The sequence below is a fragment of the Euprymna scolopes genome, chromosome 19 (genome assembly GCF_053919585.1).
Source record: "Euprymna scolopes isolate OS-2025 chromosome 19, ASM5391958v1, whole genome shotgun sequence".
Taxonomy (NCBI): domain Eukaryota; kingdom Metazoa; phylum Mollusca; class Cephalopoda; order Sepiida; family Sepiolidae; genus Euprymna; species Euprymna scolopes.
Window position 1 is genome coordinate 82,052,125 of NC_136500.1, and position 67,995 is coordinate 82,120,119.

At 33.9% G+C, this 67,995-nt stretch overlaps 1 protein-coding gene across 1 annotated transcript; it reads left to right on the forward strand.

The window, feature by feature from the left end:
• The first annotated feature begins 24,356 nt into the window (after positions 1 to 24,356).
• On the forward strand, positions 24,357 to 57,749 carry LOC145239789 (deoxyribose-phosphate aldolase-like). Its single transcript, XM_080103288.1, has 8 exons — positions 24,357 to 24,457; positions 40,285 to 40,382; positions 41,621 to 41,768; positions 45,770 to 45,868; positions 48,277 to 48,411; positions 50,763 to 50,891; positions 51,438 to 51,550; positions 57,179 to 57,749. Exons 1-8 carry the CDS (start codon positions 24,427 to 24,429, stop codon positions 57,383 to 57,385), a joined length of 960 nt encoding a protein of 319 aa, XP_079959414.1. The 5' UTR covers positions 24,357 to 24,426; the 3' UTR covers positions 57,386 to 57,749.
• Positions 57,750 to 67,995: the final 10,246 nt, after the last annotated feature.

The window sequence follows — 67,995 nt, forward strand, 5'->3', positions numbered from 1 at the left end:
CGATAAAGCAGAGACAGGCTCGCAATATCTTTTCTGTAGAAAAGAGGTATCAAGGAAAAGAAAAGGGCATCCCCCACTAGGCTACAGTCTATTTTGAATTCTGTTAAGGCAGGATAAGGTCTTTCTAGCAGCTCCTGCCCAGATGTGGCAATAGTGCTCCATCCTTGGACATACTTGATTATATAGGTAGAGAATTGCGTCAGCAGTGAGATATCTATTGGAACAGTGGAACCATTCCATCATTTTTTCAGCAGCCTTAGCAAGAAATTTGATGTATGTGTCACATCCATTTCAGATCAGAAGTAAAGATCAAACCCAGAAGCTTGTCAAAACATGGAGCCTCTCCAAGGTGAGAGCCATCCATTTCAATAGATGTCAGATGGGAATCAGAGCATTGATGATAGAAAGATAGAGGCTTGGTTTTAGATGCATTAAAATTAATCAGCCATCTCTTTCCCAATTGCGCCACATGTTTAAGATCAGAGGAGTGAGAATCAGAGAGAACTTCGTCATTTATGGCCTTTGAAGTGTTGTCATAGATGATAGTGTCATCAGCATAAATGTCTACGAATGATCTTAGCATGTGATTTGGGAGATCATTGATATAGATCAGGAAGAGAGTTGGATCCAGGATGGACCCTTCAGGGCCTTCAGCATTAATACTGAGAGTTTCTAATTTCTGCCCATCAACCACTCATATAGAACATGCTTTCCTTCTGCATATTGTAGCTTTTTCTGCGATTTCTTATTTGTCATTATTCTATATTTTTTCATTGTTTGGTTTTCCAGGCAGAATCTGGGCATGCCTCTCAATAAAGAACTTTTTCTAAGTCTCCTCATTATGGCAGTCAAACTGTTTCTCAACAGACGAGATCAAGGCAGGGTTCAAAACAGACAAAGAATCATCAAAAGGCAGTATAGAGAGAGCCTGACCTTAGTTTAATGTCTGCAGTGACTTCAAAAAGATGAAGCAGCAAAAAAGTGAATGATAGGGTCTCGAGGGCAAGATTGATGGACAGGAAGAAAGACTCAGAATACCAGTATGAAGAGATCAAAAATATGTGCTGGACAACCAGATGCTGACAACTCAGAGTCAGATGTTCACATCACAGAACTACAAAGAAACAGCTTAAATAACTTAATAAGTATGGGCGCTTGTTCTGGTCAAAGTTTTTTGAGCACTATAATTGGAATGCTGTCAAGGCCAGTTGTTTTACTGGGATCGAGGTTTTTGATTAGCTTGGCAACATCACGTACAGCTATTTTTATGTCGCATAGCATGTTTTCAGTTACATGAGGAAATGCTGGGGGTTGACAGCCTTGGTCGTTAAGGGTAGAATTAGCTGCAAAGTTCTTGGCAAAGAGTTAGACTTTGTCTGATGCTGACAAGATTACTTCAGGTCCATTGATGATGGTTGGGATAGAGCACACGCTTCTGTTCAGGATTCTGTTTGCTATTTGCCCATAACTGATGGGAATTAAGCTGCTGCTCAGCTACTTTGGGCTTGACGGACTGAGCGTACAATTCTCTTGCATTCTTTATCACATTTTTACAGTAGTTGCTGGTGGTCCTGAAAGCAGCTTTAGTTTCAGTACATCTATTATGTTGGAAGCAATGGAAAAGGTGATTTCTGTGCGCAAAGGTAGCAGCACATTCTGGAGAGAACCACGGTTGGTTATAAGGTTTTTGCTGGAACTTTTTCGAGGGTATGAAGCGTTCTATACCTACAATTAACCATTTCGTCAGGTCTGATACTATAGAGGACACATCCTTTTTAAATATGGAATGCAGAGGTAGATCTGATATAAATGTACGGAAGCTATTCCAGTCAGCCATAGAATATTGATATACTGTACGATGGAGAGGTACATCTGGGGACCTATTACATTTTGTTTTTATCTTAACTGATACAACAGAGTGGTCTGAAAATCTGTACTGGCCGTCAGTGTCAGGCATGCGGGTAGGTTCGTGGACAATCTGAGTGAAGACATAGACAATGGAGAAATTGTGACAGAACCTCCCCTCATCGTCGGTTTTGTTTGAGTGGGTTAACCATTCCACATTTTGAACATTGAAATCTCCACAGACGTGAATGTTTGCTGAAGGATATGTAGACAGGATGTGGTCAATTTTATCAGATATGCTTTTAAAGATAGTAACTCCACTGTTATAGGGGCGATAGAGTGCAAATATGAACGCAGTAGTGTGGGGCTAATGCAACCCGGAAGCACATATAAAGTAAATTTGGATCTTCTCTGCAACATGGAAAGCCATCTTTAATTTAGGCACATAGTCCATGCCCATGCCCATGGCAATCTTGGGGGTCGGATTTAGAAGTTAAGTTAGAGTAGCCTTTAATTACAAACTCATCGAGGGAAGTAATCAGTCGAATGCCAGTTTCGCTTAGGAATAATAGGTCTGGTTTAGTCTCCTGGGTTCCTATTTACAATGTCTCCCCACGGAATAGAGTTAGACACCAGGGTCGTTTTTTAATGTGGAGAAAAGGAACAAAAATAAAAATTGTCTCAGTTGTGAAGGATTAGAATTTGAACCTCTGGAAGGTTCATAGACCCCTGATGTTGCAGAAGGAAAGATGGTAGTGGGGATTATGTTGGAAGTTGAAGGTCTGGGTTTAACCAAGTATTTTTTCTGGAAACCTTTCATGATTGAGATTTGGGATTTGTGGAATAGGTAGGCAGACTTGCTTAGAGGAGAGCAGAGACGGAACGTAAGAGAAAAAGAAATGAAGAATTTTTTTTTGTAGCGCATGAGAAAGCTGTGACAATTACCCACTAATATGGCATTGAGAGGCCCCACTAGAAGCTACTGTGTGATCCAGAATCCATTCACCAAATGGCAATACAGTAGCCCAAACCTGCTGATAGAACAGCCTCCTTAGTGATTAATCCAAGGTTCGAGTTCCTGACATGATTTTTTTAAAGTCAACTTTTCTACTTTTCTGTTTGATTCTATTTCTTCTTGGCCTGTTGTATGTGTAGGAGGATGTGCAGACTTGCATGTTGCTTTTATAGTCGGGGTTATCACTTTGTAGAACCCACAGAGAATTACCAATTTATTGGTCCTAATTGTGTTGTCACTAACTTGTAAGGGTGTGAGTGGGCGTTCACCAATTCATAATCAGGATCTATCAATTTTTATGACCAAGGTTGCAGGTGCGATAATCTCTTGAAGTCAAAAGTAGAAGAGTATCCAAAGGATTGTTAAAGGTAAATTTAATGAGATCGCTGATTAGTAGAAGGGCGTCACCAGATAACATCCTCACTTACATAAAACTAAAAAAATAGAAATAATTAAAAAAAAAAAATAATGATACTTGACAAAGACCTTGAAATCTCTGCATTGATATGAAATAAACAACATTTATTTACGTGTTAGGAATATTAGTTTAAGTTGTTCCAACGTAAATGTTTTCTTGTAATGAATGTCGATTATGCAGGATTAGCTAAATGAGGATTTTGTGAGAATAGCATGGAGTTCAAAATGACTGATTTTTTTTTGTGTCCAGAGTGTCATGCGTGGCTTGGAATTAATGTGATTAGTTTCTGAGAGAAGCAATCATTAATAGGGCTGTGGCAACAGAATATTCTTTTTATTGTTTTGACTCTCAAGAATATATCGGACACAGTTAGACACAGTTAATCAACCGAGAACCATATCACTCTATATAAAAGCATATAAGATATCAACGGATACACATTCAAAAGTCAAAACAATGAAAAGAATATGCTGTTGTCCTAGCCCTAGTCATTATGAGAGTGAAAGCGTGCATTTGCGTTCATCACATAAGAACAATAATTTGGAATAAAATTTGTTTAAAAAGGAGAATTAAATAACTTTCCATATTATTCGACTGTAGCATGCGTAAAGTCCATGGTGGGTGTTTTACGTCTCAAGGACGAAGCTGTGGTTGAGAGTTTGGAGGGAAAAGTGATTTGATTTTTTGCGGCAAATCTTTATATAGCGATGTTCTCGAATGTTCCAGCCAGTTTGCTGTATCTCTATGCAAGGAGATGTAACATAGTTCCTTAATTCCATGCGTGAGTGGCTTCATCACAACATGTGTTCTTCATACGCGGGAGTGTTGAAAATAGTGATTGCTATGAAAATGTTCCTGCCAGAGATTTGTTCCGGCCATATGTGGTCGCTAGATATCATAACTGAATTGACTGTAATTTTTTTTTTTTTTTTTTCATTATTTATATCTAGTGCTGTGAGATGTTTTGGCCAAGAATCAGAATTCAACAAAACAGAAAGTATGGTATGGAATTGTAACACCCTTCTGTTAAGCTTCCTTTTTTTCTTCTTTTTTTTTAATGACAATGCTGTTGAACTTACTGCTTATTTACAGTAAGATTGCTCTTGAAGTAAGTTTTTATTATATAAAATTATCATGTTATTATAAACAGCGTGCCATTTTTAACAAAATTTTTTTTTTTTTACTTTAAACTGACAAAATAAAAGACATAATTTATTGTGATGTTTGGGATAAGAAGTAATAGATACTTGCTAAATATTGATTATTTCCTCGGCGGGATAGTAGGATGGATGTTGATTGAGGAGAGAGAGCTAAACGAACATCAGCAGCTTTGGGGTTTTCTATGTTTTCTACAGTGAAAAACCCGGATGTCAAGAAGGGCCGCAACTCCCGTGACACTAGAGGTTATTTTCCTTTTTTAAATAGACCATGACCACCATCGCCACCGAGTTTTCCAACAATCGATTTCTATTTAGAAAAAAAAATAATAATAAATAAATAAATAATAATAATAATAATAATAATAATAATAATAATAATAATAATAATAATAATAATAAATAAATAAAAAGAAAGAAAAGAAAAGGATTCTTATTTAAAATTCAACTTAACAAAAATGCCGAAAAATCTTTCTGGCGTCCTTACTCGCCATGAAACGAAGATGTCATTAAAAATATCACATTAATTGATTTTTTAAATTCCTGTAACGATTTTTAGCAATTTTAGGAGGAAACTGTATCCATTACAAGGCTGGTTTTGATCTTGATAGTTCGTATTGAGTTGACATCCCCTTATTTATAAAAAATGGCGGATCAACAAAAACTAGCGTCTCGTTTTGCAAAAAATTTGATTATAGTTAAAAAAAAAAAAAAAAAAGACTACTTGATTAAGTTACGTAATTTTTGGAATATGACATGTGTCAGAAATTTCGAGAAAAATAGTGAATAATTTCACCCCGTCTTTCCAAGCTTATAACTACTCGAAAAATGTAATTCAAGCCCTAATTTTTTTTTTCAATTAAAGGATCAAGGACCAAGGTTCCATTAAAAATAAAATAAAAGAAAAAACAAACAACGTGGTCGTGGTTTAAAAAAAAAGGTTTTAAACTTCGAACTTTACAGGTAAATTTCTAAAAAAACACTACTTTTTTTGTTTTTTAAATTTGATTATATTATTTATGAATTTAGGAAAACTCGTCCCGGGAAAACTCGTCTCGGGAAAACTCGTCTCGGGAAAACTCGTCTCCGGAAAACTTGTCTCGGGAAAACTCGTCCCCTTTCGCTAGGTAGGAAAACTGGTCCCGTATTGAATAAATATCGATTGAAAACACATTTTATGATCGTTCTTGAAGGAGATATTGCTTTTTAAAATAGACTATAGCCCCCCCCCATAATATTTAAAAAAGTTTTTTTTTATTTGTTTAATGTTTTTTTTTTTTTTTTTTTTTTTTTTAAATAAAATCGATTGTCCGTTTTCTACCTAACTGGCTAAGTTCTTAGTGGTTTCACTTATTTTAAAGCGTTTATTATGTTCATACAAAGTTAATTACAATTTTTTTGGTTCTTATTTTAACGATGTTTTTTGGAGTCATAAAAACAATAATAAAAAACAAAACAAAAAAATTAAAAACTGGGAGCATTACTTTTTTGTTTTGGTTTTTTAATTATGATAGTTTTTTGTTGTTATGTTTTCGTTTTCTCTCATACCAAATGCACTCATGCGTTATTTAAAATTATAATTTTATCAATTATCAACATTTATTGTCGTCCTGTCAAATTTTGCAAAAATTAACTAATAAATTAAAAGCGAAATATTTTTTTGGCGCGAGAGATGCCATGTGCTAACAATCTCTCGTTAACTCATTTTTAATTTTTTAAATTTTTACTTCAAAATTCTAAAATCAATCATTCAGAGAAAAAGTAATCACTAAATAAATCTATTAATAAATTTTATTGAAAACTCCGCTATCGTTTATCAAGAATCTTTTTGATTTCATTTTTTGTTGGTTGTTTTTCGGAGGGAGATATAGTTTTAACCTCCCCCCTCTCTAATTATATTTTAAAAAATATTAAAATTTGGGTTTGTATTACTGTACACATAGATTCGAAAAAGTAGTTAAAAAACAAATATATAACAAATAAATGTTATCAAAGGCAAGATAAGTTACTTTTCTACCAAACTGGATATAATTATCGTGTTTTTTTTTTTCAATTTAACATGTTTATTCAGCTCGAAAAACATGCAGTGTTTACCGATGATGTATTGGAAAATTCAAAATGGCGGCCGACTCTCTCTTAAACACGGTAAGTTCGGGAAAAGGTGTTATAAATAATAAACTAGACAAAATACTGTTAGAAATTCGCTCAATATATATTACCGTGACATAGGTTGACATATATTCGGTGTTTAAGAGAGAGTCGGCCGCCATTTTGAATTTTCCAATACATCGGTAAACACTGCATGTTTTTCGAGCTGAATAAACATGTTAAATTGAAAAAAAAAAACACGATAATTATATCCAGTTTGGTAGAAAAGTAACTTATCTTGCCTTTGATAACATTTTTTTGTTATATATTTGTTTTTTAACTACTTTTTCGAATCTATGTGTACAGTAATACAAACCCACGCTGTAAAATAAGTGAAACCACTAAGAACTTAGCCAGTTAGGTAGAAAACGGACACTTAGAAAATCGATTTTATTTAAAAAAAAAAAAAAAACATTAAACAAGTAAAAAAATTTTTTTTTTAAATATTATGGGGGGGGGGGCTATAGTCTATTTAAAAAAAAACAATATCTCCTTCAAGAATGATCATAAAATGTGTTTTCAATCGATATTTATTCAATAAGGGACCAGTTTTCCTACCTAGCGAAAGGGGACGAGTTTTCCCGAGACGAGTTTTCCGGAGACGAGTTTTCCCGAGACGAGTTTTCCCGAGACGAGTTTTCCCGGGACGAGTTTTCCGGGCACCATTATTTATTGACAGTTTCTCTTCAATTTGTGATATATAAAACTTTGGTGAGTAAATTAATTATTTACTTTTTTATAGACACTTGAAAATGGGGGAGCGTGAATTAAAAAAAAAACGTTTGTCTAAAATATTATATTCGGTTTATTGGAAAAAGCATAAAATTTCACATTGATCCTGAAAATATCGTAAAAATAGAATCAATAGAAAAATTTTGATAGATTTTTAAAGTTTAAAAATTGAAAAATATTGAGTTCGTAAAATTCATTACTGTTTTTTAAAAAATAAAAAAATATATTTCTATTACTTTCAAAACAACTTTAATAGTTTATTTTGGAAGTATAATCCATAAAGAAAATAAACAACTCACTTTTAAAAGAGAAATTACGAGTTTTTTTTATATTTTATTCGCAGTTTCGTGTTAGGGGTGTCAAAAATTCGGTGCTCGGAAAACTCGTCCCGGGAAAACTCGTCCCGGGAAAACTCGTCTCCGGAAAACTCGTCTCCGGAAAACTCGTCTCCGGAAAACTCGTCTCCGGAAAACTCGTCTCCGGAAAACTCGTCCCCTTTCGCTAGGTAGGAAAACTGGTCCCGTATTGAATAAATATCGATTGAAAACACATTTTATGATCGTTCTTGAAGGAGATATTGTTTTTAAAAATAGACTATAGCCCCCCATAATATTAAAAAAAAAAATATTTTTACTTGCTTAATGTTTTTTTTTTTTTTTAAATAAAATCGATTTTCTAAGTGTCCATTTTCTACCTAACTGGCTAAGTTCTTAGTGGTTTCACTTATTTTAAAGTGTTTATTATGTTCATACAAAGTTAATACCAAATTTTTTTGTTCTTATTTTAACGATGTTTTTTGGAGTCATAAAAACAATAATAAAAGACAAAACAAAAAAATTAAAAAACAGGGAGCGATTTCTTCGTTACTTTTTTTGTTTTTGTTTTTTAATTATGATAGTTTTTTTTGTTGTTGTTATGTTTTTGTTTTCTCTCATACCAAATGCACTCATGCGTTATGTAAAATTATAATTTTATCAATTATCAACATTTATTGTCGTCCTGTCAAAGTTTGCAAAAATTAACTAATAAATTAAAAGCGAAATATTTTTTGGCGCGAGAGATGCCATGTGCTAACAATCTCTCGTTAACTCATTTTTAATTTTTACTTCAAAATTCTAAAATCAATCATTAAGAGAAAAAGTAATCACTAAATAAATTTATTAATCAATTTTATTGAAAACTCCGCTATCGTTTTTTAATTTCATTTTTTGTTGGTTGTTTTTCGGAGGGAGATATAGTTTTTACCCCCCCCATCAAAATTATATTTTAAAAAATATTAAAATTTATTATTTTCTTTTTAAAACCAAATCTCCCTTAGTAATTTCTTTAATTTTCTATTTTTTAGCGATTATCAAGACCTCTAAGATGTGATATACCGGACATTATTTCTTGTTCTCACGTAACACTTTTGTTTGTTTTCAGTGTTTTTTTTTTTTCTTTACCGAATAAACGATTCCAAATCAATTAAACAACAGCAAATAAGTAAATTCTTTTTTATATTAATATTAAAAAAAATATGCGGTCTCGTTTATGAACATAATAAACACTTTAAAATAAGTGAAACCACTAAGAACTTAGCCAGTTAGGTAGAAAACGGACATTTTATTAAAAAAAAAACAAAAAACAACATTAAACAAGAAAAAATATTTTTTTAAAATATTATGGGGGGGGGGCTATAGTCTATTTAAAAAAAAACAATATCTCCTTCAAGAACGATCATAAAATGTGTTTTCAATCGATATTTATTCAATACGGGACCAGTTTTCCTACCTAGCGAAAGGGGTCGAGTTTTCCGGGGTCGAGTTTTCCGGAGACGAGTTTTCCGGAGACGAGTTTTCCCGAGACGAGTTTTCCCGGGACGAGTTTTCCTAAATTCAAAAATTCTGATACACCTACATCTTCGTTCCTTGACCGATATGTGCACAATAAAGATTTGTCGACAATTCGGAATCTTAACTTATTGTTACATCTTTTACTAAGAATTGCTAGAAAAATTATTTTTTCAATCACTTTATTAAAAAAAAAAAAAAAAAGGTGACGATATTGTAATTTTTCTTAAACAAAACATTCGAATAATTGTAAGAAAAATTATTTTCAACTGCTTTAATAAAATAGAGTTACCTCCCTTAGACCAATAATTCAAGATTTTGATTAGAATTGATTTTTTGATTAGAATTGATAGAATTTTAAATACGGGGGGGGGGGGAATAAATAAAAAAAAATAAAATAATAATAATAATAATAATAATAATAATAATAAACATTTCCGTTTCTTTTTAATTTCAACTTATTTTCAATTAATTTTGTCAAACATTTTAAACGTGTTTAGTTTGGCGTGCGTCTCTCGCTGTTTACTGGTGAGAAGGAAAGTCTATTGTTGTATAGAGAAAGAGAGAGAAAGTCAATCCTGGCCATGGAGATAGAAAGTGTGTGTGTACGTACTGTCTGTTGGCTCTTGCCCCACACATAGTAGCAGGTGACGTAAGGTGCACAGACGTGCGCCCCGCAGGGAGCGGTTGATCCATCGACCACCCAGGTCCGGAGCCGAATCGAAAAGAAGGAAACAGCTCAGGTCTCTTGCTTTTGTAGTTGTTTCCGGTGGTCTTTTGAGCATGTGTGGATTTCCTTTAAAGGGAAGTGACGTTGCCCATGTGTGCGTACGTGTGCACGTATGTGTGCGTACATGTGTGTAGGTTAGTGTGTGTGTGTATGCATGTGAATGTGAGTGTATGTACGTGAACGTGAATATATGTATGTGTGTGTACGTGCACACATATGTTTGTGTGCGCATATGTGTATGACAAGAAAAGTGGCTTCAACTGGCATCTAAGCTCTCTGAACCATTGACGAAATGTTGCATCCCTCTGCTTGTTCTACAAGTATTTTAATGGTGAATGCTCTGACGAACTGCAGACACTTGTGCCCCCACGACGCAGACACCCTCGACAAACCAGACAGGCAGCTAAATCCCACCCCCACACAGTAGAGATCCCTAGATGTAAAATATCTCTCTACTCCAGTAGTTTCTTCCCCAGAACCGCTAGACTCTGGAATTCCATTCCAGGATCCTGCTTCCCTAACTGTACTGACATGCAGAAGTTCAAGTGCAACGTGAACCGACATCTTGCTGCCCAAATCCCTACATAGTGCCCCAGTAGTTGCTGACCCAGATAGTAGCCCCCTGCACCAAAGTGGCAATGCGCCTTGTTTGGGGTGAAAATGTAAAAAAAAAAACAAAAAAAAAAAACATGTGTTTTGTGTGAGACTAGAACAGGCTCGCACAATACTCCCCTTCCCAGGAAAAAAAAATATGCAGTAAGTATTTTTTTTTTATATATATATAAGTAATGTTTTGGGCAACTGACTTTTCGTCCTGTTTTTTTGCTGTTGGTGTGGTTGTTAAAAAAAAAAAAAACGGAGCGTGTTCATAAAAAAGTATTTACTTACACGTGGAAAAGGCATTTACTCTTTTTTTAGGCTGACATTTGTTTGTTTGTTGTTTTTGTGGTGCCATGTGAAACGAGTTGCTTGGACAGTGAAGTGAATTGTTCGTTTGGAATTTTTATTCGTATTGACGTGGTGTGTACAGTTGCTGGTGTCTTCGCAAGTGGGTCTGCGGTAGTGTGTGTACATTGTCTGTACGGGCACTTGTTGTGCATTTGTCCATGTTGAACGGTGAGTGTCCAGTTGTCGGCTGTCAACGAAACTTCCAGATGTGAGTTTATCAGTATGCATGGTGCATCTCAACTCGTATTGGTGATTCAATTTCTTCCTATGTGTTGATAGGGATGTCCTGTTATTGTTTCTTTGTTGTTGCGTCTGCTGTGCGGGAGAGAATATGTATAGGCCTGTGTGATTTTGCTCCTCGCGTTTGTTGCAAGGTAATGTCAGGAAACCGTGAAAAATGTTTGTCAAGCTCGAATTTTTTTTAATTCGGTATGAAGTCGACAGCTCCGTGTTTATTTTTCTGCCGAGTCTGACGAGGGGTTACGTCATTGTAGTTCGTCCACTGCTGGAGAAATTCCCTCTTTCTTTGCCGTCTGTATACCCAACATTGCTTGTGTTTAGTCAAATAATGGATGATGTGCCGGTTGTCTGAAATGGAAAAGAGTTCTGGAAAAATGAGGTCCATTAGCGCGAAGAGGAAAAAGGGGGGGGGGTTCAATACCATTGTTGCTTGTTGAGATTCTTGTCGGTAGTAGTTTACTTGTTTTTCTTTGTTGAAAAGTTCGTTTTTTCTTTATCAAATAAAACATGCATCTCGCTCAAAACAATTCATTTACAAAAAAGTAGGGTCACCATGCGTGTTCGTTTCACGTCAGTCGCCAGTTTGTTGCGGACTGGTGGTATAGAAGGAAATGCGTGTTCATCTCATGTTCAGGTGTCACCAATTTGTAGCGGGACTTGTGGATATATTATACATATCTCCCAGTCGTACAAAATAGGAAAAATTAATTGTTTTAAGGAAGAAACGGACAACGTGTTAAATTGAATTAAACGAACAGGAATTTATTTCATGAAGAAACAAATGAAAGAAAAGGGTACAGCACGTGTTTAGTTTGGCGTGTGTCTCGCACTGTTAGCTGGTGAGAAGGAAAGTCTATTGTTGTAGGGAGAGAGAGAGAGAGAGAGAGAGAAAGTCCAGTTTGGCGTGCATTTCTCGCTGTTAGCTGGTAAGAGGAAAAGTCTATTGTTGTAGGGAGAGAGAGAGAGAGAGAGAGAGAGAGAGAGAGAGAGAGAGTGAGAAAGTCAATCCAGTTTGGTGTGCATCTCTCACTGTTAGCTGGTGAGAGGGAAAGTCTATTGTTGTAGGGAGAGAGAGAGGGAGTGAGAAAGTCAATCCTGGCCATGGAGAGAGAAAGTGTGTAAGGTGTATGTACTGTCTGTTGGCTCTTGCCCCACACATAGTAGCAGGTGATGTGAGGCGCGTAGGTGCGCGCCCCAAAAGGGAGCGGTTGGTCCTTGGGAGCCGAATCGAAAAGAAGGGAACAGCTCAGGTCTCTTGCTTTTGTAATTGTTTCCGGCGTCCTTGCGCATGTGTGGATTTCTTTTAAAGGGAAGTGACGTTGCCCATGTGTGCGTACATGTGTGTATGTTAGCTGTATGTGTATGCACGTGAATGTGAGTGTATGTACGTGAATGTGAATGCACGTGAATGTGAGTGTATGTATGTGTGTATGTGTATGCACGTGAATGTGAGTGTATGTACGTGAATGTGAATATATGTACGCATGTGTACATGCATGCATATGTTTGTGTGCACGTATGTATATGACAAGAAAAGTGGCTTCAAATGTGAACGCGTGTTTTGTGTGAGACTAGAACAGGCTGGCACATGTTAATGGAGTAACGTTTTTTTTTGTTTTTTTTTTTGCTATGGATAAAAAATAATATAAAACTTTTTGTAAAACAAATACATTTTTATTAACGAACTACACAGACTAAATTAATTTTAATCTGTTCTGTTGATACATGTATCTACAAATGCTTGTCCTTACAGGCTTCCATATATTTTTTTTTAAAAAAGCGCAAATTTTGATTTCAACCTCTGTCATTTTAAATAATCAAATCGAAACGAATTTTTTTTTTAGTCGATTTTTCTTTTGCAATTTTTATTATCTCAAGAGTCATATATTATATTATATGAATATATTTTTTTAATATTGGAAACCTGTTATATAAAAAAGATCTGTTTAAACTTCATATCGCGTAATATTTGAATTTAATATCATTTAAAGCTTTTTAAAAATAATTATTTTTTAGAATTCTGTTTTTTTTTTGTTGTAATTCAAATAATTATGTTACAGGGAAAAAAAAAATCAGGAAAATTGTTCATTTTATTTTTTTTTTTTTACATAATAATAATGATTTTATGTCCAATTTTATTTACAACTTTGAGGTAAGTGAAAAAAATGTCGGGATTTTATATATATATATATATATATATATATATATATATATATATATATATATAACTATTTTTTTTATTTATTTGATGATTCCAGCTTTAAAAAATGTTGAAATTTGAAATTTTTATCGACTACATTTATTTTTTTTAGTTTTCATAACATGAAATGGGGGGGGGGGGTTAAAACACCTAAAAAAGAAAATCCTCTAATATAGTTATCGAAACCTACTTTTAATATGTAAGTTTATTTAATAATGAATAAATACCAAAAATTTCAGGAAAATATGACTATTATTTGATTTTTGCTAGCTTTTTAAAACATGGCTGTGTCAAAACACTTTACTACATAGGAACGTTGTTTTAAAGCGTCGATAATGTAAATATGATTTTTGTCTTGCATTTTCATTATTTTTGTATGGTGTAAAAACTTTTAAAAAATATTAGCAGTTTATTTATTTATTTATTTTTTTACACAGGCATCACCACATTATCAAGGCCAAGAGGACACTCAAGGATAAGAAATTGGACAATATAATAATCATTAGTAATGAAAATTCGGTAAATTTGATAACTTATATGGAACGGCTCATCAAGAACTTATTTATGTTAGACTTGAACACAACCATATTGTAGTCAGCCGGAAAGCAGGAAAACAGAAGACAATTCCACAGGCGTGCAGTTCTAAGAAAGAAGCTTTGTTCATGGAATCTACGTTTAGGTTTAGGCACGGATAAAGAGTGGGGGGAATTATTGATAGTGTTTTCAGCTAGACGAGTGTTTCTTGTGAAAGTTAGGTGAGGGGGGACTATAGACTGAAGCTCAGTTGAACACTTTCCATGAAAATAACGATACATCAGAGACAAACTCGCAACATCTCTTCTGTGAGATAGAGGTTGCAGGGAAGAGAAAAGGACATCTCCTACAAGGCTACGAAGTCTATTTTGAACTCTATCAAGGCAGGACAAGTCCTTTCTAGCAGCTCCTACCCAGATGTGGCAACAGTATTCTATCCTTGGACGTACCTGGCTCTTATATAGATAAAGAATTGCATCAGCAGTGAGATATCTACCGGATCGATAGAAAGATCCCACCATTTTTCCAGCGGCCTTGGCAACAGATTTGATGTACGTGTTCCATTTAAGATCAGGAGTAATGGTCAAGCCCAGAAGCTTGCCAAAACTTGAGGCCTCCTGAAGACGAGAGCCATTCATTTCAATTGATGCCAGATGTGGATCAGAATATTGATGATGTAAAGAGAGAAGCTTGGTTTTAGATTTGAAGCTTTTTCTATTAAATGGTAAAAAAAGTTAGGATGATAATATCAAATTAAATTACAATTACATCGTGTTACATATAGTGTTAAAACTGTGGCTCACGTTGAAGATACCTACTGTTTTTTAACACCAGAAAAGTTGTTTTCCTTTGACAAGCCAATAAAAAATGTTTTCGGCAGGCATGCAGTTTAGATTATAAAGATAGCCTCTAACCCTTGCGTGAGTAAAAGGAGCAGCTTCTAAAATTACACCAGTTTGACTTCACGTAAATAAACGTCAATGATTCATTAGTTTCATTTTCTTCTTTTTTTTTTTTTCACTTTTATGCTAACAAACAATATAAGCCTTTGTGTACCAAAAAGGGAGTTTGTTTTACTATACACATAGATTCGAAAAAAGTTGTCAAAAAAACAAATATATAACAAATAAATGTTATCAACGGCAAGATAAGTTACTTTTCTACCTAACTGGATAAGTTTTTAGTGTTTTTATTTAATGTAAAATGTTTATTCGGTTGGAAAATCTACAGTTTTATCGATATATTTGAAAAAGACAAATAACAGCGAGGTCTCTGTTGAATATTTCAAGTTTGGGAAAATGAGTTCAAACTAAAAATTTATACAAAATACTGTTAGAAACCCACTCAATATATGTCAGCCTATGTCACATTAACATATATTGAATGGGTTTCTAATGTCGGAATTTTATCTTGCTTCCAGATAAATTCGACGCTAAAGTAACTAACCTGAAAAAAAAATGACAGCATGGAATAAAAAGGGGGGAGGTAAAGAATAAAATATAAAGGTCTTGCTTTCAAACGAAGAATAATACACAATAAAATTAGTTGCAAATTTTCCCTTTGCAGGCATTAAATTTAAAAAACGCCAAAATAACATATTATGAAAAAAATAACATTGGTTCTCATAATGAACATGTCGTATCCAAGAACGAATACAATAATAAGATTCAAAATAGTAGTGTCTAATCACACTCTCTTATGTAGTAAATTTTAGGAGCGTACTCACAAATTGAAATCCAGTCAGGCATGTGCCTTTTTTCTTTTTCTTTTTTTTTTCTCGTTTAAAGTCCTTTTAGAATTTTCTCTCCTTCATTTGCGTGCAAACCGTAGACACGCAGATGGATTTCAGAAGTATGGCCGCGTCGTATATCCGGATATTCTTGACGGGTTTCCTTCTTTTAGAAGGTTCCAAAATTCCTTATCACTTAAAATAAGGTATTTTCTTTTTAAATAATTAGACTCCTTCAAATTATGTGCAAAACGTAGCAACATTGATAGTTTTCAGAAGCATGCCTCGTCACATGCCCGGGGTGTTCTTGCCGGGTTTTCTTCTTTGAAGGAGGCTCATCAAAATTCCATTTTCAGCACCAGGCAATGAAACAAACGTCCAATCTCCACGTCGGCGTAATTTCAAAAGAGGGCGAATCTCGCGCTGGGCTCATGACGTCATCACGGAGCTAGCATTTCCCTTTTTTCCAAATTAAAGGGAGTTTCATACAAACCCAAAATGTACGAAACTAAAAATCAAAAAAGATACGAAATACAAAAAATCGAATACAAGAACCAGATACAAAATAATAAATGTAAACGGGGGGGGGGGAAGTGCACCATTATTGGTACAAAAAAATTCCAACATTCTCCCCCAACAGGAAATGGCAGTCAACCTACAGTTGGATGACACCTGTAAAATTTACAATACAAAGTTTTTCTTTATATATATACATATACCACACAATGTATGGTCAGAAGAACTAAAAGACAGAAAAATTCAAATAGGCTTATTTTATACAAATTCACATGAAAACCTTCATGTTTTAGGTTTGAACAGAGGAGTGCCTAACCAGATTCATAAATTTAAAACTAATGATCAGATGCAAGGTTGCAACACAAGTTTGAACTGAGAATATTTCGTCAGATAATTAACTATAGGCATATAAATGAGTATAAAGACTTGAGAAGTTCACCTACCATCCAACCTCCTCATCCTTATATTATCTCTGGTGAACACCAAAATATCTCAGCTCCCTCGTAACCACAAGAGCCCAGTGAGATCAACACCGGTGCTACAAGTGGGACGAGTCCAATCAACCCTTATGCTTTGATAAGTTCTTCAACTTGGTGGAATGAAGTAAAACTGAAACACAAATCCTGCACAAATTATGCAAGGCAATTACAGTTTTAAACGCTTGAATAGCTATATACATATAGCCAAACAAACAAAGTTGAGTATAGGTGTCAGAAACACCCAGGTAGCTGGAGATGTAATACTTATGGAAGACTCCTATCAAGGAGAGATCCAATCTTCTTGTGTCAGCACTGAAACAAACATCTCAGCATCAGAAAACTCACTCCCAACTAAGTATAAGATGATCCTGAGCACCCCAGGACAAATCGAGCTTGACTTCGATAGCTCTTGCCATACTGCAGTAAGCTACATCAAGGCAGATCTTCACAATACATTTATAAACAATAACACCTGCATGTGACTCCAAAGCAGGAAACGTTCTACTTAAAGGAGCAACTTCATAGAATGAAGGTTCTGCAAGTGAAATCTGCACAACATATCCTACATTCTCGTAGGAACTCGGAGAAGCTGAACTACACACCATGTAGTCAGCAAATTCGACAGGATCCCTCATGGGATTCTTTATCGAGTTACACTCAACCTGAATCTGGACGCCCCAGTCCAACTTGAGTTCACGTAACTCTTCAAAAACCATTCTTCTCTTGGTTTTTACACGTTCACAGGTGGATATAGTGCTTTCTGCCCGATACCCTTGATGGAGAATTTCTCTCCCAGTGCTAACATTAGCACTTAAAGAAGTGCACAAAGCTTGCACTTTCACACAGAATAGACTCCTGTCTTTTAACCACTGGCTATTGTCAGAACTACATGACCCGAGTAATATCCCACTATCATGATTAAGTTCCTCATTATTCTGACAAACTTGCGGGGAATAACTACATATGTGAGTTTTCGAACTCACATTTTTAGAGGGTAAAACAATTCCAACATCCCATGGAAATCCCTCCATAAATTTAACAATATTCATGCCCACACTTAATAAGTCGTGGACATGAGTGGTATCATTCATGATACCTGGGAATCTCATTCCCAATACATTTTTCTTTAAAATATTACTGGCAAACTGCCCGCCAGAAAAATCAAACTTCAGCGCCTGACTATGCAGACCCTCTGAAGTGGCACTTGCAACACTGCTTTCAGATCGTGATGCAACATTTTCCAAGCCAAACTTGCCAGCACTCAACAAACAGTTTTCAGAGTCTGGACATTTGGGCTTAGTAGTCGGTAACTTGCCAAGCATCTCCCTAGGGGTTTCGAATATCACAGGGTTACAAAAGGAATCACACTCCACACCATCTGCTAACCTTGAAAGAATGAATCGAACCTGGGACGAGAACACTACAACATTAACAGCATCCATCTCTACTAGTGAACAGTCCACGTCCTCACGCAAGGAATGATCACCCAACAATTCTGTTATATTATCTACCGATGACAACCATTCATTGACATCGGCCTTCATTGTCATAAAATAAGGCTTAGGTAATTCCCTCTGCAACCGCAACAAATCTAAGACAACGATAATCTTCTCCGAATAAAACTTTTGTTTCCTTACAAGGAATCCAGAAGAATGAGTGACCAAGATCGTGCAGCGTTTGTTTGTTTTTTTTTTCAAAAATATGGAATAAATCCAAACAAATACAAAAAATAGGCGTTCAAGAATTATACACAAAAAAATGCACACACAAAGGTTACAAAAGTATTTGCATAAAATTCCTTCCTCATAGCACAAACAAAACAAGATCAATAGAGCATATTGAGCCGTGAAAATATCAATCCCCAGTTACAAATTAAAAGGGTCACTATAAATCAAAATTAAAATTAAGTGGATTCAAAATTCAAACTTCTATATGGAAGTTAATAGACTAGAAAATGAACGTTTAACACTTTTATAGCAATATCCTCACTGAAACGTAACCTAGGAAAAAAGTGGGAAGAGAGGTTAAATATACAACTACGTCGGGGGAGGGTACATGCCACTATGTCACATGTGTATCTTCAAAAGAATCCAAATAACCAAATGCAAATGCGGGCTAAGCAAAAAAAATGGGAACTTGTATTTTCACAAATTCTTAGAATAACACAGGCCACAAAGCAAATGGGTATGAACTTGCTATTGAAAATTATAAATATCTTCAACGTATAAGAAATCCTTTCCTACAATAAAATACGAAAGTAATCGCACACATGCGAATTTAACAAGTTTTAGGTAAAGTAGACTTCAAAGCATAGTACAATATCTGTAATAATATTGTCCGGTTAATTGACAACCCAGAGACATTTAGTATACATGAGAGAACGCACGTGTTCATTACAAATTAAGATAGGGTATATACTCATTCCCTTTTTTTTTTATATATATATATTGAGGAAAAATACCAACATATAACTAACACCGGTTTCGGACACAGGGTCTCTATTTACTAAGCTCCCCACGAGGGTATAGTTGGATAAAAGTCGTTTCTTAAAGTGGGGAAAATTCAGCTTCCAAAAACTATTGAACATGCTGGATTAGGACGAAAAATAAAATGACCTCAGTTTAGTAGGATTTCTTATTTGCTGACTAGGAACAGAAAATGCTATAGTTTCTCCCAACATAAATCGCAGTACCCGTGGGAATTCAACTAATGCAAGTAAAATGTAAATTATATTTCAAAAGAGGGTTACGAAAATCACAACTTCAATTCTAAAGGTAGAAAATGGAAAGTGCATACGTATCGCTTAATCTTTTTATTAAGAAAAATATGTGAAAAAGTGTGCGCTAGGCATATGTAAAATATATTAGACAGATATAGATAAAGACATTAGACGTACATAAAAATGCTAAATTCAGGAATAAACTAAATATAACATTCCAGTCCCTGTACAGACGTACTATGTTAAATTCGGGAATTTTTAGTGAGGCAAAAAATGTTGAATATTCGAAACATACAAAATTACATTACACGTTTTCTAAACTCGGGACATAGTAGTCGTCGAATGGTTTAAGGAGAGCATTAACAGACGCGCTAAGTTACAAGTTAAGTGGGAAGAGAATTTACTAGCTGAAGTATCTATACGGGCCGGCTCTAAATACAGACGTGGGGTGCAGGGAGGTTACAGAAAGAGTCAACAAGTGGTCCAGTGATAGGAATGTATTTAACCCTAGCTAAGTAATGCATTGACAGAACGAGAATAAAACGGGTCTCGACATAGGAAAGATATACTTAATTTGAAAAGTACTCTGAAATAAAGGACATGAATTTACAAAATGCCTTCAAATAAAAGCAGTAAACTTACAAAATGTTTCTAAATAAGGGAAAATAAATTTGGAAAATGCCTTTAAATAACGGGAGAAATTCACAGTAGTCGAACGAATCTAAGAGACAAGTTGATAGTGTCAAGTAGCCGAGGTAACAGAAATTTCAAGAGGTTAAATTTAATCCTAACTTGAAAGAAAAGGAATTAAAGCGTATCTCGATAAGAAAAAGGTACACTTAATTTTCAAAGTGTCCAAAATAAAGGGACAAAATTTGCTAAATGTATTTAATAGGGGAAAACAATTTGCAAAATGCATTTAAATAAAAGCAGAAATTTTCCAAACTACTTTTACATAGAAGGGAGAAATTTGCAAAATGTCGGAATTTTATCTTGCTTCCAGATAAATTTGACGCTAAAGTAACTAACCTGAAAAAAAAATGACAGTATGGAATAAAAAGGGGGGGGGGTAAAAAATAAAATATAAAGATCTTGCTTTGAAACGAAGAAGAGATTTTATTCACAATAAAATTAGTTGCAAATTTTCCGTTTGCAGGCAATTTAAATTTAAAAAATGCCAAAATAACATATTATGAAAAAAATAACATTGGTTCTCATAATGAACATGTCGTATCCAAGAATAAATACAATAATAAGATTCAAAATAATAGTTCCTAATCACACTCTCTTATGTAGTAAATTTTAGGAGCGTACTCACAAATTGAAATCCAGTCAGGCATGTGCCTTTTTTCTTTTTCTTTTTTTTTTCTCGTTTAAAGTCCTTTTAGAATTTTCTCTCCTTCATTTGCGTGCAAACCGTAGATACACAGATGGATTTCAGAAGTATGGCCGCATTGCATATCTGGGTATTCTTGACGGGTTTTCTTCTTTGTAGGAGGTTCCAAAATTCCTTGTCACGTAAAATAAGGTATTTTCTTTTTAAATAATTAGACTCCTTCAAATTATGTGCAAAACGTAGCAACATAGATAGTTTTCAGAAGCATGCCTCGTCGCATGCCCGGGGTGTTCTTGCCGGGTTTTCTTCTTTGAAGGAGGCTCGTAAAAATTCCATTTTCAGCGCCGGGCAATCAAATGAACGTCCAATCTCCACGTCGGCAGAATTTCAAAAGAGGGTGAATCTCGCGCTGGGCTCGTGACATCATCACAGAGCTAGCATTTCCCTTTTCTCCAAATTAAAGGGAGTTTCATACAAACCCAAAATGTATGAAACTAAAAATCAAAAAAGATATCAAATACAAAAAAATCGAATACAAGAACCAGATAAAAAATAATAAATGTAAACTGGGGGGGGGGCACCATTATTGGTACAAAAAAAATTCCAACATTAACAGTATTTTTGTATAATTTTTAACTCATTTTCCCAGACTTAACATATTCAACAGACACCTTGCTGCCATTTGTCTTTTTCAAATATATCAAGAAACACTATGATTTTTTAACCGAATAAACATTTTATATTAAATAAAAACACTTAAAACTTATCCAATTAGGTAGAAAAGTAACTTGTCTTGCCTTTGATAACATTGATTTGTTATATATTTGCTTATTTTACAAGTTTTTTTTAAATCTATGTGTATAGTAAAACAAACACCAAAAAGGTTTAAAAAGTTCCTTAGGCGGCAGGTGGAATCAATGCACCCTGCAAGCTGATTGGTTAGTGTGGCTAAATCAGTTAGCAGAGACGTTAATTCGTGAGAGAAATAAATCTTTTTTTTTTTTTCATAACTTCTATATCACCTCTGCTTAGGTGGAAAACAAAGCAAGTATTTTTTTTTTCGTAAATGTAGCAGTTGTTAAAACAAAATATCAAATAAAAAATATGTCAATTCAGTTTACAGATTTTTTTTTTTTAATGAAAAAATATTTTTGCTTTTCAGTGAAAAATGTTTGGCGTGAAAACTTGTCTTTTTGAGAGGCATTTTTATTAACAAAAAAGTTAATAAAAATGCCTCTCAAAAAGACAAGTTTTTTTGACAACTTTTTCGAATCTATGTGTATAGTAAAACAAACCCCTTTTTGGTACACAAAAGCTTATATTGTTTGTTAGCATTAAAGTGAAAAAAAAAAAAAGAAAATGAAATTAATGAATCATTGACGTTTATTTACGTGAAGTCAAACCGGTGTAATTTTAGAAGCTGCTCCTTTTACTCACGCAAGGGTTAAAGGCTATCTTTATAATCTAAACTGCATGCCTGCCGAAAACATTTTTTATTGGCTTGTCAAAGGATATATATATATATATATATATATATATATATATATATATATATATTTATATTTTGAGGAGCAAAATATGTCTTTTCTCTGAAAATTATTTTCTTCTGGAAAAGAAAAAAGAAATTATACAAAAGCACATTCTCTATATATAAACTCTTACATAGATTTTTGAGCTAATGTTCTTATTGATCACTATACATGGCAGTGACATAATTGTCTTTTGGTGATGTGCACACTTTTACTGCTGTAACGATATGTTGATGTAATGTGTATGTAGGGGGAATATGTGGCTGTTGTGTTTTTATTTGATCAAATACAATTTCTTTTTTTGCTAATTATGATGAAGTTTGTCAGCACATGAAAGCCTGCAATAAGGACTAATATAAGGTGGATTGAAAGGGACTTTTTTGGCAAACTTTCTCAGAAAAATGTGACTTCATGTTCTTTCAGGATTGAAGATTTAATGGTCTCTTCCCTACAATGCATAGGTGGGAGTTTACTGATATAAGATCGCAGTCTGTTGGTGTGCAGAGTTAGATCTGTTGTCATTAAATCTATCAGGGTCAGCATGATAGAGGTACTCCATACACAAGTTCGGCTAGAGAGTATCCCTAGTCCTCTTTGATAGCCGTGTGACAGTCAAGAAGGACAGTAGGTACATACTCACTCCATTACTGTTGGTCAGAATAAGCATGCAATGCGGCTTTCAATTGGCAATGGAAGTGTTCTGTCATCCTGTTAGAAGCTGGGCGATAACTAGTTGTATGCATATATTTATGTTTAATCTCTAAAATCCTGGAAAGTTCCTGGAAGATGTTGGATTCGAATTGTCTCCCACGGTTAGTGGAGATAATTGTGGAAACTCTGTAACACAATATCCAGCCTGATATAAGGATTTGTGCAATGGATTCAGCCAAAATGTAGTTTAGGGAGATGGTTTCAGGCTACCATGTGGATTGCTCTATACAGGTCAGGAGGTAAGTAAATCCCTGAATAACCGGCCATAGTCCAACCAGATCAATATAAATATGACTGAACCGAGCATATGGGATGTTGTTGCTGTCAAAACTTGCCCTAATAAATTGTTATATGGAACAATCATGTTGACATACCGGTTCTTGCCAAGTCACCGAAGTTAAGCAACGTTGAGCATCGCCAGTACCAGATGGGTGACCATTGAGAAGGTGGGAACTGACGTGGTCTATCCTTCTCTCGAGGGTAGATGGGCCTCTTTTAATCCATGGTAGGCAACCCATCTAGTGATGGCGTCACGATAAAAAAATACCCTTGATAGCCTTGGTGAAGCATTAAAGATAAGATTTGAATTACACTACAAACTCATGTAGCGAATTCAATCTTGACTGCAGCTGCATGTTACGTTACGGAATGTTGAATGTTCCAAGAGGTGTATGTATATGATTACACACCATTGGTTTTTGGCAGGATATGCAGAAATATATCCAGGCAGTGATGTCACACCTTATATTTGGCCATAAAAATCTAATTAAAATCAGCTTCACTGTAGCTTTAAATCCAGGATGTGTCAGATTGTGTAGGTATCAAAGACAACCCTATGATCACTCATTGGAATGAAAGGGCGAGGTGAATCTGTTGAGGTGTCAAAAATGATCTGCGTGTCTAAAGTGAGCACAGACAGGTACGTGAATTTGAAAGTTGTAAATTCAGGTGATGACAGCTCCAAAGTGTCCACACGTAGCATTTGGCCCTTTAGGTTGATTAAGAAGAAAACCTCAACCTCGATGGTTGTACTCTAAACTGTAAATCACTTTTCCATACTCATGTCTGATGAGGTTGTGCGATTGCTAGACTCACAATTATGTAGAGACTATGTGGATCTTCATTGTTGCAGTATTTGATGCTTAATTTTCTGTAGTGGTGGCTGGTGGATGCGTCTAGTTCTGCAGTCAGGGCAAAAGAAAAGGAACTAATGAATACTTTTTTTTTTAATGTAATAATATTTATAAAATGCAACAACTATTAAAACGTGATTTAACTATTAAAAGTTATTTCCTTTTATTAATCTGGGTGTCGCATTTTTCATTTCCCAAGTGACGTCAACTTTTTTTCGGCCATGTTATCAATGTTTCAACATTCAACCTACGATTATCAACTATCTGTAGGTGCCGTCCATCTTCTGTACACATGCGAAGTTGTTACCTGATTTTATTCACAATGTTTTTATTAATATAGTTCTTCTTTTTGAGCCTTCTAAATGATAACATTTCAAATTAAAACCATTTCTCATAAAGGGAGATAATTAAGCTTTAAAGAGTTATCCCCTCCTTTTTCTTGTTTTGTTTCCATTCATAAATTTGTATTTCCTAGAAAATGTCAGCACGTAATCCCGGAGTTGCTTTCGGTGAGTGAGAAAACAGTGTTTTTTCTTTCTTTCTTTTAAATTCTTATCCTTCATCTGAATAAAATTAACAAATAACAGATTTCCTTATCTAAAAAAGAACAACAAAAAAATGGAAATAATACCAGTAAATTTAAGACGTGTCGCAAAATAAAAGTTTCTTAAAACTTTTTACCCGTAAATTATTGACGTACGTAGTAGTAATAATAATAATTTTGGTCAATTTTTACGACGTGCCCCAGCGTATTATACACACCCCAACCTCCCCATGTTAAGAACGGGTTTCGGAATAAACACCCCCAACCCCGAAAGCCGTTCTTTACATGGGGAGGTTGGGGTGTTACGCTGGGGCAGGTCGTAAAAATTGACCATAATTTTTAAGAACATTTACTAACTGGGTGTATTTATCCGGTGTTGCCCGGGTTGAGCGCTTAGAAAAAATAATTCAAAATACAGACATGTTTATAATTTATTTTATTATTATATTTTTTAATTCGTTTTATTTTTCCTTTATTTCATTTTTGATTTTAATGAATTAATAGTAAAAAAATAAATAAATCGGTACGACGTCTAATGGGCACTCAGAGGATTTGATTTCCCATGGAGTCTATTGACAGAGAATCCCAAGTTAGTTCCGAAAATTGCCGAGGCAGTTTATGATTTGAAAGCCCCCCTCCTCTTTTGTTAACTATATCCATAACTTAACCGTAACATAATCGTTTGCATGCTTACTGTCGTCTGCCTTTTTACATTTTTTATGAAACTCGTAAACAATTTCGGTCATTTCCGGGACTGATCTCATTCGTCAATTACTCGAAACTGACTCTATAAGAACTGGAAAAGTGATTGCTTATATGCTATTTTTTTAAAATAGTATTTTCGGTACTCATTGATCCGTGCTGAAATAATAACGTTATTATTTAAAAAGCCATTCTTAACATGGGGAGGGGAGGGTGTTATTTGTACCTATTCTGTCTATTGAATAAAAAACATAAAACTTTAATTAAACTTGGAAATACGATTTAAAAAATAGCGCGGATCAGTAAGTACATTAGCATCGTATTTTCAAGTTAAATTCAAGTTTTACGATTTTGTTAAATTGTTAGGTGAATCTACAAAATAGTTACAACCCCCCTCCTCCTCCTCTCCCATGTTAAGAATGGCTTTCAAAATACTATTATTATTTCAGCACGGTACTATAGGTGCATAAGTATGAACTCTCTGGATGCCTATTTCTTACAAGTACCAATAAAAAATTATTAAATGTGTATTTATCAGTCACATATAAGCGAGAAACACAGACGGCACACACAAGCTCTTGTCTGAGATTTTAAAATAATAATAATAATAATAATTTTAACATTACTCTTTTCAACCCTCTACTGACGGTGTGATATTTTTTTTTTTTTGATTCATCACATTTCTTTGAAAATATATTTCATTTACTTCTAATATAACTTTTTTTTTCTTTTATCTCCTCCCTTTCTCCTTGCTTTCATGTTTAAACTTTGAACTTCACTAATTTCGTCCGGCGTCCCCCAATTCTCGTGACCTGAAATGACAAAAAAAAAAAAAAAACTGGGACATCCTCCCTCTACGACCAGCAGCCCCACATAGCTTCTCTTTTTTTCTTTTCTTTCGGAAACTTTCGTACTTTTTGTCGAGAATTCCCACTATAATAAAAAAGAAAGAAAAATCTGTATGTCGATACGAAAGTATCAGATTCCAAAAATCACATAAATTGGTCAAGGAAGTTTTATTTTTATAAAGAAAATTGACGGATCGATTTTTTTTTTTTAATACGAGATGCCTTCAAGAAATTTTCAGAGTTTTGTTTTCTTTTTTTTTTTGTACAAGCATTTAAAATTGTCATAGACTCTTGACATCTTAGGTCCTGGATATGACCTTAAACTATATCCAGTGGTGAGGCCCCAGCTTGCAGGCTTTGGGGAGTGTGGAGCCACCCTTTAATTACCATTGCTCCCAGGTCCACTCTGATCTGGAATGGTAGTACCTGTTAGGGTCCCAACTATGGGTTAAATAGAAACCGACTTGAAAACAACAAATATATTCTATTAAAAATTTTTTCTTCAAAATCTTTGGATTCGGTGTTAAATAACCCGAAAAGGGTTGATATGCCGTAAAACAAAAACAACCAACCAATGCTTTACATCTTATGAGATGACTGACCAATTTTTATGATTTCAGGTTGTCATAGCTGATGAATTTCAAAATTGTAATCTGGACGTGAGAACACTTTAGAAGAACGATATGCAATAAAATTCTGTTTTAAACTTGGAAAAAATGCCACAGAAACGTATGAAACACTTCAGATTGCTTTTGGACCATCTTGCATGAATTGAGCATTAGTTTTTGATTGACATAAGAGATTCAAGAAAGGCAGAGAGTCCGTGAGGGATGATGAGAGGTGTGGGCAGTGTAAGGAAGTCAGAACACCAGAGTTGATTGGCCTTATAAAGAATTTCATGGATAAGGACCGTCATGTGTCTATAGAGACAAGAAGTGCAGAGTTTGATGTCAGTGTGAGGACTGTACGCACAATTTGAAGATGCGGAAGATTTGTGCAAAGTTTGTCCCAAGGGTGCTCCATCCTTGTCAGAGACTATTTGATCAAGATGGGCATTAAGACAGTTCCTCACCCTCCCTATAGTTCAAACCTTGCTCCCTGTGACTTTTGATAATTCTCTTAAACTCAAGGAAAACCTTAGAGGCTGTCGTTATGAGGCAATTGAGGAGATTAAAGAGGTTGTGATGAGGGACATTGACACGCTCACACAAGAGGGTTTCCATCAGGCCTTCCAGAAGTTGTTGGAACAGTACAAGTGCATTGCAGCCGGAGGAGATTACTTTGAAGGGGACTAGAGTTTCATGTGTGTACTATCAATAAAAATGCCCATACTTAAAAATCTGGAAATTTATTGAAGGCACCTTGTATGTCGTTTTAATCAAAAAAAAAAAATGTCGAAAATAGTAATATATCTAAAAATTATGAAAACTCATCAAGCAGAACAACTGCTATTGTATTTTTAGTAAAAAAAATAAAAAAGTCTATCGCTATAGGCTACAAATGTCGGAAGTCGTTACGGTGTAATCTAAATTTTGCATTCCAAGTTATGTCCCCTGTGTGTGAAACTTTTCATCATCTACTTTATAACATCTAAGAAAAATGCAATTTTACCCAATTTTCCATAAAAATTACTTTTAACTATAAATAACTTTCTACCTGATGAATTTTCGTAATTTTTGGATATGTTAACATTTTCGACATAACAATTAAGTACATAATATTGTTTTTGCTTAATTCGATCTGTTGACTCTATCTTAACAAGCACCGAAAATTATTTCTAAGTGATTACTGGGAATTCATAGACATTCCAACAAAAATCTTGTAAGTTTGAATTATCGTTGAGTTATCTCCCTTGAGATTATTTTCAAGATGGCGCCGCAAGACAGTCGCTCCTCTCTCGTACACATACACTTTGACTTATAAAAATAAAACTACTTTATTAATTTACATAATTTTTGGAATATGATATTTTCAATCAGTCACGGGTATGTACATCATACAGATTATTCTTTATTTTTATTTTTTGATATAGGAGAATTCTGGACAAGAAACACTTTCGTAAACAATAACAATTCATCTGAATTTTAAAACAATTTTCAATACAAAATATTTTGAATTAGCAAAATTTCTCCATTGTAAATATATTTGTAGTATAAAAATTTGCCAGACTTGTAGAGATTTAAATTCTACAATTTTTTTTTTTTTTTAAATCGCTACAGACAAAGCATGAAACCATTTTATGTAAGGAGCACGAGATTGGTATTGTTTTGAAGCTCGACTCTTCAGACGACAAATATAAAAAAAATGGCTAAAAACATTAATTCTTTCACCCTCAACTAGGCACTTTTCTACAGGGAGGGGGTCATTTTTCTCGCCAATATTTTTTAAAGCAATCCCCTCTATTCGATTGACTAGTCCTTATTTAAACTTTTGCCACTTCCGGTTTGGTGATAGACGCAACGCCAAAGACATCACGTTTTTTTTTTTTTTTCACATCCTTTTTCTCCTTCACGGTACAGATTCGAACCTACCTGCCTGCTACCACTTTTTTAAAAAATTTTTTTTTTATTTTTCTCAACACTCAATTCCAAACATCCGGGCAACGGCGAGCACTTCTATAATATAAATTGCACCTGTTTAAATGCATGTATGAATGTATGTATGTATGTATGTCTCGCAAAAACTTTCGACAAAGGCGACAGATTTTCATGAGATTGGTATCATTTTGAAGCTCAATCCTTCAGACGGCAAATATAAAAAAATTGGCCAAAAACATTAATTCCTTCACCCTCAGCTGGGCACTTTTCTACAGGGAGGTGTCGCTTTTTTCACCAATATTTTCAAAAGTCATTGCTGCAAATTGTGTTCTAGCCTTAATTTAAACTTATGTCACTTCTGGTTTGGCGATGGGCGCAACAGCTAACGCGTCATGTTTTTTTTTTTGTTCACTATCTTTTCCTCCTTCACATCATGGGTTCAAGCCTACCTGTCTACTACCACTTTCTTTTTTTGCACTCGCAATTTTCCTTCTTTTTTTTTTGCTTAACCAACACCCTTACACACACCTCCACTTTCTTTTCCGCATTCACATCACGGGTTAGAGTCTGCCTGCCTACTACAACTTTTTTATTTTTTTACTCAACACACATCGACAAACACCCGGGCACCCAGACTAGTGTAATATATAAAAGACAAAATGGGCACACGCATTTGTGTATGGTATGTCCACGAAAGGTTCTCGCGTCGGTTAGATTCCAGAAGTTTTCTTATACTTCCTAGATTGTAATATCTCAGATTCACAAACGGACATCGTCTCTATCTCTTTTTTTTTGATTTAGTTTTAAGAAATTCCCTTGTTTCAAGTGTTTGTCTTTTTTTGTATAAATATAAGCAAAACTAATCGAACGCAACAGCCAACTCCCGCCCTTCGCTCGGATAGTATTCAATCTGCAATTAGTCCTTGGTCAATATAAGGGAAACCTTTCATACTGAGACAATTACTATTTATTTGGATACTGCCAGAGTGCCCCCTGTTTTGGCCTAGCTGCTTTTCCCCCACATTAAAAACGACTTTCGTGGGAGGTTTAAAAGCAACGCCATTTCTGCAATTCATCTTTTTGATTGACTGCGTTAAATTTTAACGCTTTACACTTTCGGTCGCGTCAGGTTTTCTTTCACTTTCTTTTCCACATTCGCGTCACAGGTTCGAGCCTGCTTGCCTGCCTACTACCACTACCGGGCTAGTTAGAGAAGAAAAAGAGATGCCTATTGACCTTAGTCTTGAAAAGACAAAGGTTATAAGTAAAAGGAAAACTATCAGTATAGAGTTCCACAATCTTGCAGTTTTTAGAAAGAATCTACTGGAAGAAGGTGTATTAGAATAAGCTATCAAACCAGTGAATTAATAGAGACCACTAGACCAACGAGTCAAACGAGCTGGAACAACGGAAGCAGAGAACAGATCAGACAATTCTGAATAACACATGCTATGATAATATTTATAGAAGACTGAGACTAACAACATGAAAGAAAGGGAGTGCAAATAAGCAAATTGTGTTTGCATTGACCTTCAACCAACCAAAGGTATTAATTTTATTGCTTATTTATTACAGTCAACCAATAATTTTTCCCCAATTCCAAATGTTTTACTTTAAATGAAAGCTGACCCCGGCTACAATAGGTTCAACCGCGCAAACTCAAACACCTGATCCATTTGTTAATTAAAGTCTTATTTCTGTTTTCCATTCGTCTATTAATATGAATATTAAAATTCTATACTACTACCTTTAAAAAAAGCTTTATCTTCCCCTATCCCTTGTTTTCCTTTATTTATAACTGCCAATTGACTTTTTATGCCCTTTATTTTTTAAGTGGGTTACTTTTTCTTTTCCAGTTATTTATTTTTTTTAGTTACGATCCCAGGTTAATTAATTCCATGTTTACAATTTGTGGATATTTCAGATCTGCTGTTTACTAAATCTTTTACATCTTTAAACTTTGTATTTTCTAGTTTCTCATTCAAGCATAATCTTCAGGGGTCATTTGAAAATTTTAAATCACTGTTCCACTGCATGTGTAAGGAAATGAAAATGCTTGATTTTTCTAGAACTAGTATACTTTATGTTTTTGAATTTTTGGGATGTAGATAGATAATTTAGATTATTTGGTGTATCCGAACTACTGTTCTCATCTTGAGTGTTATTTGCACAATGTTTTAATCGATGTAACATTTGGCCTTCTTCACGTGTATCTTGTCGAACTCAAGAAGCTTTCTGTTGAATAAGGGAATCTGGATAGAATTTTCAGGTGGAATCCTTTATTTAATCCACGGGGTTAGTATGTGCTCACTTTGGAAGCCATGACCGACATGAGTTTGATAGAAAAATTTCCAAGTAGTATGTTTTAGATTTTCTCCTTATTTTTTTTTTTTAATTGTATTTTCACCTCAGACTTAGAATTATTGTTGAAATATTTTTATTAAACAATATTTTAAAAAATACTCTTTTAAATATTATAGTTCCGGAACAGAAATTTGTTCTCTTTAATTGAAACACACTTTTAGCATATATATCTCCATTTTTTAATATGCGTGTGCCAATCTAGTGGAAATATGAAGAAAATTGTATGCAGACATGCATGATCATAGATTTCAGTATAAAAAAAGCAACATATCCTAATCCGCATTAAGATTTTCCACTCGGCTAGCAAAGACAGTGTGCTAAATTTAGTTGGCTAAGCAGAAGAATACATTATTTATTATTTGTCTATCTATCAGTTTATTTAATTATCGGTGTATCTATCTGTGCATCTTTTTATCTATCTACCTATCTATCTATCTATTTTTCTATCTATCTATCTAATTGGCAAAGTAAACAAGAGATGTGAAGCTATGTTTTGATGGGTTATCAAAACATAGCAAAACATGTCAAACTTGGTGACCGGACAAGTTTGCACCGGAAGGTATCTGAACAGCTGACTGGTAGGAGGTGTTGTCTGTCATGTGTTCCGGTTTGCTGGAGCAAAGTGTTGAGTTGGATTGAAGACGTCAAAGGAAGATGATCTGAAAGGGGGTCTCCTCATGAGAGGGGAGTCTCAGATGTGAGACGTAGAAGCACTAACCTCATGCCAAGATCATCGATCACTTCTCTGCTATGACAACTATCTGGGAGAAATAAAGAAATATATATATATATATATATATATATATAAAAATATATAGCATCTTGGTCTGTCTTGAAACGTCTTTGTTTGCACAGAATCCCTCTTCCCAAGATGGCTGAAGGTCTTCCAGAGAAACAATAGCAGAACACGTATGTCCTATGTATATTTGTTTATGCAATTATGTTGACATGCATGCGTCAACACACCTAGAAAGACTAATCACGGGCCGTAAAATAGACTGTTATGTATTTATAGATAAGAAAACATGTGGTTCGAATAGTGTAGAACCAACAGCCATTTTAGTGAGACATATATACATTCAAACAAGTATATACACATCACAAATGCAAATAGGTCACAAACACAAGTACGTTTAGTGAAATATCTACTCTTTTTGGAGCTATGCACACATTCCCCTTTGATACCCCACTATACAATACTTAATAATTCAAAATTTTGATACCGCACTATACAATATTTAATAATTCAAAATTTTAATATCCCACTATACAATATTTAATAATTCAAACATTTTGATACCCCACTATACAATATTTAATAATTAAAAAATTTGATACCCCACTATACAATACTTAATAATTCAAAAATTGTGATACCCCACTATACAATACTTAATAATTCAAAAATTTGATACCCCACTATACAATACTTAATAATTTAAAATTTGATACCCCACTATACAATACTTAATAATTCAAAATTTGATACCCCACAATACTTAATAATTCAAAGATTTTGATACCCCACTATACAATATTTAAAAATTCAAAAATTTGATACCCCACTAGACAATACTTAATAATTCAAAATTTTGATACCCCACTATACAATATTTAATAATTCAAAAATTTGATACCCCACTATACAATACTTAATAATTCAAAATTTTTATAACCCACTATACAATACTTACTAATTCAAAAATTCCATACCACTATACAATACTTAATAATTCAAAATGTCTAAGTTCATTTTGGAACAATATCAGATTAAAAATAAGGTGAGGTTCGAACAGACATCTTTTGTCTCTAAGTGGGCGATTAACCCACAGTAACAGATACAAAATCTTGACGCTGTTAAATATATAAATCACACTTTTTCTCCTCCCCCTCTCTATTTCTCTAAAGTCAAATATTGTTCAGATGCAAGGAAAGTAGTAGTCAATGAAACTGTGTATCGAAAAACCTTGTTAAATTTATTCTCGGTTTTATGGGCGGCAGCTGTAGTAAATGTAACTGTAAGAGTAAGTACTCTTCTACTTTGCACTGTTTATGGCTAAGACAAAATAAATGATCATCAAAAAGAGATGTTGCTAGTCTCAGTCTTTTTTTATAGATATTGTCATGGCATATGTTTTTCTGCATTGTCTGATCCCTGCTTCTGTTGTTCCAGCTTGTTTGACTGATTGATCTCGTAGTCTACATCAATTTGCTGTTTTGATACCTTATTGTAATGCAACTTCCAATTCCAGTAGCTTCTTTTACAGAACTGCAAGTTGAACTCTCTTACTTCTGACTGTTTTCCTCCTATCTATAGCTTTGGACATTGCAAGACTAAATCAATAGGCAGTTCCTGTCTTTCAGATAATCATCTTTTATTCATCCTGCTCCTTAAATCAAGTGACTTCATACCTTGTCTGGAGCGATTTCTATATTAAAACCCAATGAGGATTAAATATAAAAATCAATTGAAAATAAAAGTTTTCTTTTTAAGAACATAGATCAATATTTCTTATATAAGCTTGATGAAAGAGATCATTTTATCTACTTTTGGTTAAGAAAGCTATGCCAGTCAATGAAATAGGAGAAAATCCTATTTGACTTTATATATAAAAAAAAAAAGAAAGAAGATAAGAAAAATTTATTCATCCATTTAAGATTGATAACAGGTGTAATTTAGGATCAAAAAACAAACAAACAAAAAAACATCACGTTTTAGCCTGTTAACCAGTAAAATCTTAAAATGAACACTTAAGAGATTAGGGAAGCAGAGGAATGGAGGGAGGGTGGATTAAAGCGAGGGTGAAAAAATAAAAAAGGAAAAAGTCAACACTGCAGAGATGTTTTTTTTTTTTCTTCAACTGAATATCACCAAAGTTATTCAATCAGTCAAGTTATCAGTTGTTGGGTGGTCTATCTTTCTCTAAAATCTCTAATAACTGAATTCTGTTGCTTGATGAGGAAAAAATGTTCAAAAGATTTATTCACTTGATATTTTCATTTACTGATAACAATGTTTTTTTTTTTTTTTGTTTTTTTAGGTCAGCAAAAAAAAACGTTGTTGGTTAAAGATAATGAAAGGCTTAAACAGTTAGGCCCAAAGATATTTGACTCCAACTTCTGCAATGTTTGCAAAATTCTCATCCCTCAATGAAAATAAATAAACAACAACAAAAAAGATTCCTGACTCACACAAAAATTGTCAACTCCTGATTTTGCACTTCCCTCCCATACATGAAATATTGTGCCACATCTGGACTGATGCCTCTATCACTAGTTTCTCTCCCTCCCACACAAGATTTAAAAAAAAAGTCTCCAATTTAATAGGTCCTGCAGTATCAACCTTACACGTCCCTACGCAATAACTCTGTCAATTTTTAGTCTACAGACTCGAAATTTGATATACAGTGTACTGAGATTTGGGAAAATCGATGTTATCGGTTTTTGGCCAGAAAATTGACTGTTAAGGGGACAAAGTTCAATGATTTGACCTTTAAGAACTCTACCAAACTCCTCCGATAATTTGGGGTCTACGCACTTGAAATTTTATATATAGGTCCCTTGGACATGGATTTAACTTAATAACTTGATTTGAGCCCAAAACAATCAATTTTAAGGGGTCATAATAGGGGTCAAAGTTTTAAAAAATTGACCTCTGCCGTCTCTTCCAAATTACTCAGACAATTTCTGGTCTAAATATTTGAAATTTTATATAAAGGGTATTCAGAGATAGGGCAAGCTTTTTCATCAGTTTGGGTCGAAAATTTTTAGTTACCAATATATAAATGTATGTATGTATGTCTGTTTGCATGTCTGCCTTAAACTTTCAATAGAGGCGACGGATTTTACCAAGATCAGTATCTTGTCCTGTGGGGAGGCATTGTAAATAGGAACTAGGCACTTTTCTACATGGTAGAAGGGTGGAGGGTCACTTTTTTCGCCGATATTTTTGAAAGTTATCCTCTCCTTTAGATTGTCTAGCCTTAATTTTAAAAAATGTCGCTTCCGGTTTGGCGGTGATCGTAACAGCATAAACGTTAGGTTTTACCCCGTTCTTTTCCTTCTTTGTGGTACGGGTTCGAGCCTGCCTTCCTACTACCACTTTTTTTTTTTTTTGCTCAACATACACATCCAAACACGCAGGCAACGCCGGGCTGAAATGCTAGTACGTATATATTTTTGTTTAATCTATAAACGTGTCTGTTTGTTTGTCTGTCTGTACATTTACCAACGAAATAACTCTGTAAATTTTTAGTCTACAGACTCGAAATTTGATATACCGGGTCGTGAGATTTGGGAAAATCTTGGTAATCCGTTTTTGGCAGAAATTTGTTTATTAAGGGGTCAAAGTTCAACGATTTGACCTTTGAGCACTCTACCAAACTCCTCCGACAATTTTGGGTCTAAACACTTGAAGTTTTAGATAGAGGTTGTTTGGACATGGATCTAACTTAATAACTTAATTTGAGCCCAAAACAAATGTTAAGGGGTCATAATAGGGGTCGAAATTTAAAAAATTGAGCGTTGTTTTTGTTTAACATGCACCTCCAAACACCTGGGCAACGCCAGGCTGAAATGCTAGTCATACTTTTTAATATATACATAGGCACGTAAAGTTATGAACAGTACATAATGCCCGAGCGAAGCTGGGCGGAACTGCTAGTATATCTATAAAAGTGAAAGTGTGTGTGTGTGTGCGTGTTTTTCTGCCTGTGTACATTTCCCTACCAAACGACTCTGTCAATTTTCAATCTACAGACTCGAAATTAAAAAAAAAAATTTGACCCGTGCGGTCTCTACCAAATTACTCAGACAATTTCTGGTCTAAACATTTGAAATTTTTACATAAAGGGTATTCAGAGATAGGGCAAGCTTTTTAATCAGTGGGTCAAAAATTTGAGCTACAAATATATAAATGTATGTATGTATGTTTGCATGTCTGCCTAAAACTTTCGACAGAGGCGACGGATTTTCACAAGATTACTATCCTTTTGAAGCTTGACCCTTCAGGCGACAAATACTGAAAAATTGGCTAGAAACATTAATTCCTTCACCCTCAACTGGGCACTTTTCTACAGGGAGGGGTCGCTTTTTTTCACCAATATTTTCCAAAGTCATCCTCTCTTTTCGATTGTCTAGCCATAATTTAAACCTATGTCACTTCCGGTGTGGCAGTGGTCGTAACAGCAAAGACATCACGTTTTTTCCCCCGTTCTGTTCCTCCTTGGCGGTACAGATTCGACCCTGCCTTCCTACTACCGCTTTTTTTTTTTTTGCTCAACACACAACGCCGGACACTCATGCTAGTATATCTATAAAAGTGAAAGTGTCTGTCTGTCTGTGTCTGTGTACATTTCCCTATGCAATAACACTGTAAATTTTAAGTCTACAGACTCGAAATTTGATATACAGGGTACTGAGATTTGGGAAAATCAATGTGACCGGATTTCGGCCAGAAATTTGGCGATTAAGGGGTCAAAGTTCAATGATACGATTTGACTTTTGAGAACTCTACCAAACTCCTCCGACAATTTTTGGTCTAAACACTTGAAATTTTAGATATAAGTTCCTTGGACATGGATCTAACTTAATAACTTGATTTGAGCCCAAAACAATAAATTTTAAGAGGTAATGATAGGAGTCAAATTAAAAAAAATTGACCATTTTTTTTTTTTTTTTTTTTTTTTTTTTTTTGCTCAGCATACACCTCCAAATACCCGGGCAACGCCGGGCCGAAATGCTAGTATATATATATATATATATATATATATAGTGAAGATTTTTTCCTTGCTGTTTAAATTTATATTGAAATACGTAAGTTTAGAAAGCCAATACCAGCGAAGACACTATGAGCACTGAAAATTTGATTTTTAAACAAATAAATGTTTGTTTATTTTTTAAAAAATTTGCTTGTATTGGCTTTCTAAATTTATGTATTTTGATATACATTGACGCCAAAAAGAAAATCTGCACTTGTCATTATTTTCAAAAACTGCAAATTTAAGCTAAATTAAATGTAACTGTTTAAACAACCTATACCTCATTTGATTCGCCCTTTAATCCTCTATAATTTTACCTGTTTATATTTGACTTTTAATTGAAGTATTCTAGTATTCATGTCAATTTTAAAAAATAATGTCTCTTCTGATTAGTTTCCAAATTTTATGACAAAATTCTTCATACAAACATAGGACATGCATTCACAAATTAGTGGGGTGGAGTCTTGGCAAAACCTTACTGAAAATACTATTTTATGATGTTCATATTTTTATCACGTTATTTGTTTAAAACTCTTAAAATCATTCAAGCACAGTAGTGTTTGAATATATGGTTAAGTGGCAGTTTTAGTCATTTAGAACTGCTTTAAAGCTTCACCGTCCACTCATTTTTCAACAAAATTTCAAACAATTATTACAGTTTATAGCTCACCTTCTCAGCTATATTGTAAAAAAAAGATTTTCAATTTTTACTCAGTAAAGCAAAAGTTATGATGAATTTACTGGTGTTCAAAATTGTAAAAAAATGTAAGGAGGTGAGCAATGTTTTTTTATGATTGGTTTCCATAACAACCACGTTGCTTCAGCAACTGCTGTTTCTACTAATTCACCACTCTCGTGAAAAGAGAAGTAACAAGTGAAACAGAAAGAATGAAAGGGAGAATGAGGGGTATTAAAAGCAGACAAGTGCTATACATTGTTATTACATATGTGTATGTTATGTTTATGGGGGGAAAAAAAAATAAGACTGAAATTAAACAAAGAACAAGTGAATTTACTGGAAGCTTGGAAAATCATGGATTACAATAGAAAAATGCGAGCATGAAAAGTAATATGGTTAAACTTAAACATGGAAAAGTAAAGGACTAGTTGTTAAAACTGGAAAAGAAAAGGACAAGATATTCTAGTAAAAAATATAATAAATTTATAACTTATTGCACCATTAAAATTTTTTTTTAAATTCAATTTATAACATTATATAATTAATTCTTAATGCTGCATTTTCATTTTTATAAATGTCGAGCGCAAACACAAACTCCACAATATTCTTGGAATAAATAAATTAAAATTAGCAGTATTTTTCTTTTATAAATGGCAAGCGTGAATGCAGACCTCACAATATTATCGTTATGAAAAATGAAAAGAAAGTGCCATTTATATTATAGGTAGATTTACAGATTTTACCTATTTCTCTCTGATAGGCTCATAAGAGTAGTGGTAGATGGACAAAAATCAGAAGCCTGGAGTATTAGTGCTGGAGTCCCTCAAGGATCAATCCTGGGCCCAACTCTCTTCCTGATCTACATCAATGACCTCCCTAAACACATACTTAAATCATTCGTTGACATCTATCCTGATGACACGACCATCTACGGCAACACATCAAAGGCTGTAAATGACAAAGTTCTCTGATTCTCTCTCTCCTCTGATCTCGAGCGCGTGGTTCAGTGGGGGAAGTCGTGGCTGGTTACCTTTAATGCATCTAAAACCAAACTCCTATCCTTACATCATCAACGCTCTGATCCCCATCTGGCATCAATTGAAATGGATGGCTCTCATCTGGGAGAAGCCCCGTGTTTTGACAAGCTTCTGGGTTTGTTCTTTACTCCTGATCTGAAATGGAACACGTACATCAAGTCTGTTGCCAAGGTCGCTGGAAAGATGGTGGGATCCTTCTACTGCTCCAGAAGATATCTCACTACTGATGCAATTCTCTATCTATATAAAAGCCAAGTACGTCCAAGGATGGAATACTGCTGCCATATCTGGGCAGGAGCTGCTAAAAACAGCCTAACCTGCCTTGACAGAGTACAAAATAGACTTCATGGCTTAGTGGAGGATGCCCTTTTCTCTACCCTGCAACCTCTCTCCCACAGAAGAGACGTTGCGAGCCTATCCTTGTTTTATCGTTATTTCCATGGCAGGTGCTCATCTGAACTCCAATCTCTGGTCCCCCCGCGCCAATCTTTCACGAAAAACACTCATCTAGCTGAATCCACTGTGAAATATTTCCCCCACTCTTTATCTATGCCTAAATCAAAACGTGGATTCCATGAACAAAGCTTCTTTCTTAGAACTGCACGCCTGTGGAACTCTGCTCCGTCTGCTTGCTTCCCACCTAACTACAGCTTGGATGTCTTCAAGTCCAACGTTAACAAATTCCTAATGAACCGCCCTTAAGTAAACACTTCATCAAATCTCCACACTAACGTACTGTACTTGCAATAACCCTTATCCCTGAGTGGCTTCCAGGCCTTGATAAGTGGTGACCACCGTGTAAAAAAAAAAAAAAGATACAGCATTCAACATGAAAATTAATACATGGACAAACATACCAACAAGCACTAATGCTTATGTTATAAGTAGATGTAAAGATGGATACACAAAATCCCTATTCATAATCTTGGAATGATCATATAATCTGATCATATTTCTAAAAGGTACATAGCACACAGTTTTGTTTTAGCGGCCATTGTTTTTAATGGAATTATTTCCAGAAGTTTTCCATGTCATCTCAGATGGACTCATGCTAATTTTCTTTTTATCTCTATTCAATATCATTCATCTTTATCCTCCAGTAGCTTTTAGCCTTGAGACGTAATTCATTTGCAATCATAAAAAATGTTTCTTGTTCAGAATTCTCCCTGTATTAAAAAAAAACAAAAATAAAGAAAAATCTGTATGACATACGTACCTGTGACAAAACGAAAATATCATATTCCAAAAATCACATAAATTGATCGAGTAGTTTTATAAAGAAAATCATCTTCAAGCGATTAATAAGAATTCATAGTCAGTACAATATAAATCTCGCAAATTTGAATTATTGTTGAGTTGTTTCTCTTTAATTCCGGATTTTTGTTTTTAAAATGGTGGACAAGACAGTCTCTCTTCGGTTACTCATAAAATTTGATTTCCAATAGTGAAAATAGTTGCGTCTTACCTCATCTCTTTCTCTTTCTTCGTAGCATCAGTGGAAATAGTTAAAATAAAAACATCATTATCGTTTCGGAATTTTCTTTTTCTTTTACAGTATGCATTAATATTACACATCTTTTTCCAAACTTCACTCGTTGAGGAAGGAAAGAAGACCCTTGAAAACACATCCGCTTCATTCACAGATAAAAAATCCAAGAGAATTTTTTGTCTGCCATGTATATTGACTTCTTATTCAATGCATTGTTTCCTCTTACTCATTTTGTCGCCTTAAATTTCAAGTGGAAATTTTATTTTTACTTATCTTTTGTTAAATATGGATATGTCTATTAATCCAATAGTAACATATTTTAAAACACACATTGTACAATTGATTGTTAATGTTTTATTTTATTTTGTTTTGTCTAGATGAAAAATGGTTGAGTAATATTTATGTCAACCTTCCAGCCATAAAAAGACGGGCTGATACCTTGTCCACTCGTAGAACTGTAAAAAAACAATGGCAGGTAATGAATACACTTCTTTTTTTTTTCTTTTTTTTTAATGAAAATCACTAAACAAAGTATGAAACCACTTGATGTAAGGAACTATAAAAATATTTATTCAAGGTAAAAAAAAAATAACTAATAGGTATTAAATGGATAGATTCTGACTCAGAAAACAGCAGTTCTTCCCCCTTTCTCAGAAACATCACGAGGAATGTGGGGATTAAAGGACAAAATAAGGGAAGAAAGCTGTCAAAAGTAAACTCGAAATCCACCTTAAGCTCTCATTAATTTGTAAAATTGTGAAACAATGACAAATTTGTGAAAATCACTTTTTTCTTTTTATTTATTCTATTTGTTAAAGTAACAAAACAACAATTTCCCTCTACAAAGCAATCAAACCAAACACCATGAACCTAACATACTCGAAGATATAAAGAACTTGAAGCATAAAACCTTTTTCCAAAATTCCTTAATTCAGCATTAAATAACCCAAAAAGAGTTGATATCTGAATTTGAATATGAATTTATTTGAAAAAAAAAAAAAAAGTATTCAGTTGCTATATTAAAAAAATACTTTATTTAAAAAAACAATGTTTTATGATTATTTATTTTATTAGTGTGGTTAAAAAGTAGTACAAACCTGGCCTTTGTTGACCTGACAACGTGCCGTCCGTTTCAGGAAAGGGATATAGAAAGAAAAATATGGCCGCTCCTGCTATTTATGGACTGTTGGTCATGTGAGGTAACAAATGAGATGCAGTCAGTTTTTCAAATAAAAAGCCTGTGTGTCATGGGGGGGGGGTCTCTTTAGCAGAAGTCAGTTCTGACAGATGTGTGCTGAGGTGTAATACCGAGAGGGAGAACGTAACAGTTGGGAATTATTTCTTGAGACTCTTTGGCAGAAAGGAGTTCTGTCAGATGTGAGCTGGATTTTGATGAGAATTTCGAGAACATAACAGTTGGGAATTCTTTATTTGGACTTTACTTTCTGATAATACCAACATATTTAACTGCAACTAGTGTTAAAAATAAAGTCTAACTGAATCTCTAAACATTTTTTTAAAAGATTTTGGATGGCAGCCATTTTAAATTAGGGCAAAAAAATATCTGTACAATCAACATTTATAATCATAAACATAGTTTCCTTTTTAAGTAAAGATTTTCTTTTTTCTTTTTTCACAGTAATTTTTTTTTTAAGATTGTTATTTAAAATTATTTTTCCTGGTCATATCTTAGTCTCCATTTTATTTTTCTAGGCTGCCTGGCTTTTACGAGCTGTCACATGCATCGACTTGACCACATTGTCCGGAGATGACACATATTCCAATGTTGAGAGACTCTGCTTCAAGGCTAAAAACCCAATCCAGAAAAACTTGTTGAAATCCCTCAACATGCACGACAAAGGTTGGTCCTCATTTGTTATAACACTTGCTCTACAAGCATTTTTTTTTTTGCCGCTAGTTTGAGTCACAGGTTTTATCTAGGGGAGATAACTAAAATCTCAATTTTTACTAATTGTCTTCGAAAACTGTTTTCATTAATAATTAATTTTCTATCTTATCGTTTTCTATATTGCGACATCGCAATTAGGTAGATACCATTGATTTTACTTGAAATTCAATATTTCGAATTTTATCAATAAAAAAATAGTTTCCGAAGACAATTAAGGAAAATTAAGTTTGTAGCTATTTTACATAGATAAAATACAAGATTCAAACAAGCGCCAATTTTTTTAAAATAAAAATTATAAGTATGAATGTTTTTCTCCATTTCTCCTGTACACTAGCCCAGTCTAATAATAATAATAATGATCACTATATACATTCATTTATAAAAATCATGCCTTTATAGTTATGGATATTCAATGGATTGGCCACTATGTTCTTAAGATTTTTGTATTTATTGTGTTTTCAAATTTTGGAATCTTTTATTTTTTATTATTATTTTAACCAATTTGTAATCTATTTTGTTTTGTTGAATGCGCGACACCAACTAGTGGAGATAATCCACTTAGCCATGTTCTATCAGATGCTTGGTATTAGTGGGATTTGGGATGCCTTACATGCTCATTGGCTTGGTGGCCGTTTTCTGCTAACCTATTCACATCTTCTATAATATAAATCTCACCTGTCTGTTTAAATGCATGCATGTTTGTATTTCTCACAAAACCTTTCGACAGAGGCGACAGATTTTCAAAAGATTGGTATCATTTTGAAGCTCGATCCTTTGGACAACAAATATTGAAACATTGGCCAAAAACCTTATTTCCTTCACCCTCAACTGGGCACTTTTCTACAGGGAGGGTCGGTTTTTCCACTGACAGTTTTTGCAAGTCATTCAACCCTCGTGTTCATGACGTTGGATAAAAGGTGTTATTTTGATTGCCCGTCACAACCACGGTAGACACATTGATAACACAGTTTTTTTTTGTTTTTTTTTCACCTCTTTTTCCTCTGGTGCGTCACAGGTTTGACCCTGCTTACTATTTTTAAAAAAATTTTTTTTTTTTGCTCAAATAATACCCTTACACACACTTTCACCTTCTTTTCTGCCTTTGCATCACAGGTTCAAGCCTGCCTGTCTACTACCACTTTTTTTTTTTTTTTTTTTTTTTTTTTTTGCTCAACATACACCGGGCACCTAGACTAGTTTAGTAATATAAATTAGTTGGTGCTAAAACTAAATCCAGTATCTAATTCCAATAATGTTTTCGTTCTAGTTTGTTTTTTTATTTGTTTTTTTTTTTTTAGAGATTAACACTGCTGGGGTGCCATGATATAGAATACTGTTTTATTTTATTTATTTATTTGCGAAATATTATCCTCATCTTTGTAGTTGTTGTTTCACGACGTTTCAGACAACTATTCCTCTGGGCTTCATCAGGTTGTTAACCATGACAGGATAGGAATGCTGAATTTTCAACTGTATCTTCAGTAGTTGTTGTCGTCTCACTGGGTTTTGGCCAATTAATCTTCTGGCCAGCTTTGGATAGGATTGAAACCGGTATCTTCAGACAATAATCACCTGGAACTGTAGAGATTCAATGTCTCTATTCACTGCACCACGGGCCCTGAAGGGCGATCAAGGTTAGATCTTTTGATCTTATGAATCCAAGTTTTTTGTTATCTGATCTTCCACTGTTGGGTCTGTACTGAATGGCATATATTATTTTAAGTATTGGAATTCTTTTGAGATGAGTAATTTGTATATTTATTTATTTGTTTGTTTATTTATTTATTTGTTTATTTGTATATTTATTTGTTTGCGGACTGTTATCCTCATCTTTGTAGTTGTTGTTTTACCATGTTTTTGGCCAACTATTCCTCTGGTTTTACAGTTCCAGGTGAGTATTGTCTGAAGATAGTGGTTTCAATCCTACCCAAAAGTCGGCCAGAGGCTTACTTGGCCAAAACGTGGTGAGGCAACAACAACTATGGATGGCAGATACAGTTGAAGATTCAGCATTCTTATCTCGTCGATTTTTTTTTCATTTTTTTTCTAGATAAATTAAAATATATTTAAGCGGATTTTACAATTAAGCAAAACCCCTCATCCACCTCTGGCTATCACAATTTTTTTTTTTAAGCAGATTTTACAACCGGACAACGTTGGGGTTTTAAGATCTGCTGAAACTACAAGAAAGAAAAAAAAAGAACAAAGTTGGTGGCCAGAGGAAATAATTCAAACCGATTTCTAAAAAAATCGATGTCAGTCAAAACCGATTTCTAAAAAAATCGATGTCAGTCAAAATAAATGAAATTAAATGTTACAAATATAAATCAAATTTAAATAACAAACTTGAACAATAACTTAAATACTGCTATTTAATAAAATCGATTTTCCTTAATGTAATATGTAAATGAGATCACTTCTTAATCGTATATTTTTCAAGAATCATACTATATATAGAAATGAATGAAATAATAAAGTAATGAACCTTTTGTATATAGTAATCAAATTATGAACAAACAAACAAGAATACAACTTTTATATATGGATGTAGCACATGCACGCACACATATATAATCTTTTCACAAAAATCAAGACAACAATATATAAAATGAGAACATAATATTGTGTATTTACATATGCGTTACAATTTTTTTGTAACCATTTTTAAATATATCATTCAAAAACAGGTAATTAGTTGAAATATCATTTAAAAAGTAGAAATATGAAAATGGGGCGGTTACTGAATTCCAAGGCTATTGGAAAATAAAATCAAAAAGAAAATATAAGAGTGGTGTGGAGGTAGGTTCAACAGCTTGTTCTCTTAAAATAGAGAATATGAATATATTCATATACGTATAGTGTATTTTACTGTCTGAAGAGTAGCTATTTTGGAATATTTTTGAATTATATTAAAAATTGTTCAAATGGTTATGAAACAATTATAATGCATATCAAAATACATGATATGATTTTCTCATTTTATATTTTGTTGTCTTGATTTTTGCAAAAAGATTATATGCCTGCTCGATTATGGAAAATGATAATCATGAAGCTTTAATAAAGGAGTCAATTCATTTTGATCTTGATTTTATTGGTATATGAACATTACCAAGATTTTCATATATTAAAATTTTGGTTAAAAGTTATTAATAAGGTGTGTGTGTGTGTGTGTGTGTGGATATATATATATATATATATATATATATATAAAATAAAAATTACAATTAAATTTACCAAAATGATCCAAGATGGTAAAACTAAAGTATATTATAAATATTAAAGAATTAATATTTATAAAGTAATCTCAACCAGATGTAAAAGCTCGATAAAACCAAATAGGAGATAAAGCTTATAATAGGAGCAAACAGTTAATAAAACATGTTAAAAAACACTTTTAAAAAGAGTAAAAAACATATTTAATCTGAAAAGGAAACACTTGATTAGTGGATAGTCCTTAATCCGCGGAGTTTCAAAGAAATACTTTCCTTCTCATCAGAGGGTAAGAATTAGCAAAATGCGGGATCGGATTTTGCATACAAAAGTATTTGATGAAACAACAAGTAAGTCAAAGATCTTACTTGATAACAAAAAGTGGAGCAGAGGGAATATGGTGAAGAAAAAGGTGATTACACGTGAATGGATAGTCTGGTGAAAGGCAAATAATCCAATGACGGTAAAATCCAAAAATATATAGCTCCAAGAAAATCCGATCCCGCATTTTGCTAATTCCTACCCTCTGATGAGAAGGAAAGTATTTCTTTGAAACTCTGCGGATTAAGAACTATCCACTTATCAAGTGTTTCCTTTTCAGATTAAATATGTTTATCTATTTGAAAGTGTTTTTAAACATGTTTTATTAACTGTTTGCTCCTATATATATATATGGAGAGAGGATATGTAGTGGGCTATGATCTTTTGTTTTACTTTTTTGTTTTTCTTTTTTTGGTGATCAGGTATCTCTACAGCTGCTGTGTGTGTTTATCCCAGTCGAGTGACAGATTGTGCCAAGGCACTAAAGAAAGCAAGAGCTACAGACATTCCAATTGCATCAGGTCAGTCAAAGTAAATTTTTTTAATCAATTTATATTTATTTTTTTATTTTTTTTTGTCACACATTTTTTTCTTATCAACTATACTGCACTTTTTTATTTTGAAACTTTCAAAATTTATTTTCTGAATTTTGCCAAATTTTTTAGTGTTTTTAAAACATTTTTATGACTTTTATTTTAGTTGCCTCTGATTTTTTTTGTGACCTATGCTGTGAGTTATTGATGACTTTTACATAGTGTATGTTACTTTTTTGAGAAATTTACTTTTACCTAGAATGAAAACAAGTTTAGTGTATACTATTATGACATGTTTGATTGAAAATGGCAAATGTTGAGTGTGGAAAATTCCATTGTTAACATTATTTTCACAAACTCCACATCCAGTATTGCTACAAAATAATGTGCTTCCTTACAATGCAGTCATCACAGTAAAAAGAAAGCAGGACATACTTTTGCAGATTTTTCCCATTATCCTGTCAACAAAAAACAGCTATAGTTTTGTTAATATTTTGTGGGTAGTTCAATTGGTAGTGGCAGTAGTGGTGGTTATTGTGTAGCATTTTCATCAACAAAACAACTTGTTAAAATGAAAAAACATTAAACAAGGGCCACACACGTTTTACAACACACGCATACTTGTGCACCTATGAGTTATCACCAGTGAGCAACCAAGAAACACAATAAAATTTTTTTTGTTTTACATATGTGTGTGGTTTGGTGTTCATCATCATCACCTTTCCATGTGTGTGGCAGTTGATCTGTATTGTTGCATCGTCCAGTAGCTGTTTGACCCAAGCGAATAACTCATGCATGCAAACAATTATTGACAGTTTTAAAGGTTTTATTGGAGAGAGAAGTTTGTTCACACGGGGAGAGACGAAAAATTAATTCTGTATAAAAGATAGATTAAAATCAAATTCTTCTCACTTAATTTTCTTACTTGATTAAAAATTGGTCAACGAAGGGACAGATCTTCAGGAAATATTTATGTAGATCCCTACATTTCCGAACACGTTTTGTCTCAGCTTCCCCGACATAAATTGCTTCAAAACTGTGTTAAACATGTGATGCAATTTCTATCTAACAATTTGATACCTGCTTCTAACCTGTTTTATTTAAGAAGCTAACTCTTGAACCCTATCACCTCACCCACTAGGTGCGCTTGCCACCAGGCTGTCCTGATATGTACTTAATTCATACTAATTAACATAATCTCTACCTACTGGCATAGGGTTCGCATATATAACAATTGTAGTGAAAATACAGTGGCAAAAGTTTCTCTGTCGTCTTCTTTCAATTGGTTCTTTAATAAAGTAACAATTACAAAGAAAAACATTAGCAACAGTTTTACTCTACTTTTTCTATTATTGTTTTCTTTTTTTGCAGCAGTGCAAAGTTACATATTACATAAGTTCTCTGCATCCACTCCCGATAAGGGGGTTGATGTAGAACGTCAAAAAGACGTCTAAATTTTTTTTTGTTATTTTCTTTTCAACCTTGAGCTTCCTGCCCATAATGTCATATCCTGATACGTAGCCTTAATTCTTACCTTTTAACTTCTAAATGAATTTTCTGCTCTTCTGCTTAATCTAGCCTTATGTGTAAAATTCCATTTCTACAATATTTTCACACACCCACATCCAATATTGCTACAATGTGACGTACATCCTTACGATGCAAAGCTTACAGAAAAAAAAAAAAAAACAAGAACATACAAATATGCAAAAAATATTGTTGCAGATTTCATTTTTTTGTCAAATTTTGTTGATAGTTTCATTGTGTGTTGAGCAAATCTTTTTAGGATGGACTGTCTGAGCAGCATTTTGTGTGACTAAATTATTGTTGTTTTCTGTATTGTATTACATATTAATGTCTTTTTTTATATATATGATTTGTGCAAGTCCATAACACCACCCTGAAAAGCAAAAATAAAAAAATCTGTATGATGTACATACCTATGATGGAAAAAATGTTGTACACTAAAAATCATGTAAATTGATCAAGTAGTTTTATTTTCAAAAGAGAAAGTGACACTTTATTGCTAAACGATCTTTCAATGCCATTTTGTAGAGCAAGGGAAATAATTTTAAGTAATTCAAACTGTTGCAAGATTTTAGAAAGCCATTCTTAACATGGGGACAGGAGGCAATGGAAAAATGCAAATTTACTTAAAAATGATTTCTTTATAAAAATAAAATTGCTTGATAAATTTATATGATTTTTAAGTTTGATATTTTCTTTCCTTTACGGGTATGTATATCAAAGATTTGTCTTTATTTTTGTTTTTTTTGGGGGGGAAGGGAGGGGGAGGGCTATGGATCAGCACCCTAATTTATTTTGACACATGAATGATATTTCCACTTTTTCTCTGTTTTCTTAAATTTCAAATCTTTTTTGCTTCTTTGTCGTAGTGGCTACTGGTTTCCCTGCTGGTCAGACTTCCCTAAAGACTCGCCTGGAAGAAATCCGCTCTGCAGTAGCAGATGGCGCTACCGAAATTGACATTGTCATCAATCGTCAGTTTGCTCTTTCTGGAAATTGGCAAGGTTTGTAACATTTTATAAAATCATATTTCTACATGGTACTGATCTAGAATTTGACCCACGGTCATGTTGGTATCTTCCAGCAGTTTACAGGAAGCAGTAGGAAAAAGTCGATGCGGGCACTGCCAGATGATAAATTCAAAATGCTTAAAATAAAAATTTAATGCAAGAAAATAAGACTTTCTTTAGGTTTAATTATATAAAATTCTTTTTTCAAGAAAATTATATATATATATATATTTTTTTTTTTCAACAAATATTTTAAAGAAATAAGTTTTTAAAACAAAAATATGGAAATAAATATGAAGGAAAATACAGTCCTTTTTCATGTAAAATATCTAAGAAGTCTTTTATGTTATTTTGCAAGAAAAGTTTCAATAAAATAAGTATTTTTTGTATTTGTAATTTTTTTCATGGAAACAACTCTAATAAAAAACATTTAAAAAAAAAAAAGTATCAGTAAAGTGTTTTTCCTATTAATGTTACGAAGTTGAGTGCGAGATCTCATTTCAATTTGTGAAGCAAAGAAAACAACAAATTAGCAAATACATTATGGAATTAGAACGGACAGCCCCAACCATGACAAATAATAGCAGTAGCAGCTAAAAGCAACAATATTTACAAATCTTTACAAAATACCAAAATACTCAACTCTGATTGGTTAATTTCCAACAATTTGATTGGCTGTCAAAATCCAACTTTGACCAATCAGAAAAGACTTGCCGTGGGAGCCGAGCATCTGCTATGTTTACATTTAAATAAAGGAGACTGGCTCGATAGAGCGCGACGCATGCCACACGAATCCCTGCCAGTTGAGAACCCAACTTAAACCCCAAGGAGAGCAACCAACTTTACCCCTGGCCAGTTTGGCCACGGGTCTCGACTAAAACCAAGATATAAGTACTACAACTTCACCAGTCTACCACCGGTTAGTAGTACTGACTTCCATACCAGACCACTGATCAAATCCCCAGACTAAGGATCAACAAATCCATCGAAGGCGCTACTACTAGATGCTTGCCCGAGAGATGAGATGGCTGCAGACAAAGTCGATATTGCTAACTGGCAGATGACAAATCTGTACCATGTTAGGATCTACAACGCCGTAAAGCCCAGCCGAATAAACGTCCCACCTAAACGTAAGAAGAAGAACATTTCAAAAACAAGTAGACGACAAATCTGCTGAGTAGCTCCCCTTAACGTTTCCCATTGAAAAATAAATTCTTATTTTCTGAGATAGCTATCAAAACCACCCAGTGCAAGGAATAATACATATCGATATATTTTATCAACAGTAGATGACAAATCTGCTGTGTTGCTCACCTTGGACTTTCTTAAAAAAATTAGAAAACAAACCCTTATCCTTCGATATTGTTATCAAAAACACCACCACAAGAAATAACAATTATGGATGGCTTGCTAGTATTCATATAAAATAACATTTCATTCAGTGAAGTTAAAACAAAAGAAATTAGAAAAAAACGTCTCGATCTGGAAAGTTTAGAAGAAAATAAAAATAAAAGCATATCAAATTAGTATATAAAGAAAATGAGTGGAGGATTTCTTTTTGATGACAATAGTTAAACTTATTTGCTTTCTCCCTTCCTCTATACATTTGAAATAGTTTTGTCTGGCAGTTTACTCATTATATTTTGTGTGACGGAACAAATATATATTTAATAGCGGGGGGGGGGGGGTACCTGGTGTTGTCTGGGTGTTTGGAGGTGTGTGTGTTGGGGGGGTAGATTAAAACAACCCTGTTTAAAAAAAAAAAAGAAAAAAGTTGGCCAGGTGTTTGGAGGTGTAAAAGAAAAAAAAAGTTTTAGTAGAAAGGTAGGCTTGAACCCCAAACCTTTGGCGCGGAGGTGGAAAGGAAATGGAGAAAAAACCTGCGACCTAACCAACTCGACCACGGGAATAGGTGAATTGATAAGTGTGTTAAGTTGGCGTTTATAAAATGAAATTAACAGGTGCGAGAACGTTAAGTCGCATGATGTTTGACCTAGTTCTGCGCTGGAAGCCAGTTTCTGTTTTCCCCACTGCGCGGCGATCAAAAAATATCTCGAAAATAGCTTGTAAAAGTCAGGTAAATTAAAGATAGCTGCGACCCGAACTTCTTAGTCGTAGATATTATTATTTAAACAGCATATAAAAAGTTTTAAGAAGGAGCAAGCCAACCAAGAATCACGGCTAAAAAAGCCTTTTGTAGACATACACAAAAAGCGAACACACATACATACATACATTTTCGCTTTCATATATATAGATTAATATATTCATATGCAAATAAATACATGTTGATTGTTATTATAGAATGGAGGATTTCATATATTAATTTTATTTCATTCTTTTAGGTGTCTATGATGAAGTAAGGCTAATGAAAGAGGCTTGCGGCGATGCTCACATGAAGGCCATCCTGGCTGTTGGAGAACTTGCTTCCATGGTTAATGTGTACAAGGCTTCGTTAATCTGTATGATGGCAGGTAGCGTAAATTATGATCATTATTCAATCGTCATCTAAAAAATTGCGGGACAATTTTATTATTTAATTAAACTAAATTAATTTGAGTTCATGTTTCTTATGTTATTTTTTTTTTTCGCATGAAGTTCTAATAATTTTATTTATAAATTTTGAAACAACTTTTTTTGAAAAAACCCCCCAAAAAAAACAAAGAAAAAGACAGAATGACTAAAATTAGTCAAAACTGTAAAAATAATCTCATCAAATTTTGGCAAATTACAAGGATTAGAGATGGAGTTATTTCCCCTGACGACCTCTCTTTGTAGCTGAAATTGCCAAGATGGCTGCACCGCGATCGGTCTTATTAAAATTTGATTTTTCTCTGTAAAAGACTACTTGATCAAATTAAACAATTTTTTTTTTTCTTTTGAGAACTTCATTCCATGACGGGCACATACATCTTAGAGATTTTTCTTCGTATTTTAATATCTTTGCACCATTATATTATATATGATTTTTCTTCGTATTTTAATATCTAAGCACCATTATATGTTCTTTTTAATTTTAGGTTCTGACTTCATTAAAACCTCCACCGGCAAAGAAGGTGTGAACGCTACTTTTCCCGTAGGTCTTGTCATGGTCAGAGCAATACGAGAATATTATGAAAGAACTCGGTATAAGGTTAGTAAACTTTTGTACATGGATGGTGGTTGGGATCGTGATGATTTGGTTTTTGTCCAGAATTCCCTCTATGTTAAACAAAAATAAAGAAAAACCTATATATTAATACGATAGCAGGTGTGTTATTTTGTGTGCCACGCTTACATCCGAGTGATTTTTTTTTTTTTACACAGTGATCACCACTTATCAAGGCCCGGAAGCCACTCAGGGATAAGGGTTATTGCAAGTACATTATGTTAGTGTGGAGATTTGATGAAGTGTTTACTTAAGGGGGCGGTTGATTAGGAATTTGTTAACGTTGGACTTGAACACATCCAATTTGTAGTCTGGTGGGAAGCAGGCAGATGGAACAGAGTTCCACAGGCGTGCAGTTCTAAGAAAGAAGCTTTGTTCATGGTATCAGCGTTTTGATTTAGGCACAGATATAGAGTGGGGGAAATTTTTAACAGTGGATTCGGCTAGACGGGTGTTTTTCGTGAAAGACTGGCGAGGGGGGGACCAGAGATTGGAGTTCAGACGAGCCCCTGCCATGGAAATAACGATAAAACAAGGATAGGCTCGCAACGTCTCTTCTGTGGGAGAGAGGTTGTAGGGTAGAGAAAAGGGCATCCCCCACTAAACCACGAAGTCTATATTGTACTCTGTCAAGGCAGGATAGGCTGTTTTAGCAGCTCCTGCCCAGATATGGCAACAGTATTCCATCCTTGGACGTACTTGGCTTTTATATAGATAGAGAATTGTTTAATTGCTATGACCTTTCATTTTTTTGTCATAAATAATTTTACCAAGAATTCTTCATAAGTTAGTTTCAGTTTTGATTATAGTTGATAGCCTGGGTGCCCAGCATTGCCTGGGTGTTTGAAGGTGTGTGTTGAGCAAAAAAAAAAAAAAAAAGAAAAAGTTGTTGGAGGCAGGCAGGCTCGCACCCATGACATGAATGCGGAAAAGAAAGTGGAGCTGTGTGTAAGGGTGTTGGTTGAGCAAAAAAAAAAAAAAAAAGTGGTAGTAGGCAGGCAGGCAGGCAGGCTCGAAGCCGTACCGTGGAGGAAGAAAAGGATGTGAAAAAAGAAAAGTGTGACGCGTTAGCTGTTGCACCCATCGCCAAATTGGAAGTGATGTAGGTTTAAATTAAGGCTAAACAATCGAAAAGAAGTGATGAATTTAGAAAATATCAGTGAAAAAAGCGACCTATCTCTGTAGAAAAGTGCCCAGTTGAGGGTGAAGGAATTGATGTTTGTGGCCATTTTTTCGATATTTATCGTCCAAAGGGTCGAGCTTTAAAATGATACCGATCTTGTGAAAATCTGTTGCCTCTGTTGAAAGTTTTTGCGAGACATACATACATACATACATACATTTAAACAGGTGAGGTTTATCATAGCTGATGGCACTCAAATTATATACATATATATTTTTTTTTCTTCATTAGTTTTGGTTTCGGTTTCAATTGAAGCTGATACACCCAAGTTATATGAATATAGTTTTTTTTTATTTTTGAAATCTCAACTTATAATATACTAGCAGGGGTGCCCGGTGTTGCCTGGGTGTTTGGATGTGTAAAAGAAAAAAAAAAGTTTTGGTAGGCAGGTAGGCTCGGACCCAAAGCCTTGAGGTGAAGGCGGAAAAGAAATCTTACCGCGACACTTAGAGGGTAGAGAAGTGAGAAGAGTTGAAATTAAACGCTTAAAAACGAACATCTGGTTTTCTAGGTCAAACATCACACCATAGAGAAATGAAATCACGCAGAGCCAGTTAAACTTTACGCTTTCTGCATATTTGTTTGTTTTTTGGGAAAACCAGCTCCCCAAAAAAAGGGGAGTGTCCAAATGAATAGCAATTGTCTGATATGATGGTGTTTCCATTGCTCATTGCTTCTGAACGTGCTGGCACACGAAGGCCGGGAACACAGTTCGCTTTCGATTTTTAGTTTCGCTTTTATACTGAAAAGCCAAACAAACAAGTGGAGACCAAGAAATAGCGTGTAAAAGTCGCTCAAATAAAAGATAGACATGACCTCCTTTCATAAATCGGATATTATAATCTAGGGAGTATATAAAAAGTTCTAAGACATGGTAATCTCCCCGAGCACCCCCCCTTCCTCCAAAGCCTTTGCCGGACATACAAAAAAAGCGCACGCACAAACACACACACATTTTTGCTTTCATATAATAGACTAGTGGGGGTGCCCGGTATTGCCTAGGTGTTTGGAGGTGTGTTGGGGGGGGGGTAAAGCAGAACAAAAAGGAATCTTAACCCTGTTTAAATATTTTAAGAAACAATGTTAAACTTAAAAAAATAAAACAAAAAAACAGCGATTTTAAAAATGGTAAAAAAAAAAAATATTTTGTACGTATAAAGGGAAAAAAAAATGGGGTGGGGGCAGGTAGGCTCGAACCTGGAGTCTTGAGGCCAATAGGCTGACAACATACACCTGCACTACGGGACAGAAACAATGTAAGACGTTAAATTTAGCAATTAAAAAGTGAACGAGTTCAAATTGAGGTAAAAAATCATGCTATTCCGCTGTTAATTATTTCTGTGAGACAGTTTCTTTTTGTTTTATTTTTTCTCTCTCCAACAAGTTGGGGAGAGCCCCAAATATCAATTGTTTGATATTACAGTTTCCACCGACATTCAAAGTGCTCATTGCCGCACGAGTGCCGTCAAGGTTTTTTTTTTTTCAGTTTCGCTTTTTTATACCGAAAAGCCAAAGGCACATGCTTTGGCCAATAAATATGGCGAAAAGCGCACATAAAAGTTGCCAAAATTAAAGATACACGCCAAGTCGTTTCATAAATCTTAGATATTATCATCTCGGCAGCATATAAAGTTATAAGAATGAGCAAGCAATCCGAGAACCAGCCCGACAAAAGCCTTTGCCGGACATACAGAAAAAATGCACACACACACACACACACACACATTTTGCCTTTTATATATATATATATATATATATATATATATATATATATATATATATAAATAAGAATCGATAGAAAATTGACTATAATAATATATACAAAATCTTCAAGAATTAAAATCTCATATTTAAGCATATTTTACGACCGGGCTATACCAGGCGTCCCTGCTAGCTTACTTAAATACTTTTGCAGTTTTAACAAAAGAATATAAAAAAAAATAATATCAGGGCGTAGCCATTTACGCTGAACATCCACAAAATGCCAACATCAATAAATTAGATATAAAAGAGTCTGCTGTGGAATTTCCACAGGTCCTGCTAGTCTGCATGATTTACATAGCCATGACAAAACGAAAATATCATATTCTAAAAATCACGTAAATTGATTGAGTAGTTTTATTTTTAAATAAGGAAATCAAATATTATGGATAACCAAAGAGTGGCCATCTTGTCCACTATTTTGGAAACCACTTAAAAGAAAACAAAGGGAGATAACAGTAATTCAAACTTGCAAGATTTATGGTATAATGCCAATCGCTTTAAAATTATTTTCTTCATAAAAATAAAACTACTTGATCAATTTATGTGATTTTTGGAATAAGGTGCCTATTTAGAATTACAGTTATTTAAAAAAAATACATAAAAATCAAAGATTTTTATGCATTTTTTTTTACATCAATCTTTATGCATTTTTTATGTATTTTTTATTTTTTTATTATATCTTTATGTATGTATTTGTCATAGAACAAAGATATCATATTCCAAAAAGTGCGTGGATTTGGCTAGTAATCTAAAATATTTATTTGTCAGATGTCAACTGATGATAAATTTGTCCGTAGAGCCCTGATTGATAGAAGTTAATTCCTTTTCATTCAGAACTTTTAAATGTATTTAAAAATAGATTTAAACAAAAGACTATCATTACATGCACTATTGAACAGATCTTTTAATTGTCATTCTACTTTGCACGAGTGAAAAAAAAATATTCACAGCTTAGAATTTTAGGTAAAAAAAGAAATGTAAAATAAAATCTGTACGGCATTAAATTTATTTTCTTTTCTAAGAAAATAAGAAACATAGTAACATAAACAAAAATAAAACGAGCAATCCATTGAAGATATGTAATGATAATATGCTTCTTGAAGGGAGTCTGTGAAATAAATAAGGGGTGCTTTCTTTCAATGTAAAATTCATCATTTACATCATCGAAAAGTGGGAGCTTGTGCAGTAGAATTCAATTTCAAAAATGCTTTTTATGTAAAACACTATCACATACTTACGTGTCGTGTTAAAATTCGTAAAAATTTTAAAATATGATGGACTAGATCTGCTAGAATTATTTTTTACAACAAAAAACATAGACAAACATTAGTGATCTGAATTTTCTATTTTGAAGTAGCGGATTTTAATATTTTATCAAAATGAGTTACCGCCCCTGAATTTTAAGAACTCTTCATTGACAATTATGATAAAACTGTATAACTCAATAAATTTTATTTTCACTTTATTTTTCTACTGGGTCATTTTTTTGGAATTTTTACTAATTTTAACATGATATGTAAGTATGTAATAGTGTTTTTATCTAAAACTAGTGCGGATACCCGGCGTTGCCTGGGTGTGGTGAGGTGGGGGGAGGGGGGTAAATCAAAACAAAATGGAAAATAAAGAATAAGCGAACGTAATAACCCTGCTTAAATATTATAACTTTTTTTTTTAATCCGAAAAAGAAATGGCATAATGTTAAAACTTCTTAAAAAAAAAAAAAAAAATCAGAAAAACAAAAACAAAAACTATAGCGAACATGATGGAAAACTAAAAAAAAAACGGATGTAAAAATGGCATAAATAACCTGTTTCAATATTAAAACTTTAAAAATCAAAAAAAAAATATATCTGATATCTAGGCTAGAACATGCTATCTTAAGATAACAACTGGTCTATGATTGTGTGAGCGAAGTTAGGTCTTTTTTTTTTATATTTAAAAGAAAGAACTTTTTTGCGCATGTATGTTTGGCTAAATTGTCATGTAGGTACGATTTTTTGCTACCCCTTCCTGTAGAAAAGTGCCCAGTTGAGGGTGAATGAATTAATGTTTTTAGCCAATTTTTCGATATTTGTCGTCCAAAGGGTCGAGCTTCAAAACGATACCGATTTTGTGAAAATGTGTCACCTCTGTGGAAAGTTTTAGGCAGACATACAAACATACATTTAAACAGATTTTTGCCCTTCATATTATAGATGCATCTATTTAAAATTGAATCACATTCAGTACAAGCACTGAAAAGTGCCTAAACTGTATTCAGTGTTTAGATACATGAATCATCAAAAATAATGTTTGTGAAGCATTTGAACATTAAAATAATGATCATTTTGTGCTTCCATAGTTTTCTTGAATAATACTTGCTGTACACCTTATGCAGATACACAAAGTATATTTTTTGTTGATGACAAAATTGTGTGATAGTTTCAAAATAATTTTTTAATGGTGGATGGTGACAAATTGGTCTTACGAAAAATAAGAGCTCCAAAAACATGTCCGGCTTCTTCCAGATCAAAAGCTTAAGAAGTAAAATTAGGATAGTTCTTTTTGTTTGTTTTTGCTATATTTCATTTATGACATCCTTTTGCTAACGTCATTTTCTTTGAGTATGTTAACTTAATTGAGACTTCTACTGAGCATAAAAAAATTTTCTTGTCATATTGTTTCAGGTTGGCTTCAAAGCAGCTGGAGGAATCCGTTCTGCTAAAGATGCCTGCACTTGGTTGTCCCTTATGAAAGAAGAACTGGGAGAAGAATGGACACAGCCATCTCTATTCCGTTTGGGAGCTAGTTCCCTGTTAGGAGATATTGAACGACAAATTCATCATTATGTTACTGGACGCTATGCTTCTGGACAAGAATTGCCTATGGCTTAGACATATATTCCTTTTTTGGTTTTGTTTTTAGTTTTCTACTTTTTCGGGCGTTTTTTTTTTTTTTTCCTCTCCATCCTTTTCTATTTTTCAACATATGCTATTCTCTCATCTGTATTTTTTCTTCTCTCGTTTTTTTTTTTTTTTTTTTTTTTACCTGATATGACACAAACCCAAGAAATATCAACTCCAGGAGGATCATTTTATGTTAAACTTATATAACAAACTGAACACCCACCTAAAAATTGAACAAATTGATTTAAAAGAAAAAAATTCATAATTTGAAAATATGGTGCTTGATCGAAAATATTCTACAAAAAATCTTTTTCCAAAAAATTAATTAAATAAAATATTTTAACACTGTTAACATTTCTTCTTTTTTTTTTTTTTATAATCATTTTTATTTCAATTATTTTTATTTGTTTTTATTTTCTTTCCTTTATTAAAAAAAAACAAAAAAGAATACCTTCTCATTGGTTACACAATTTTTAATACGGCAGACATCTTTTTCCTTTTTTCACAATTATCATAGCTGCTCATAGCAGACAGCAAAACCGTCTGGACAAATTCTAGGATCATTTTTAACAGGTATAGCAAATATCAGGAGACATAGAACAAAATAATTGGTGGAAGGCATGAATTTAATTCTCAATTTTAAAATTAAATATGTCAAATGCAGATATGTTTACTAGTTGAATTAGCCATTCTATGCAGCAGGTGTAAGCAATCATAAGTATATTCTGTGAAATATTGTCAGGAGAAATTTTGAACAGTGGATTTTGGAATTAACCAATGCAAAAGAAAAATCAATCGATTACAAATAAATTTGTGGATGCAAATTAAAATGTGGTTATTTTACATAAAAAGGGAGTTTAATTTTATTTAAGAAGAAAGCGGTCATTGGTGTCATACAAATAGACAGAGAATAAGTGTCCAGAAAAGTATGAAAATAAGATATCTTCACCATATATATATATATTAGAATTTATATGTTCAAATTTCATTTAAAAAGAATCACTTTTTAAAACAAAAATTTATTATTTGAACTAAAGAATACAGTGTTTAAATTAGAATCCTTAATCCATGGATTTTCAATCTCAGAGGGAAAATTCTAGCAAAATACTAATATTTGTTCAAAATTACCTTGCTAAATAGCATATAGAAAAAAATATTAAAGATGAAATGCCTTTAAGGAACATAGAGAAAGGGAATTATTGTTGAAAGCAAAAAAAGAATATAATTGGTATCCAAATACAGAACTAATCTTTGAAAGAGGTATGATGGTATAATTAAGTTCCTTATTGTTAGAAGATTGGTATGGTGTACGTAAAAACCAAAAGTTTCTGGTAATGCATTCAAAGCTAATTGGCAGAAATCTTTTGCGAAATTTAATCCGTTTCATTTTTGGTAGTTTCAGAAAGTAGAAGTATTATTCTTTGCATAAATTTTAAATCCAAACGATCAGGTTGAAGTTCAATTCAGCTAAAGGCAATAGTAAAATATAGTTGTTATATATTTATAATTTGGATTAAAAAAATATACATAATTACCTGGGAAATTTTGAAAAACTTTGAATCACAGCGGATAGCTTATGCGCAAACATATCTATAAAATTATAAAACTCAAATGACCTTGCAATGAGTGTTGTAACTCAACATCCGGTTTACGACTTCCGGTTGCGCATGCGTACATAAACATAAACCCATAACAGCGTAAACAAATAAACACAAATCGCTGGACCGGTTTCATTCGAACAAACGGACGTTCTTAGAAAAGCGAATATCTTAAATTTATTGAATAAAAAAACTTCAGGATATGGGAAGCAAACGCAAAACGTGATTACAAATAATACGTATAATCATCGACCTGTTTCATATATATGATATATATTATACTAAATAGCAATAAAACGTATTGTTTTACTGTGTACGTTTTCAGCATCCCAATTGTGTTTTGTTTTTTTTGCGTATAAACTATCCAAATAAACAATTGTTAATACTTTCTGCATTTTTTTTACATCATTCGTTTCCGTATTACGTTTGAGTTATTTTAACGCAATTTTCTTACAAATAAATCTACTTTAATCCGTTGACAACCATAAGAGCATTTTACAACGGCGATTTACCCACCGCCTTCCTTTTTTTTAAAATTTATTCTCCATTTTTTAATACACCTTTCTTAAAAAACATTTATACACTTTCTTCTACACTACCAACATAAATAAATAACCCCCAAAATAATTTTTTTTTAATTTGCATTACAAATAATCAACGCGACAATAAAACATATTGTTTTACTGTGTACGTTTTCAACATCCCAATTGTTTTTTGTTTTTTTTTACGAGTTTAAATTAAAAGATATATCAAAATTTGAATTTAACTTTAAGTATTATGGTATCTGTTCAGTGCACATTTACCTATAAGTATGGCAAACCATTTATAATTCAATGGCTGTAAGTTTTTTTTAAAAAAATAAACAATTATAAACAAACGACTCATAGAAATCTATCTATATTCTTTTTTCATTCTAATATACTTTCATAGAAATGTTTCTGTTATGTCACAGAAAACTATTTTCTTTGCATCACAAGTGTCACGCTCATACATTAATTCCATAGCTAATATAACATACTGACCCAACAGGTCACGGGTAGTCTAGTATATATATATATATATATATATATATATATTAATGATGAAGCGATTTCAATACAATTACCAATTCTGTATTAAATCCCTGGTTCCAGTACAATTACCAATTCTCATAAATCTCTAAATATTGAACTATAGAATTATTTTTTCCTGATTATCATAAAAACAAAAAAAATGTGCAGATATTTTCCTAAATATAAAAATGCACTTATTGGCGATGATTTTAGTTTTACTAATAAAAAACAATAAATATTTATTATTTTATCATTAATACCAGCAGTGTGAGAATTGGTTTTAAACAAAAATCAAATAAAGAAACAACATTTAAAGGAATCGTTCTTGGCATCAGAAAATAGGCACAATTTTTTTCTGATACCGATTCCGATGCCTCAAAAAGTTCCAATTTTTCAAATTCCGATTAATAATCCCAACACTAATATTAATGTTATTTTTTTTTATCTATGATACACATAATTGAAAAGTATTCAATTGTTTTTTTTAATGGAAGGGCATTGTCTCAATGCTAAATGGAAATCATTATTTTTCACCATCCACAAACACGTTTTGTCGTCTCTATAACTCATCAGTGCAACTGAATTTAATAGTAAGACAAAGTGAGATTTGAACCTGACTAGATGTAGTCACACTAATGAGGTATATAGATGAGGAAATACATGTCTGTAGATAACTGTTTCATAAAGATATATATAAATTGAAATACGTAAGTTTAGAAAGCCAATTCTATGTGTTTAATCCTGAGGGAGATACTATGCAAGCCGAAAATTTGATTTTTAAACAAATGTTTGCTTATTTTTAAAAGAATTTGTGCTTGTTAAGATAGTTAATAGATCGATTTTTTTTTTTTTTTAAATATGTAGCTTTCAGCAAAAATAAGTTGTCATGTTGAAAATAGTAATGTATCCAAAAATTAATTCGGTAAAACAATTGCTATTGTTTTCTAGTAAGAAAAAGTCTATCACTATTTTCTAAAACAAAATGTCATCCATTAAAGTACCGAAAAGAGAGATAAACATCTCCCCCTGTATTCATAATCTTCAAGCTGTTCATATCTAGGAAAATGCAATTTATCCCCATTTTCTGTAAAAATTACTTTAACTATAAATAATTTTCTACTTGAATTTTTGGGATATATTGCTATTTTCGACATGACAAGTACTGCTGTTTTTGCTTAAAACCACATATTTAAATCGGAACCACCTAGAACTGCACTTACGTACTGGTGAACACTCCTTGGAGTCTTTATTGGGTTACATCGTCTTTCTGTTTTGTCAACGACATTTGACCTCTATCCCCCTCTCCCACCTCAACTTTACAGTACGAGAAAGCTCCCCACAATGACTTAGTCTACAATACATTATCATCTGCATTGCACTGTAGAGAATCTGCTGTTGATTTTAAAATATTGTTTTTATATGTAAAGGCTTGAATTGTTTAAAATACAAAAGTCAAGTATCATGCTTCAATTATGCTCTAAGCAGAAACATTCATTTCACACATGCCCCTGTCATATAAAACCGCCTACTGTTGATTTTATATGTCTGGCTGTATTGCTTTTGAAGTGATAATGGTTTGAATTTAAGTTTAAAATGTAAAAGTCAAGTATTATGGTGCAATTGTGCTTTAAGCAGAAACATTCATTTTGAACATGCCCCTGTCATATCAAAGAACCTACTGTTGGGCCTTTCGGTTTGTGTGGTAATAAAACTTGTAAAATACACTTATTAGATATTAGGCTGTGTAAGGTGTTAACTTTGGCCAAAATTGACTGTTCCTTCTTTAATCAAATTATTTCGATTATTGATATTTATCAAAGACATTCCGATACAAAACCTATCTAAAAACACTGCCAAGCACATAAATTACCCTCGTGTGAAATTTCGTAAAAATTTACCCAGCCATTTTCGAGTCCATAGGGAACGAACTCACACACACACATAGACACACACAGAGACAAAGTTACTTTTATATAACAGTAGAGATAGTGATGGAGATTATTTTATTTTTATTTTCTTTTATTTATTTTTCTGTGTATTTCTAAAGGAAATAGAGGAAAGGAGGTATTAGATTAGAAAGCCTTCCAGCATTCAGGGACCTCTACAGTGAAGGAGTGTGATTTTGCTGTTAGTTTTGTCTGTTTTTATGTGTGTAAGTGTAGAAAATTCGTTGGAGCACATTCGATTGAAGTACTTGTAAAAAAAGCACAGGGGTGCAACACAGAAGTGATGGGACAGGAGATGGAGCTTGGTAGGTAGTGTGGGACCTGTTAATTTAGAGACTCATTGTTGAACTCTATCCATGTGAAAAAAACTACTGATTGGTGCACCAGCCCAAATGTAACAACAACATTTGGGCTGGTGAATCTCTGTCCCATTTGAAGGTTCTTAATAAATTTCAAAAACGTATCTGTAATTTGATTGGCCCAGACTTTCTTCTTCGCTGCAACCTCTCTCTCACAGACGTGCTGTTGCTAGCCTCAGGCTTTTCTACAAATACTATTATGGCATGTGTTCCTCAGAATTGTCTGGTCTATTCCCCGTTTCTTTGTTTCCAGCTTGTTTATTGACGCGTTGGTCTCCATCAATTCACTCTTTTAATACCTCATTGTAATACAGCTTCCAATTCCAGTGGATTCTTTCCAAGGACTGCAAGGTTGTTGAACTCTCTTCCTGCTCACCGTTTTTCTTGTTATCTATATATATATATATATATATATATATATATATATTTCCTTGTTTTTATATTTTATAGCCTCGTTTTTTTTTTCTTTTCAAAACTAAAGTCAATAGGCATCTCCAGTCTTTGCAATAATCATTTTTAGTTCTTGTTAACTCCTTACATCAAGTGGTTTCATGCCTTGCCTCAAGCGATTTCCATTAAAAGAAAATGCTCTATGTATAGACTTTGTAGAGATAAAGGATACTTGCAGGTGTAAAAAGTTTTCTAGCCGAGTAGAGGGAGTCCATCCTGCAGCAGACTTGGCAGTATCTTCTATGTATTTATTCACATTTATGTTACGCAGGGAATTAGAATGTTAGAGTACTTACAAAAGTATTATACTACTTCAATTTAAATTTAAAAAAAAAAAAAAAAGTAATCTACTCATTAGGAATTAAATTAGATTGAGAATTTATCATTTCTTTTAATATGTACCAGCGGGAGGTGAGCTTTGCCCGGTGGTAAAATACGCTTAAATATAATATTTTAATTTATCCAGATTTCGTATATATTATTATTATCGAGTTGTCATTTCAAAAGGAAAAAAAAAAAGTATTTGGGTGCCATCTGTTAGAATCGAAACCAAAAGCAAAATTTTAGCATTCAAAGCTAGTGATGTTACCACTGTACCAACGTGATACGCATATGAACTGATAAAAATTAAAAATAAACTTACTAAAATAAACTTACTAAACTGTTTAAACGTTGTCTTAAGGAGAATAGTTTCCCATCTCCCTGGAAAATTTCATCAGTATGCCCTGTATTTAAGAATTCAGGTGATCGCTCATCCCCCTCTCAGTACAGGCCAATAAGTCTCCTGTGCGTCATGAGTAAGTTGCTGGAATCTGTGTTAAATACAGAAGTAATCAACCATCTCAACAAAAATAACCTTCTTAGTGACACTCAATATGGTTTCCGTTCTGCTAGATCTACAGCAGATGTGCTTACAGTTATCTCATAGGATTAGCAAATCTCTCGACGGAGGCAACCTTTCTAGGGCAATTGCTCTTGACATATCTAAGGCCTTTGATAGGGTATGGCATAAAGGTTTACTTCATAAGATCTCTAGCTATGGTATTGCTGGAAATGTCTTCTCAATTATTAAATCATTTCTTTCTGATAGGTTCATAAGAGTAGTAGTTGAGGGGCAAAAATCAGAAGCTCACAGTATTAATGCCGGTGTCCCTCAGGGATCCATCCTGGGCCCAACTCTTTTCCTGATCTATATTAATGATCTTCCAAATCACATCCTTACATCATTTGTAGACATCTATGCTGACGACACTACCATTTATGGTAGCACATCTAAGACAGTAAACGACCAAGTTCTCTCCAATTCTCTCTCCTCTGATCTTGAGCACGTAGTACAATGGGGTAAGGAGTGGCTGGTTACTTTTAATGCATCTAAAACCAAGCTTCTCTTATTACATCATCAACATTCTGATCCACATCTGGCATCAATTGAAATGAATGGCTCTCGTCTTCAGGAGGCCTCAAGTTTTAACAAGCTTTTTGGCTTGACCATTACTCCTGATCTTAAATGGAACACGTACATCAAATCTGTTGCCAAGGCCGCTGGAAAAATGGTGGGATCTTTCTATCGATCCGGTAGATATCTCACTGCTGATGCTATTCTCTATCTATATAAGAGCCAGGTACGTCCAAGGATGGAATACTGTTGCCACATCTGGGCAGGAGCTGCTAGAAAGGACTTGGCCTGCCTTGATAGAGTTCAAAATAGACTTTTTTTTCTTTTTTTTTTTTTTTTTTTACACAGTGATCACCACTTATCAAGGCCCGGAAGCCACTCAGGGATAAGGGTTATTGCAAGTACATTACGTTAGTGAGGAGATTTGCTGAAATGTTTACTTAAGGGGGCGGTTCATTAGGAATTTGTTAACATTGGACTTGAAGACATCCAAGTTGTAGTCCGGAGGGAAGCAGGCAGATTTCATGTTGAGGTTTAAGGATTTGTGGAATAGGTCGGCATACTTGGTTAGAGCAGTACAGAGAGGGAAAGTAAGAGAGAAAAAGACAGGAAATTTATTTTTTGTAGCACACGAAAAGGTAAAGCCGTAACAATTACTCACTAGTATGGCATCGAGAGGCCCCACCAGAGACTACTGCATGGTCCAGATCCACTCACCAAATGGCAATACAGCAGTCCCAGTACTTTGCGCCTGCTGATAGGACAGCCTCCTTAGTGGTTAATCCAAGGTTCGGGTCCCTGACTATCAGGCGGATAACGTCAGCCCAGACAAACGTTTACCTCCAGCACCCTTACTAGTGACATGGCCACAAGGACAGATAGAGACAGAAAAATTTCCGACATCTCAGACTACTGGTCACCAAGTACTACCGACCTTTAAGCAGCTTTTTCTTCACCCTTTGTCAGAAAAATCACTCATTGAATGAGGACTGGATGACAAAATAGGAGAAGCGAGAGTTACTGGAGCTGCCGATAACACATCCACTGTATTATCTACTCTCCATTAAAAAAAAAAAAAATAAAAAAAGGGGGGGGGGGAATGGGGACAAGTGACTTAGACTTCGTAGCCTCGTAGGAGATGTCCTTTTCTCTTCCTTGCAACCTCTATCTCACAGAAGAGATGTTGCGAGTTTGTCTCTGATGTATCGTTATTTTCATGGAAAGTGTTCGACTGAGCTTCAATCTATGGTCCCCCCTCGCCAAACTTTCACAAGAAACACTCGTCTAGCTGTAAACACTATCAATAATTCCCCCCACTCTTTATCTGTGCCTAAACCTAAACGTAGATTCCATGAACAAAGCTTCTTTCTTAGAACTGCACGCCTGTGGAATTGTCTTCCGTTTTCCTGCTTTCCGGCTGACTACAATATGGCTGTCTTCAAGTCTAACGTAAATAAGTTCTTGATGAGCCGTTCCATATAATTTTTCAAATTTACCAAATTTTCATTACTAATGATTACTATATTGTCCAATTTCTACTGTACACTCTTTAACCCTTATCCTTGAGTGGCCTCTTGGCCTTGATAATGTGGTGATGCCTATGTAAAAAAAAAAAGATGAATATACAAAATATGTAACAATTTTTTTTCAATTTTGACCCATTTTTGACCCCTTAAAAACTATTTTAACCAACTTTTAGTTTCAGCAGAGATAGAGTTTGAAAATATGGAGACAAACAGACAGACATATAGCCTTTTATATATTAGATTTTTTTGATGATTTAAATAATTTTTCAAATCCTATTTCAAATAAAGAGCATATACAAAGTCATTGTAGATTTTACAGCTGTTTCAAGGTAGTGTTTATTTTAAGTCAAATACTGAGTCAAACGTTTTTTAAAACACTGGCTTATGTTCAGAACAAAATTTTTGTCAGTATCCAGCAAAAAATACAAATCAACTAAAATGTTCGAAAAATTCTTTGAATAGATATGCTATATAGTTTTGTTATGGCCAATCAATCATCTAGCGAGAGTAAAGTTGAAAACCTTCAAAGTTGAACTCTCAAAGACACTGATGTAGGTCACTCAAATAAATATATTATTACTTACTAGTAGTTCAGCCCGGCTTTGCTCAGGCCCTATGTACTGTTCATAACTTTATGTGCATATTTATATATAAATTAAAAAGTTTGACTCCTGTCCAGATAACCTACATCTAAAATTTCAAGTGTTAAGACCCAAAATTGGTGGAGGAGTTTTGTCTCTAAAGGTCAACTCTTTCAACTTTGACCTCTTGGCAGGCAAATTTTCACCCCAAAACTGATTAAAAAGCTTGCTGCATGTCTGAATACTCATTTATGTAAAATTTCAAATGTTTAGACTAAAAATTGGCTCAATAGTTTTCTAGAGACCGCAAAGGTAAAATATTTTGAACTTTGACCCCTTGGCAGCCAAATTTTCGGCCAAAAACCGATTAAAAAGCTTGCCCTATGTCTGAATACACTTTATGTAAAATTTAAAATGTTTAGACCAAAAATTGGCTGAGAAATTTGGTAGAGACTGCAGAGGTCAAATTTTTTAAATTTGACACCAATTTTGAGCCCTTAACATTTATTGTTTTGGGCTCAAATCAAATTAAAAAGTTTGATCCATGTCCAAGTAACCTACATCTAAAATTTCAAATGTTTAGACCCGAAATTGGCGGAGGAGTTTGGTAGAGTTTTCAAAGGTCAAATTGTTGAACTTTAACCCCTTGACAGCCAAATTTATGGCTGAAAACCGATTAAAAAGATTTTCCCAAATCTCAATACCCCTTATCTCGAGTTTGTAGACTGAAAATTGACAGAGTAATTTGGTAGGAAAATGTACATACACACAGAGACAATTTCACTTATATAGATATATAGATTTATAGAAGGGCTTTGTTTACCTTTCATTCAATGAGCCGTTTTGTTAAATAGGGTGGAATGATAAAATTGTCACCCTAGAAAAGACGACATGATTCCATTTCTGTTTAATGAAAATCAGTTTTCTTTTTTTGTGCAGACCATCTAATAGTTGGCCAGATGTGTACAAATCCCAAGAGTGATAGGTGCCTTCTATCATGTCTGAAAGTGACCCAATGTTCAACGAACGAGATTGGAGATGTGCTGCTGTACAACTCATACTCTCTACCGATCCAAGTTATAACAACAGGACCATTGCCAACATCATCAAAATGCATCGCTGGATTGCTATGAATAACAGGGATGTGCCCAGGGTGATGAAAACAAAGTTTCTGGTTACAGTTATGGTCTTTGGTATGGTTTCAAGTGACGGCCACATCATGTCACCTTACATATTCGAAGTCGGCTTGAAAGTCAACACCAAAGTGTACCTGGATGTGCTGAAGAGTGTGGTGATCCTCTGGTGCAATCAGGTGGCTGCTAGCAGATGTTGCGTGTGGCAACAGGACTCGGTGCCAGCTCACAAATCCAAAGAGACCCAGACTTGGCTTCAGAAACAGTGTTACGACTTTGTACCCTTCTATCACTAGCTTCCCCCCCCCACAGTCCCTCGATCTGAACCCCTAGACTACTTTCATCAATATGACCTCCCAGCCAACCTGATCACTGCCATCCACCGAGTATTTGCCAAGCTCCTGCCAGCGCTTGTGGGAAATTCTGGGCTTGTATCGAGGCGGTGATTGAGGCTGAAGGCGGCTACATTGAATAGATGTCAGCTTTACTACATAATCAAGTTACCTGAATTGATTTTTTTCAGTAAAAGTTTTAAAATAAAGTTGTACTGTTGTTTT

What these genes read in the sequence shown, in the direction of transcription:
- LOC145239789 (XM_080103288.1), top strand. Translation starts at nt 24,427, where the DNA reads ATGTCAGCACGTAATCCCGGAGTTGCTTTCG. An exon ending in CCTCAACATGCACGACAAAG is followed by an intron (nt 41,769 to 45,769) that starts GTTGGTCCTCAT and finishes TTTGGTGATCAG; the next exon opens with GTATCTCTACAGCTGCTGTG. An exon ending in GTTAATCTGTATGATGGCAG is followed by an intron (nt 50,892 to 51,437) that starts GTAGCGTAAATT and finishes TTTTAATTTTAG; the next exon opens with GTTCTGACTTCATTAAAACC.